This window comes from Monodon monoceros, unplaced genomic scaffold (genome assembly GCF_005190385.1).
Source record: "Monodon monoceros isolate NGI ecotype Baffin Bay Population unplaced genomic scaffold, NGI_Narwhal_1 Super_Scaffold_7, whole genome shotgun sequence".
NCBI classification, from domain to species: Eukaryota; Metazoa; Chordata; class Mammalia; order Artiodactyla; family Monodontidae; genus Monodon; species Monodon monoceros.
In genome coordinates, this window is record NW_021703784.1 from 18,454,675 (window position 1) to 18,515,622 (window position 60,948).

General features: G+C 52.9%; 2 protein-coding genes across 3 annotated transcripts; one reads left to right on the forward strand and one right to left on the reverse strand.

Moving 5' to 3' along the window:
• The first annotated feature begins 9,437 nt into the window (after window positions 1–9,437).
• DRD2 (dopamine receptor D2) lies at window positions 9,438–23,370 on the forward strand. 2 transcript variants are annotated; one of them, XM_029208561.1, is made up of 7 exons: window positions 9,438–9,749; window positions 14,740–14,849; window positions 15,911–16,047; window positions 17,208–17,398; window positions 18,301–18,387; window positions 19,993–20,320; window positions 22,036–23,370. In XM_029208561.1, exons 1-7 carry the CDS (start codon window positions 9,465–9,467, stop codon window positions 22,227–22,229), a joined length of 1,332 nt encoding a protein of 443 aa, XP_029064394.1. In that variant the 5' UTR covers window positions 9,438–9,464; the 3' UTR covers window positions 22,230–23,370. The 2 variants fall into 2 exon arrangements, with proteins under 2 accessions (XP_029064394.1, XP_029064393.1); XM_029208560.1 differs by lacking the exon at window positions 18,301–18,387 and having other exon boundaries at window positions 9,439–9,749; window positions 22,036–22,229.
• An 8,725-nt stretch (window positions 23,371–32,095) lies between these two features.
• ANKK1 (ankyrin repeat and kinase domain containing 1) lies at window positions 32,096–45,458 on the reverse strand. The gene is made up of 8 exons (XM_029207048.1): window positions 45,277–45,458; window positions 39,181–39,475; window positions 37,614–37,765; window positions 37,313–37,362; window positions 36,534–36,689; window positions 35,722–35,840; window positions 35,052–35,088; window positions 32,096–34,140 (listed from the first exon to the last, which is right to left on the reverse strand). Exons 1-8 carry the CDS (start codon window positions 45,456–45,458, stop codon window positions 32,927–32,929), a joined length of 2,205 nt encoding a protein of 734 aa, XP_029062881.1. The 3' UTR covers window positions 32,096–32,926.
• Between the last annotated feature and the right edge of the window lie 15,490 nt (window positions 45,459–60,948).

Consider the following 60,948-nt stretch of genomic DNA (forward strand, 5'->3'; position numbering starts at 1 on the left):
GTGAGGAGGCCCGGTCGCCCTCCGCTCTGGTCTCCTGCTCTCAGACGAGTTCTCACTCAGGGCCCCCTTTCCACAGCTGGTGGAAAGCCTCTCCCTGGGACACGCTGCCCCCTGCGGCCCCTTTGACGGGCCGAGTCTCAGCTGCACCCAGTGTGCCCCTGGGAAGGCTTTACAGCCGCTAGGCTGTGCTCGGTGAGCAGCTGGCTCCAGGCCCCTGCCTTGGCCGGCTGAGGCTTCACGCCCACAGGGGGCGCTAGTCTAGACGCTGTGAAACCCTGGGTCCCCAGGCCTTCCTGCCACCCAGAAGCCATCCCCACCACGCTCTGTGCTTCCTCCTCCTACACAATTCAGGTCATCTCCCACCCACTTCCCCACATACCTACACTCCCCTTCACGCGGGGCATTCTCTTTTCCTTTCAAGACCTGTTCACACTGCGTGCCCAGGGATGGCCCACCTGGACGGCTCCGTGGATGAGTCCCAACAAGCTGGGCACCCAAGCCCAGCTACCTCGTGACTGGGACCCAGGGGGCCAGGGAGAGATCTCAGAGGAGGCTCCTGGTACCCCATGAGGAGGACCCAGGGGAGAAACAACAACCGGGGTAGGAAAAGACCTAGGAGCTGACTCCTTTACGCTGGAGTGAGATACTAGCTCCTGTGGACGCCTCTCAGACATTTATGGAGCACCTGCCGTTGCCAGGCGCCCTGCCGGGAGGTGAGAAAACCATGATAAGACAGCCGTGAGCCGCACACTGGTGTAGCTCACACCTTGGCGAGAAGCACAGACACTAAACAAATGATTAGACAAGTAACAACTTAATTACACCTGTGATCACTGCCACCATGGAGCACGTGTGCTGGGAGGGCCTTGAGCAAGGGGACAGCTCTGAGCTGAAGCATCAGGGAGCCTTCCATGGGGAGGGGCTGTCCTGAAAGGTGGGAAGGAGGAGGGGGTCAGCCAGGATGGGCCCTGAGCCCAGGCGGAAGGCCTGGACCTTGCTGGGAGTCAGGACACTGGAAGCCCAGGGGCGGGAGCAGGTGGTCCCTCTGTCGGTCGTGGGTGGATCTGACGACAGGAAGTGGAATGGGCAGGCGTGCCAGGGTAGCTTCTGTTTGCTGTGAGGTGGGAGGCGATGCCTGGCCTGGAAGCAGCATCACCAGCTCACCAGCTTCAGGTTGGTCCCCTGACGGCCCTCGAGACAGTGCCCACCATCCTGGCTCCAGCTGGGTGGAGCCAGACACAGCCAGAGAATGGGAGAGAGATTTACCCGAGCTGTTCCACCCTTTCTAAGGAAACCTGGGCAATTCTCGCCAGAGATAACCTAAGTTCTGCTGCCGAGCTGCCCCTGTGGAACTTCAGGCTGGACCAGGGCGGCTCTCCAGGCCTGGCACCTGGGGGTGGTGCCAGTGTGTGGCCTCCCCTCCCCACAGGCCACCACAGGCAGGTTTCCCCATTAGCCTAGGTCTCTTACAGCAGTCCAGATCTGTCCCCAGCCCACAGCAGCACTCAGGTTCCGGGGGTGGGTGTGGCAGCCACGGGGAGAGTCTCACTCCTAAGCTCGTGGAGCCTAGGAATTCCTGGGAGCTGGACCTTGCCCGAGCCCCGGAGGGTCCCACGCCAACAGCTGCAAAAATGCAACCCGTATCTCTTCCAGCTGCTGCTGCCTGAGCCAGACCCACGCCTCACCACCCAGCTCCCCTGCGCGGGACGCCGGGAAAGACGCTCAGGGCGAGGAGAAAGATGCTCACCCTAGCCTCACAGCTCAGTCTCCCCTGTTCTCTTCCCCAACATTCCTCTCCACTCCTCCTCTACCCCTCCTCCCACAGATCCTTCCCCACCTCCCCAGCCCCCGGCTGGGCAGCCTTTCCAGGTAAGACGTGACTGTGCCCGTCACCAGCCTTCCCAAGGTCTGGGCCCAGAGGGCTCTTGAGGCTGCCTGACCCAGGGCTCTGGGAACCCCTGCTGAGGCCACCCTCCTGGGTTCAGTAAGTGAGGCCTCATTCGGTGACTCTTCTCCTTTTTCCTTTGGAGAAAGAAGGAACTCGGGGCTTCTCCCTACCGTTTCCCCTCCCACCCTTCTTTCCCAGAGCGGCCTGAGGAGCTGGGGAAGGGCCCAGACCCAAGTCACAGCCTGGACCTTTGTCTGGAGGTGCAGAGGGTGACCTGAGTCACCAGGGTCGTGGGGAGGAGCCCCTTACCCCTCACTCCCAATTCCCACCCAACTCCAGCAAGCTGCTTTTGAAATGCAAATGCGAAGCGCTTCTCCCTGCCCCCCCCTTCTTTTTCATTGAAATGCTTCAAGTCTCAGAAAAGAGGGAAAAGTGATGTGTTTAAGACAGCAGTGTCTCACCCGCCATCGAGCCCGATAAGGGATTGTTAAATTTTAATTAGACAATTTGATTCCTTTAAATGCCAACCTCTCGGGGGAGGCAGCACCAGGGAAACAGGTTGCTTGAGTTTATACAGCACCAAGCGTTCCTTGCACCCCTCCCCCCGGCCGGCGCCCCAGAGTTTCGCTGCCGGATGGAGTCAAAACCAGAGAATGGAATCCTCTCCTCTCTCCTCCAGACCACCCAGCTCTCCTCCAGGGTCCCAGGTACCCTAACAGATTGACCCTTTTCGCCCCACCCCACCCGGCTAGGGACCAGGGACCGGCCTCCAAGTCCCTCCTAAGAGAAAATACCAGTTCGGGGTGTCAGCCTCGAACTGTGAGCTCCAAAGGAGTTTCTCTCTTCCAACACACTTGTGAGAAGCTGTTTCTGTTTACAGGCTGGGGGTTGGCCACCCTCTCCCAGCTGCAGTATCTGCCCCATCCCCCATGCCCGGTGCAGTGGCTGGTCTGAGCATCCCCCACCCCCCGTGCAGTGGCTGGTCTGAGCATCCCCCACCCCCTGTGCAGTGGCTGGTCTGAGCATCCCCCACCCCCTGTGCAGTGACTGGTCTGAGCACGGTGGGCCGCTGGCCTGGGCCGCCTCCGTGGGCCAGCTCAGCTCCGGGTGGCTGTCTGGGCTCACACAGCACTCCTCAACTTGAGAGCTAGCTAGTTTTCAAATTAGAGCACACACAGAAAATGCTAACAGTTGGAAAGCAGGTAGGGTAATGGCAGAGGCACTGGGGGCTGGACACACCTGGGCCCACACTCCACTTGCCCCGATAACCCCGTACAACTCCATCATCCCAGACAGCTCGTGAGGGAGCTCTGTTGCGTAGGCTCTGAAGAGAGCAGGTGCCACAGCAGGCTAGAGTTGGGCGGGCCATTAGGGAGAACTTGACGGAGGGCTACTGACCACCAGCGTGGATGATTCTGGAAGATCTTTCAGTAGGTCTTTGCCCTTCTGCGTGGAGGCAGGGCAATGAGTCCTGGAGACACGTGAGGCCTAGGTGATTTCTGGCACCCACACAGATGGAGTTTCCCTGTGCTTCCGGCTCCCTCCACTTTCCCACATGCCAGGGCAGCTAAGAAAGAAGAGCCTAGGTGGCCCCAGAGCATGCCTGGATCCTCATCTGGGAACCTCTGCTGACGAAGCTGGGGTAGGGAACAGCAGTTGCCCCACTTTGCTGCCCAGGGAAGGTGAGGATGGTACTCTGGGGGAGAGGCAGCCGCTCCGTGAGTGAGGCCTGCATCTGCAGGGGTCTTTGTCAGCTCAGCCTGCCTTCATAAAACACCCTAGACTGGGTGGCTTGAACAAGAGAAATTTATTTTCTCATAGTTCTGGAGGCTGGAAGTCTGAGATCAGGGTGCTAGGACGGTCAGGTTCTGGTGAGCCCTCCCTTCCTGGCTCTCTGATGGCTTCTCCTCATGGCTGCTCCTATGGCAGGGAGAGAGGTCAAGCTCTCTAGTGTCTCTACTTATGAGGGCAGTCATCCGATCGTGAGGACCCTACCTTCATGACCTCCTCCTGACCAAAGGCCCCATCTCCAAAGAACATCACATGGAGGGTTAGGACTTCATACGAACCTTGCAGGGACACGGTTCAGTCCACAGCAGCAGGCTCAGATCATGCATCCCTCTCCGAGGAGATAGGACCCAGTAGCTAACCCGCTAAGAGTTTAGAAATGGCTGTGACTATGCATGTGTTTGGAGCTCACTAAATGACATTGACTGGGGACTGCGATTCGGAGCTTTTACGCACGAGGCAGGAGCCGCCTGGGAGGAAGGTGGAGGTGGCATGTGGAGGTTGGTGAGCAAGTTGATCATATTTTCATAATCCCAAATCAAAAGGCTTGTTCTCACAAAAGAAATTTTTTCTGTGATATGGGATCTTATTTATCTGAGGTCTTCTAACTGTAAGAATAATTCTCCTTGGGTCATACATTTAGCCAATCTCCTTTTTTAAAAAGATCAAGACATTTGGACCATCCTGGCAAATCCAGGGTGCAAGCTGTTGGGCGGCATTTCCCACCTCCAGGAGCCCCAGAGTAGGCACTGATCTCACCTGGCTTCTCCAGACCCGGGACCAGGCCAGATTTACCGGAGCCCTCCCCTTCCCCGACAGGCACAGGCTCTGACACAGATGGAGAAGTCCGAGGTGCAGGGCAGGGGCAGGGATCTGAGGGGTCCCTCGGGTGCCCTTGGAGCGAGGAAGACCATAGCCTGACCTCTCCTTGGTGCTTTCTTCTGACTGATGCCCCTTGGAGCCCTGGGCAGGAGGAAAAGAGGAGGGGCTGGGGATGGGACAGGGGGAGCCTGGGGACCAGCAGGGTTTCTCAGGCCTCCTGAGAAAATGCCAGAAGAGAAATTCCAGGAGGTCACTATCTTTTATCCATTCTAAGATGCATATCCTCTCTAACATTCTGATGTCTCTGAAATCAGAACACATTTTCACGATCAACCCTATCTTAAAGCAGTATCAGAGTTAAGATGGCGTTTTTTCTTCCCTAGGGGTACCTAAGACAATGGTGCATCTTACATTTAATTCTGTCTTAAAGCCTAAGAAATATGGCAGTTGGTATTACAGTCTCTGGTTAGAGCAGGTGGCCTGGGAAAGCTGACTCTTCCAGGCCAGCTGCGACCCCATACCGAGGGTCTCTCAGATTCATCCTGCAGCCACTGCCCAGGAATACACTTCGTCTTTTCTTTCCTTCACTCCTTCCCAAGGGCTCAATTGCTGCATCTTGGAATCCTTCTCCCTTTGTCTGGACCTGTAAAAGTCTATAGACTTCTCAAGGATAAGCGGTAGGAGGCAACAGGATGTCACAGGAGGAGCCCAGCAGGACCTGTGACCCTGATGGGCTGTATTTGGACAGCGCCTGCCACTTCATCTCTAGGAGCCTCAGGCTTGTTGTCTAATTGCTCGTTTCATTGAATTATTTAGCCTGGTTTGGTTTTTCCATGAGGGTTCACCTGTGCCGGCCACATATGCATCATCTTACTTAATCCTCACAACAGTAATTGCTCTCCCTATTTTGCAGATGGGAAAACTGAGGCTCAGGAAGGCCAAATAATCTGGCCAACACCCCCGAGCTAGTAAGGCTAGAGTTGGGATTTAACCCAGGTGTTTTGGTCTTCAGCTCCTATGTTATACTAGTGTCTCTTATGCCGGAGTACCCCATTTGTGGAGGTGGGTTTGCTGACGCCCGAATCCCAGATCAGCCTGAGAGCTAGCCAGGCAGCCCCTGTGGGTGAGAGGTGTCAGCCCCAACTCGGAAGGACACAGGAGAAGCTGGAGCTCACCCTGGGCTCTGGTTAATAGAGTCTACAGGTATTTAGGCATATTGCATATTTTCTCATTTTTTCTACAATGTAATTATATTACATTTGTATCAGCAAAAAAGCAACAAGAACAATTGAGAATGAATGCTCAGTTTGACAATTAAATGCATGGGGCCTTTCTAGCCTTGGTGAGACTTGCTTTGCAGAGTAACCAGCAGCGCAGAGGAATAAGTGCTAACCACCAGCCACCACCCCCTCCCCCGCCCCCAACCAGCAACGCTCACATTTGCCATTGAAACTGTACCCATAGTGTAAGTCTCAGCTGAAGCTCTCCCCTCTCCAGGAAGCCTTCCATGAACACTCTGGCTGTGCCCATGCGCACATGCTCTCTGGTGTCTGAGCATCCCTGTATCCCCAACAGATTTCCTGTGTGCTGCCCTCCTCCTCAGTCTGCTTTCTGGGGACCGACACGTAACACCCATGATATTCTTAGGCTGCATCTTTCTTTGGTCACTTGTTGATCTGATGGGTTATGTTAACGGTTACATTTCAAGTGTGGAGGGGTTTTCTTCCCAGTTGGACTCACAGGGCCTTCGATTCAATTCTGCAAACAGCTGTTAAACACTTACTGCCTGCAAATCACAGCATTAGGAGTCGGAAGAGAAAGATAAGAGAGGATGCTTTTTTGTTTATTCCACGAATAAGATGAGGCATGAGCAAGACACGGTGTAGTCCTTGAAATGTTTACACCCCAGTGTAACAAAACAGACACACAAATGGGGAATGTTCCAGAATGGAGCCATGAGACAATGCCTTGGGAGCCCCGAGGAAGATGGGAGATGGTCCAGCCAGGAGGACTTGGGATTGATTCCAGGGCAGGAGGATTCTGAGCAAGGCTTGCTTTGAAAGATGGGTAGGGATTGGCCAGTAGGGGCAAGGGAAAAGAAGTTTTCCAGACACTTTTCTGATTTGTAGAGTGGAGATAAGAATTACAAGCCTTCGAGGTTATTTTGAGGATAAATGAGATACTATATCAAAAAGACAAAAACTTGGCAAACTGTCATCTCCTTTGCAAGCAGATGAAGCTGTCGTCACAGGGCAGGGTCAGGATCCTGCTGCAGAAACAGTAGTCTGGTTGGGCATGGAGAATGGGTGGGGTGGGGGAGACAGGGTGCTGAGAGTCCCCATCAGATGCTCCCGGCCCTACCCAGAGAGGGACTAAAGAGGTGGGAGGAGGGGCAGAGAGGAACAGGCAGGATCCTGGGGGAGGGGAGTGTGTCTCCGAGTCTCCAGGCCCCTGACTGTGCATGGCGCAATGCTTTATGCCCAGCAAGCTCAAGAGATGCTGACTGAGCAAATGAATGGCGGGATCAGCCCCTGCTGCCTGATCAGTACATACGTGCAGGTCTCCCTCTGTGTGCTCCAAATGGGAAAAGGTACCAGCGGGCTTTGCCCAGTGCAGCATCAGTATGACATAGTGCTTCACTACCGTGGAACTGGAAGACTTGTTGCATGGTGGCATTCCATGTCACCCCACATGGAATTAGGCATTTTGTTTTCTCTAAGGGGCTCCGGAGTGGTGGTGCTGGGTTGGACATCATCTGTGCTCCTCTGCTGAGAGCTGGCGGAGCAGATGTGTCAGAGGGATGAGGGTGTAGAGGTGGGCAGACCTTTCTCCGGCGTCCCCTCTGACCCATTGCGGCTGGTGGGCCCTCCTCCCTGATTTGGACATGGTACCATGTTCAAATCGAATGGCATAAGTTGCTGGATTTCAAATCCATTTGGGTAGCAAAGCACCTGGAAGTCGTGGGGCTTTGTGTGGAATGCCTTGAAATACTGATCATTTAGTTCCATTGTGTGAAGGAGGAACACTTTTGTTAGCAGGAAAGCCAACATATTATATGTGCGTTATGTTTCAATCACAACTGAAACACAGGCTGTCAGGCTCATCAATGCCCACTGCCTCTGAGACCCTCTGCTTGCTTTTCTCAGTGAGCAGGCATTACCGAGCCTCCAAGAGCGCAGTGCAGAAATCCGGAGTTATCCTCGTCTCCTTTCTCTCCCTGCCTGCCCCCTCCCCTCTCCCACCCCACACCTATCCAATGACCAAATTCCATGAAATTGACTTCCAAGTTAGCTAGTGACTCTGAACACGCCTCTCCATGCTCATTCCCATGCCTTCGTTCAGACAATCACCATCTCACCTGAATTACAGTCACAACCTCACTTACCGCTAACATCCCCTCTGCACTGCACAGCCAGCGACCTGTGCAAAGCAGCAATCCAATGGAGTCATTCCTCTGCACCCAGGCTTTCAGGGGCTCCAAGCTTACAAGACCCATTCTGGCCCAAGAACAGCCCTCCAGTTTAATTTTCCCCAGCTTCATCATCATGCCCTACATTTTTAGCCAAACAGAGTTATTTGCTGTTTGGGACCATGTTGTGTTCTCTCTGGCTGGAACATCTCCCCTGCCCTCAGTTGCCCGGTTAACTCCTTCTACCTCATCTCTGATGACGCCTCCTTCAGGAAGTGTTTCCCCCCTGAGACGCCCATTCCTCAGGGCTCTCAGTGCACAAATGCAGAACCTCATCAGCTCTTCCTTGGGTTCCTGCAGCTGGTCCTGCCACCCCACTGAGTGCCACCCTTCCGTTCTCTACGCAGCAGACTCTTCTCTCTGAAAGGCAAATCTGATCGTGTGGCTCCTGCTGCCCTTAGGGTCAAGTCTAAACTCCTAGAGTGAATTACAAGGCCCTCTGTGGTGGAGCCTGTTGCAGCCTCCAGTTCAGCCCATCCCAAGCCCTCTGTGCTCCAGCTGTCCCAAATCTCCCGCCAGCCCTCCAACATGGCACCTACTCTCCAGCTCTGAAATTTGCTTACCTGCTTCCTATATGTGGACCCTTCCCCTGGCTCCCAACTCTTTACCTGACTGCATCCTGTAGGTGTCAGTTGGACATCACTTCCTCAGGAAAGCCTTCTCTGAATCCCTAAACTAGGTTGTGTCTCTCTCCCCATTCCGTTTCCTAGCGCCTACCACCCATAGATTTAATTGCTTGGTTAATTGGCTATTGTTCCTTTTATTTATTTTTATTTTTTTATTTTTTTGCGGTACGCAGCCCTCTCACTGCTGTGGCCTCTCCTGCTGCGGAGCACAGGCTCCGGACGCGCAGGCTCAGCGGCCATGGCTCACGGGCCCAGCCGCTCCGTGGCATGTGGGATCCTCCCAAACCGGGGCACGAACCCATGTCCCCTGCATCGGCAGGCGGACTCTCAACCACTGCACCACCAGAGAAGCCCCTATTGTTCCTTTTAGAATGTGAGCTGGAGAACTGTGTATATTTTGTTCCGACTATGTTTCTAGCGTTATACAGAACAATGTTCAATAAACATTTATAGAATTAAGAATGAATGAATGCATATCTCTAGTCTTCCCACTAGAAGCTGAACTCCTCACTAACAAGTGTGGGGCATGGGATGCACTTAATTTTTTGTTGAATAAATGGGTGAATGAATGATCAGCTCTTTTGAAGATCATCTATTTTATTATAGTTAAAAAATTGTACTTTCTCATTTGTTTTACCATCTGCAAGAACTTGCTAGCAGAAGAGTGGCAGCAGGCCCCAATGTTTTAAAAAGATTTGGGGATGCAAACCTTAAATTCTGAGGCTGGAGAATTCTCTTTTAACCTCCCGTGGTACGTTTTAGCCCCGGAGCCCTCTGTGGGTGGCAGCATGCTTTGGGAGGCCCTCCTGCTTACGCCCTGTGTCCGTTTCTCCTGGCCAGAGCCTGGCTACCCAGTGGCCCCGCTGCTCCCATGGATCCGCTGAACCTGTCCTGGTACGATGACGATCTGGAGAGCCGGAACTGGAGCCGGCCCTTCAACGGGTCCGAAGGGAAAGCCGACAGGCCCCACTACAACTACTACGCCATGCTGCTAACCCTGCTCATTTTCGTCATCGTCTTCGGCAACGTGCTGGTGTGCATGGCCGTGTCCCGCGAGAAGGCACTGCAGACCACCACCAACTACCTGATCGTCAGCCTCGCTGTGGCCGACCTCCTGGTGGCCACGCTCGTCATGCCCTGGGTGGTCTACCTGGAGGTAGGTCTGGGCCCTGCTGTGCTCGGGCGCCTTCCCTGGGAGGGTCCAGGCTCCTCACTGGCTCCCTCCAAGAGTGCGCCTTCTCCTCCACTCTGGGCTCAGTCTTACAAAATGGGTAGATCGTCTCCTTAACAATCCCGACTACCCGTTGTAAGGTGCTTAGTAAGTGCCAGGCCTCGCGTTAGTCCTTCACATACAGCATCTCCCCACCGAGCCCTCACAGCATCTTCTGGATGGTGAGCCAGATGGTCAGAGAAATTAGGTGACTTCTCCAGCCTCGCACAGCGGCTGGAATTCGGGCCCCAGAGTTGGTTCATTAGGTCGTGTTGAGAACGGGAGTCATCGACAAGGATCCCTGAGGATGGCGGAGGCTCGTGCTCCCGGGCCTGAAATCTTCACCCTTCTCTCCCCGCTTCGGAATGCGGGCTGTTGCTCCACGCTCTCCTGCCTGCCCTCCCCACTCCTCTGTGTGTCCTAGGCTGTGTCTGGGACCTCCAGCTCAAGGCCGCTGTGAACTGTGCTGTACCCCCTTTCCTGGGGAAGGACCACATGGTGACGCATTGCTCGGCCGGGAACAGAGCCCAGCCCTGAGCCCGGAATAGTGAGTAGGCAGCCCCTGCTGTGGGCCAGGTGCTGCCGGGCATTCCACGGACACATACTCAGCAAATACTCGTGCTGATTCTGACTCGATATCATTCTTCTCACTTTAAGGAAGAGGAAACAGAAGCTTTGAGAAGTTGCCTGTCTTTACCTGGATCACACAGCAAAGGGGGAAATCACTGAGAAGTCCTGAAGTGGGGACCCACCTCCAGGAGGACACTTTCCAGAGCTGGCAGGCAGATGAGGGAGGGCCTGGGGGATCTGGGTGGGCACAGGCTGGATCCCGCCACTTTCTCTGCCCTGGGTTCTGGGGGTGGAGTCTGGATTCAAGGGAAGTTGACCAGGCATTCAGGAAAAAGCCAACGCCAAGGTCGCTAAGATCTCTGAGCTGTTACCTCCCCGCCCCGGACGAGAGGGGAATTTACCTGTGCCGTAGAGACAAGCCCCTGCCCGGGAGGGAAGGCTTCCACCTTTCAAAGAAAACATGAAACCTTTGTAGGTTTGAGCAGAGGAGACATCTAGCAGAAGAAGCAGAGGTGGGGAGGAGAGACTGGTCTTACGGTCTCCACGTCCCCAGGGGCTCCTGTTGTCACTACCACACGGACCCACATGGAGCTCTGGGCCATCACTCCCTTGGTTTCCTTTAGCATGGCTCAGACAGGCTGGAACTTTCAAAATGACCGGAATGTTAAGAGACAACCAACAAGAAACAGACAATAGATACAATACAACCTAAAAGCATACAGGCGCCACCTGCCAGCCGCCCAATTATTCCATGACTGCACGTTTGTGGAGACCCCTAGACTCTGTCCATGCCACATCCTGTCTGAGGGCCTCTCCCTGAGGAACCCCTTCTTGATTCTTACACTTGTTCCCCGCCTGCTCCCCTGAAAAGGAGGTTCCCAGGCCGCAGACCATCAGGTAAAAAATGATGGGTATCTGGCCAAGCAAATAACCTCTCTGCGCCTGGTTTCCTCATCTAGAAATGAAGATAATCGCAATGCTTATGTCATAGCATTGCTTGAGAATCACATGCGTTAATATATGAGAAGTGCTTAGAATGGCAGCAGGCATATAGTAAGCACCATGTAAAAGTAGTCATGACAACGGTGATAAAGATGCTGATAGGTAGCCACACCTCTGCACATTGAAGGACCCTCGCCATGCCCAGGCAAAGAGATGCCCTCTTCCAGAGGGAGGCTTGCTCTGCCCAGGACTCTGGGTGTGGGATCTGGGGCTTCCAGACCCACCACCCCTACCCAGAGCCTCTAAGGGAGAGCCACATCTGTGCTTTAGGGCTCCTAGGAATCTATAGGTTCTCGACACACATATTTTAAACATACCTGTTCACATTATTTTAAAGGTGAAGCTCAGTGATTCAGGGGAGGGTGAAGAATGGCATCTCAGAGGGCAGTGCTCAAACTCTCCCATCAAACAAGAGCTGGACAGTGGGCCCTGCGACATTGTCTCGGGTACTTATTGTCCCTAGAGAATGTCTCAAGTGGAGTCTCACCCTATCCTAACATCCTGTTAAAGTATCCTCCCAACCATACCCTCTCCAGAGACAATCTCGTTGTCCAGAATTTTCCATCCTGTTCCATTTCCAGGGATGTTAAATGCCTCTGATAGCCTGCCATGATGGCATCCGGCTAGGTGGGGCTGGATGTGCATCATTTATTCTGCTCAGTGTATGGGAAGCACGCTGGTTTTGGAGTGAGAGAACCGGGTTCGATTCCTGACGCTACCACTTTCCACCTGGAGACACTGAGAGAAGAGAGCCAGGGCCTGCTTGTCTGCATAGGCCATTTTGGCCTCACAAGCCTTTGAGGGGAGGCTTTGCCTCGTGAATTTTCCAGAAAAGCAGATGCGATTGAGAAAGCGGGCAGACTCAGAACCCCGTTCTTGACTCACTCAGTCAACAGGTATGAGCACGTCTGCGTCCTGCCCCATTCCTAGGGCTGGGCTCCAAGGCCTTGGCAGGGCCATTATAGTGCAGCCCGATGGAGATGACAAGGGAGCAGCTTCCACAGGAGATGTGGGAGCACAACGGGGCAGGGAGCACAGGACCAGGCCTGGAGGCGTTGGGGAAGGCTCGCAGGCAGAAGTGATGCTTTCAGAAGAATTAGCCAGGAGAGGAGCAAAGGCACTAGCACTCCAGGCAGAGGAAAAAGTGTGCAAAGCCCCAGAGTGGGGTGTAGGGGCAGGGGCGTAGCTGGCTGGAGGTTTCGAGGGGCGGTGGCCTCCGAGGTTTGCTGTCACATTCCATAGAAATGAGTGTAAAGTGTTTGGAACCGTGCCTGACACATGTGTACAAGTTATTGTTAGGATTTAGCCAAGGCAGCTTGAGGCCCATCCCACCGGTCTCATCCCGTGCAAGAATATTGAGGAATGTTGTCCAAAGGTGCGGAGGAAACAGCCCTGAAGTGGGACTAGTATACCTGGGGGATGGTACTCCCTTTGTTACTAAATGATCGGGTGATCTTGGGCAAGTCCTTTTTCTCCCTGACCCCGTTAGTCTGCCCTTGCAGTTACAATCTCTCCTTTCCCACTTTGTGTTTATCTAGTACTTTTTACATAATCATCTCCTCTTTTGACAAGCTAGATTGTCCCTTCCAAGGCGGCTCAGGAGAGACCATAGGAGGTGCTGCCCAAAGAGCTTGCTTCAAGTTCCAGCCCTGCTGCGTGTTAGCTGGGCGTACTCCTGAGTTTCATTCCCTCATCCAAGAATGGGCATAAGCGATCCCCTCTTGTCCAAGCTTTAAGCACAATAAATGAGATGAAGTATGTGCCCACAGGAGATGCTCTGTAAACAGCGGCTATCAACACACTTTCTTGAGCCTTTGATCCAGAAGCCCCTAACTGCATTCTCGAGCAGCTGCTCCTGGAACCTCGGAGGAAGCCCCGCCTTCTTCTGTCCTCCAGGAAGGCTTTTGGCGGGCAGGGATTGAGAGCTCCCTGAAGGCTGTGTCAGGATTGTTCACCACTGTGCCCCAGAGTCTAGGACAGAGCCAGACGCATAGTAAGTTGTCCAATAAGTGTCTGTAGAAGAGAAGGCAGGGAGGACGGAAGGAAGCAGGGAGGATGGAGAAGATGGCCCTGATATCTCAGACCTAGATCCCCAGGGGAATGACAGCAGTTCGGAAATACTAGTCCTAGGAGGGCGCCAACGTGGAGCACAGACCATGTGGGCCTGGGACCCTCTCAGTAGTGTCTTAAAGGTAGACTCTGTTGATGCCAGGGAAGCCCCTTCTATCCCCGTCCAGCTGTGCCCGCCTCCCTGGCCCCCGGATAACCAGCTCACCTGGCCAGCGTGGCGACACGAGAGGTCTCCTGTCTTTTGGGAAAAGCTGCAGTTTCCTCCAAGCAGTTCCCGTCACTGTGCTTAAATGCCAGCAATTGGTTTTATGCCTGAGAGCAGCTAAGAGGCCCGTGCTGAGAGTAAGCACTATAATTAGCCCTGCTGCCCTGCTGTGCCCCACAGAGTGGGTCCTGCTCTGCCCCCGTCACTGGGAGGGGCTTTCCTGCTCCCCTTTTCTCCGATAGGTAGTAGTGCAAGTCGTATCTCTCTGTCCTGACTCTGTCCTCAGGGATGGGGCCTGCTCCAACCTTCCACGGCCACCAGGGCCAGCCTGCTGTGTGAGTGTGTGTGCCTGTGTGTGTAAATGGGAGGTGTCGGGGTGTGGGTGTGCATGGGGGGTAGGAATGTGTCTGTCGGGGGGGGGAAGAGGGGTGCAAAACGCTCTTGCCGAGAGCTGGGCTCCTCATTTTACACTGAAGCAGGGATGTGTCATTACACACCTTCCCAGCCCGTCCTGCTCTTCTGAAAGCGTTAGTCCAGGCTTGCCTTCTTTTACTCTCTAAGTGTAACAAGGAGCAGAAACGTCTTCATTGCTTCATAGTCACTGTCTTCACCACTGTTCTTAACAGGCACTTACTGGGTCCCAACTCTGTGCCATACACCAAGGAGCAGCCCGGCTCCCCTAGAAACCTGGGCCAGGGCAGGGCAGAAGCTGAGCTGAAAGGCCTTAGGCGAGTCACTGCACTTTTCTGAGGCTCGGTTTCCTCACTGGTAACATGAGGATCACAGGGTGTTCACACAAACGTTTTACAGGTGAGGGTTCAAAGCTGAGGCACTTGAGTAAGTTGGTCATCTTTCTTCTAGCAAAGTTCTTGGCACAAAGTGGCCTTATGTGTCTAGGAGGAGAAGGGGCCGGGGCAAGGGCCTCAGACACCTGTGGGTACAGCTCCCCATGGCTGCCCCTCTCCTCCCTCGGCCAGAGCCCCACGAGACCCCCCACTGAGCCCATGGCCCTATCTGCCCCGGGACACCGAGCTACAGTGCCTGAGTCAATCTCCTCTCCTGTCCGCCCATTATGTTGCTTTGTCCTAGGTGGTGGGCGAGTGGAAATTCAGCAGGATCCACTGTGATATCTTTGTCACTCTGGATGTCATGATGTGCACAGCAAGCATCCTGAACCTGTGTGCCATCAGCATCGACAGGTGAGCCCAGCCAGGGTGGGGGAGGTGACCTAGACCGTTCACCTCTTGGGCTGCCCCACCTCTTCTGCAGGGTCAGGCTCTGTCCATGATGCTATACGGCTGGCTGTGTGCCTGTGAGTCCACGTGTCTGTGTGTGCATGTGTGCATGTACGCGTGCACGCATGAGTGTGTGCACGTGTGTGGGAGAGGACAGACCCCCTAAAGGGAGACTGTCTATGGGCAGTGATGCTACAAAGAATACCCAGACAGGGACGGGCATAGAGGAGAAAGCCCCTGACCTGACTGAAGCCCTATAGCCCTATCACTTCTTACTTACGTGACCGCGGGCAGATTGCAGATGTTATCAGAACCCTAGTTTCACTGTCTACAAACCAAGCATGATGGCACCTGCCCACGTGCGGGTCTCGTATCTGGTTGTGCATTTTGCGTCCAGCACAGGGCACAAGGCCAAGGGGGCCCAGGTTCTGCCCACCTGGCTAAGCTCTACCCCCAGAGCCTTTTACTAATTTGCACACATGGGCCACATGGACTCCCAGAGGCCCTGGCTCTACACCCTTTGCTGGATTCTTGGAAGATGAATGGAACTAATGTCGCAGAAGTGCTGGGTAGGGCGATGTGTGACATCACAAACAATTACCATTGTTATGATTTTTTGCTGAATGAGACCTAACCCTTGCTCTGAGGGTCCTGGCTACCAATCCATCAACAAACACTTCTACCCGCCACGGGCCCAGCACAGGTGCAGGGGGTACAGTTTCAAAGGTGCAAAGACCCAGGCCATGGCCCCTCGAAAAGCCTAAAATCCAAGCAGGGAGACTGGAGTGGAAGATACGGTCCAAGATTGAATGGTAGCCGGTCAGTCATCCAACACTTGATTGGCAGTCACCAACTGTCCTTGCTGTCTGAGTTGGGGGCGGGAGAGGGTTGATTTAGAGTAAACAGGAGGTGGACCAACTTTCCATCCTCCCAAAGTGGCGTGTCTCTGTTGTGCCAATGTTGTGGACTGAGTGGTCCCTGGGCCTGCACCCCAGACTCAAGGTTCCCACCCTCTGCCCTCACAGGTACACAGCTGTGGCCATGCCCATGCTCTACAACACGCGCTATAGCTCCAAGCGCCGAGTCACCGTCATGATCACCATCGTCTGGGTCCTGTCCTTCACCATCTCCTGCCCGCTGCTCTTCGGACTCAACAACACAGGTGAGTCCTGCCTCTGGTTGCCTGGGGCTCAGCTGGCCCCAGCCCTGGCCCTGTGCAGGACCTTGAGGGAGCTAAACCCTGGTGCGGACACGGGTGGTGACCCATCAGGAGCCTGTTCGCCACCTCGGACTGAGGCCAGGCTGAGCCTCCTGGGTCAAGCCCGACTCCAAGTCGTACCTGGTAAAGTCAGAGAGGAACAATGGCCTGGGGCACAAGGGAGCTGGGTGAGGAGTGGGGATAATGCTTCCGGAGGATGCCTGGCCATTTTCAACTTTGAATTGAAGCAGACCAGACAGCCTTGCGAAATGCACGTGTGTGCCTGTCTGTGTGCGTGCACACAGGGTAGGAGGCTGCTGGGCCTCCATCACCCCTGATAATAGTGTTTGTATAATGAAGCTGCAGCCTCCGGGCCGGCCAATCCCAGGCCAGGCCTGAGCCACCTGGAGCAGGAAAGGTAGAAACAAGTAGGAGGCTAGCTCACTGTGACTGTGTCCTGTGCAAGGCAGTCAGGAGCGCCTCCGACAGAAGAGGCACAGCGACCGTCAGGGAGATAGATGACACCGGTGTGCCTCCAGAGACCATCACCGGACAGGACACAAGGAAGCCTTGAAAGCATGCGGTTCAAGATCTAAGTGTCATGGGAATTCCAAGAAGCAGGAATAGGGCTAAACGTGCTTGGATTAATCTGGAAAGGCCCTGGGAGAGAGGATAGACATCTGCTAGATCTGGAAGGGAACTTGGAAAGACATTGGAACCCAGGTGAGTTCAGCAAAGAGGACCAAGTCATCTTGTCCCTAAAATTAAAAGGTGTCAGACCTCCCGCCAATACACAGGAAAGGCTACAATAATAGGTTACTCTGCTTCTATCATTTTCTTCCGTCATTTTGTCCCCAAAACCGTGGCGCCACTCGTGTGCTCATGGATGACAAAACTAATGATGAAGTAACGAGGGGATATTAATGGAAACACTTGGAAACAGTCATCACAGCTTGGCTTTTTGCTCATGGTTGTTTTTAATACTCTGATTTATGCTGCACATTTACTTACATCTAACGTTTCCAGGCCGCCTTAGGCATCTAGTCATGTTCTCGGTAACTGGGAAGGCACTGTGGCCCGGGGGGCCTGCTGACACACCCACCTGGGGCTCTCCTCCCCCCCAGACCAGAACGAATGCATCATCGCCAACCCCGCCTTCGTGGTCTACTCCTCCATCGTCTCCTTCTACGTGCCCTTCCTCGTCACCCTGCTGGTCTACATCAAGATCTACATCGTCCTCCGCAGGCGGCGCAAGCGGGTCAACACTAAGCGCAGCAGCCGGGCTTTCAGGGCCAACCTGAAGGCCCCGCTCAAGGTCCCGAGATCCCCTCCCCCGATGTCCCTGCCTAACCGTGACCCAGGGGTGCATGGGGTCCAGGCTGGAGGAGCTCTGAGGAGCTGGGCGCGGGCAGATTTCGAAGGCTGGGACCTCAGTGGGTGACTTGAATCTCCAGGGGTCGGAGGTGGGGAGCGGGTGGAGACCACCTGGGAGGAGAGGACTCTGCATGGAGACCACTGTCTGAACCCAGCAGCTCCTGGAACTCCACGGCTTTGCTGTCCTCCCTTTCTCCTTTCCTCACTCTGGCCCTTCTGTCTCCCTTTCTGCCCCTCTGAGGCCTCCATCCCATCTCCTTTATCTCCCATGCTCTGTCCTCTTCTGTTCAAACCCCCTTCTACCTCACCTGCTCCCGCCTACTTCCCTCCTCTGCCTCCCTTTCTTTTCCATACTTGTGTCTTGTGACTTCCCTCCGCTCAGCCCTCCCTGAGGAAGACGGTATGTGGGCACAGAAGGAACAAGTGCTTTGGGCTTAGACACCTCAGGTTCAAATCCTGGCACCGCCACTTTTTTGCTGAGTGACCTTGGGCAAGTTGCTTAACCTCTCTGAGCCTGTTTCCTCATCTGTTAAACGTGAATCAAAATACAGATCTCACAGGGTGGTCTTGAGGATTCGGTGTGAGAGGGATTGAGCATGCCTGCTAGGGTGCCAGACCCTTAGCAGGTGCCACACAAAAGTCAGGGCCCTGCTGTCCCTCATTCTGCCCACCTCTTCCCATCACAGTACCGAGCCTCACCCTTGCCTCGATTGCCTCCTCAGGCCCCCAGCCTCCTAATCTCTGCCCTCCTCTGAGCTCCTGTGCCCAGTCTGACTATCCTGCATTGGGATTCTGCCCCCAGCCCCCTCCCCGTCATGACCCATGTGCTGGCTCACTCCACAGGGCAACTGCACTCACCCTGAGGACATGAAACTCTGCACCGTTATCATGAAGTCTAATGGGAGTTTCCCTGTGAACAGGCGGAGAGTGGTAAGTGTCCAGTTCAGGGACCTGGAGCCTGGTCTCTGCCTCTAGGGAAATGCACCTGCCATGATTCTCGAAGACCTCACCAGCTGCTCAAAGGGATAAGCACCTCTCAGGATCCCCCGCTTTGTTTCAGCCGAGGCCAGGCTTACCACACACACTCGTAAGCAGGCAAGGAGCAAGACAGCTCAATTCTGCAAGGCACAGAGAGGGACCCCTAGCACAAGGAAATAGTTGGGAGAAAGGACTTGGCCGTATAACAATAACAATAATAATAATGGCTATGACCATTAACTGAGCACCTACCATCTTTCTAGTATCTCATCAAATCCTCACGGCGACCCTGAGAGGTTAAGTCTTCTTGATCTTATGGATCTTCATTTTATAGAAGAGAAAGAGAGGCTCAGAGAGGTTAGGTAACTCACCCAGGCCAAACAGTGAGTGAGAGAGTGAATAGTTGAGTCCAGACCTAAGTGACTCTCTGAAATCCATGCCCGTGTTCTTTCTAGTTGCATACGCTGCCTTACAGACAGGCAGGTTCTGGGGCTGGAGGCTGGGTGCTGGGGGAGGAGGGAGCAGAGCGGGCATGGGGCTCACAGTAAAGTGCAACCTGTAAGTAGAGCCCAGAGATGCAGAATCCCAGCAGACCCCAGGGTCTGCTCAGTGACAGGAGCACCAGGGTCCAAGCAGCAGATGTCCCATCCCCTGGGGGTGAGAAGAGGATGGGCCAGGGAACCCACAGAGAACTGCACACCAAGTCCAGGTCAGGTGTTCTCAGGAAGCAGGGCCCCTGCTCTTCCCTTGAACATTCACTGTTCACCTGCAAGGGCAGGGCTCCAAGCAACCGTTTGAGGTACAGGGGCCGAGACAGGCACTCAGGATTGGGGCACCTGGGCACGCAGTGAGGCTGCGTTTCAGAAGCTCAGGCTGAGACCCTAAGTCCTGGAATAAGAGAGCATGAGGAAGGACCTGAGGCCAGGGGCCTCAAGATCAGCCCAGCGAGGAAGATGTGGGGACCCAGGGGTCCACCCTTCGGCCCCCGCGTCAGTCTACCGGGAGAAATGGAGCTCACCTGTGAGTGCTGGTACAGGGACCTCGGGTCAGCCTGACAGCCCCTGTTTCAGCCTGGCAGGAAGAACAGGGTTGCCCTCATGCAGTTAGAACATGAGGTCCTGGAGGCAGGCACTTGGCGCCAATCAGTAACTTACTCCCGGCAGCCGGCTGGCGCCTGGCACTTAGCTGGCACTCAGTGAGTGTTGCTCAGTTCCTAAAAGAGAAGTGCCAGGTACAAAGCCCCCATAGAATGGTGGTGGGGTCGCTGAGGCTGCCTGGGGATTGCTCTGAGAAGGGAGCCAGGGCTGACCTGGCAGGTGGGGACTGCCTTGGGCCCTGGGTCCTGCCCCCAGACAGTCCCTGCCTCCCAAAATGATCATCCCCCTTGCCTCGATGGCAGAGTGACCCTGTGGTGCTTGTAGGAGTCTCCGTAGGGGGATAATGAAGGTCCGGGTGGGGCTGGGTGAGGCCAGGTGAGGCCAGAGGGGCCGGGTGAGGCTGGGTGGCTATGGCTGAGAACTTGCCTGGCTCTACCCAGAGCTCTCTGCCTCTGTGCAGGAGGCTGCCCGCCGAGCCCAGGAACTGGAAATGGAGATGCTTTCCAGCACCAGCCCACCCGAGAGGACCCGGTACAGCCCCATCGCGCCCAGCCACCACCAGCTGACCCTCCCCAACGCATCCCACCACGGCCTCCACAGCACACCTGACAGCCCTGCCAAACCAGAGAAGAACGGACATGCCAAAGACCACACCAGGATTGCCAAGTTCTTTGAGATCCAGACCATGCCCAATGGCAAAACCCGGACCTCTCTCAAGACCATAAGCCGCAGGAAGCTCTCCCAGCAGAAGGAGAAGAAAGCCACCCAGATGCTCGCCATTGTTCTCGGTGAGTCGGCCCTAGCTGCTGGACACAGCCCGCCTCTGCCCAGCCTTGGCTGAGAAATGGACCCATCACTGTAGGTCCCATTACTTACCATCGCTCCCTAATCATGGCTGGTAGGTCACAGGACTGGCACTTTTCAGGCACAGGTCAAGCCCACTGACATATCTGACTAGGTAGATTCTATAATTATGCTCATTTTAAAGATGTGGAAACTGAGGTTCAGAGAGCTTTTGTAACTTGATCAAAGAGGACACATGATTTAAACTCAGGCAGTCCCACTTCAGAATCTGAACTTGACCAGTTTACCATAATGACCCCCAGAACCTCGTGACCTTGGGTAGGTCATTTCTCTCTCTCATCTCCCCGTCAGTAGAGAGTAGGTTACTTTTCAGGGTTGTCGTGGTCATCAAATGATACACGGTGGTGAAAGCATTTTACAAACTACAAAGCCATACACACAAGCGTTGTTAATATTGCTGTTGTTGAGGAATCAGGAAATTCACTTGCCTCCACCAAGACCCGGTGGGACCAAAGCTGTGAACGATAAAAGGGGCTGTGAGGGGGCCCCCGATCTAAATGAGAGTGAGTGAGACAAGGCTTTAGAATAAATTCTCGGTCAAGAATCCAGGGTTGGACTGATATGGGTGACGGGGACAAGATGGAGGGACTGATGTGTCTCTGCCTTCCAGGCAGCACCCAGGGCAGTTGTGATGCCCACCCACACCCACCATCCCTTTGGCCTCCCAACAGTCTTATGACATGAGAAGGACAGGTGTCACTATTCTGGTTTTACAAATGAGAGCTCGTGGTCATAGCAGGTTAGGGGACCAACCCGTGATCACGCAGCTGGGAGAGGCAGAGCGGGCTCTGGCCAGGGCCTCTGCTCCAGTCCTGGGGGTCTCTGCTTTGCGGCCCCGCCCTTCCCAGGCACTGCTCCATCCCCGGGGAATTCCCGTGTGCCCGTGTGGCATTCTGTGCAGACGGTGCCTCCCCACGGAGCGTCCCACCGAACCGGAGGTCCTGAGTTAGGCAGGCAGAGAGGTGGGCAGGAGGTCGGACTCGTGACAGCCTTGTGTCACCAGGCGGGGATTAGCAAGGGGTGTCCACCAAGGGCTGGGGAAGCTGGGGGAAAGCGTAGCAAGCGCCTGGCCACTTGGGGACCTTGATAGACTGGAGTTCAGATCTCGGCTTTGCCACCAAGAGTGGAGTGGCCTTGCGCACATCACAGAGCTGTCCCGAGCCTCGGTTTCCGCCTTCCTCGTGGGGATGCCAAGAGGACTAAGTGGCTGTGCATCCAGCTCTCCCTCTGGCCCCAACCGCGCGTTCCCCACGGCAGTGAACAGACTCTCCACTCCCAGCTTCTGCGGAAGGTCGTCTCAAAGACGACGAGGAAGTAGAGTAGATACAGCCATTTCTACCAGCTGACCTGTGTCAGGATGTTAAGTGTTCGGATTTGTTTTCAAGCCCTTTATCCTCCCTTATGAGGTGGGTATCGTTATATACACTGCACAGGCAGGAAAACAAGGCCGAGGGAGGTGAGATGACTGCAAACTGGGGTCAGAGGCAGGTCCAGCATCCAAGACCGCGGCTCCCCCTGCGGTGCTCTTGCAGCCTTGGTGCCTGGGCGGGGCCTGAAGCCCGCGATCCGGGTCCTCCCCCTCTGCCCCACCCGGCGCAGCCCGGCCCCGGGCACCCCTGACTGCCGCCCTCTCCCCCAGGCGTGTTCATCGTCTGCTGGCTGCCCTTCTTCATCACCCACATCCTGAACATACACTGTGACTGCGACATCCCACCCGTCCTGTACAGCGCCTTCACGTGGCTGGGCTACGTCAACAGCGCCGTGAACCCCATCATCTACACCACCTTCAACACTGAGTTCCGCAAGGCCTTCCTGAAGATCCTACACTGCTGACCCAGCTGCCCACCTGCACAGCAGCCTGCTTCCCAACTCCCTGCCCAGCGGCCCTGCCTCGGGCCCTGGGAGCCGTGGGCAGGGTGACACAGGGCAGACTCGGCCTTCTCCTTGCCCGCAGGCCCTGCGGCGTTAGCTTGGCTCCACGGCCCTCACTGACCGCACACCCTCGCTCTACCAGGGCAGTGCTAGAGAGCCAGTCACGGTGCCAGCCCTCGGGCCGGACCCCTGGCTCAGAGGCAGCTCACGGAGCCCCCTCCCACTTCCAGACCCTCTCTCCTTGGCACCAAAGACACAGCCGCCTTCTCTGGGGCCCTGGGGTTGCTGGGCCAGTGTCAAAGCTCAGAGGCCGTGCTGGCCTGGTCTCACAGGCCTGTGCTGGAGCGGGCAGGGGGGAGCGATGGACAGTTCACACCCCCCAAGGCCTACACCAGGGAAGCCAGAGCTCTTGCCAAGGCCCCAGGCAACTTCAGGCCAGGGAGACCCATGTACATACCAGGTCTGGATGGACCCCAGAGAAGCCCAAGCCCAAAACTTCACCCCTTCTCCCCCACTGAGCCTAGCAGGAGCTGCTACTTCCATCCACAGCAGTGGGTCCCGACCCCACCCAGCTCCCCGTGAGGTTTCCATACTCCAAGAGCCCAGGAGGGTCTGCGGGGAGAGGACCACCCCTATCCCAAGCCCACTCTACTGCCCCCCTGACGGACGTGGGTGCCTCTCTGTAGCACATGTTGGGCCAACCTGGGAGAGCTGGGAGGGAAGGCGGGCACATGACATGTTTGGGGCTTGGTTGGGGGTGTCTGAGGTCCTATGGGAGACTGCTCCTGACACCCTCTGCCGCAAACCACGTCCTTTTCTCTTCCTTTCGCCTCTCCACTCCCCAGTCCTCTTGTCCCCCTTTCTTTCCACTGCCTCCGCCTCAGAGGAGCCCACGGCTAAGCGGCTGCAGAACACCGTTCGGCCTGCCCTGGCCCTGCCAGAGGGAGGAGGGGAAGCTGCAGCTTGGGGGAGCTCCCAGGCCCCAAACTCTGTAACATCACTACACATGCTCCAAACTAATAAAACTTTGACAAGAGTCACATCCAGGGCCCCTCAAGCGGAGGGTGCAGTGTCACCTCCAATCTCTGCACCCGGTGTGGCCAAAGCTCCGTGTCTGTGCTGGGGGTCAGAGTTGGAGAGGCTTTCTGCAGACCCTCCAGAGAAGGTGGCCCTGGCCACCATCAGAGGGTACAGGACTTCGGGGGAAAGGAGGAGAGGAGCTGCTGCAGGAGGGCCAAGGAGAAGACGTGTGTGCCTGTGTGTTTCTCCCCTCATCCAGTCCTCTCCTCCCGAGGGACGTGAACGCTCTCAGAGCTGCAGTTGGGTGGTCCTGATCTTCAACCACCAGCCAAGATGGAAGGGGAGAACGTTTCCAGTAGCCCACGGGTCCCCTAATTGCCAGAGCAGCAGGGTCCTACCAGAGGCAAGCCAGGCTATCCCCACTTCCCTTCTCCTCCTCTCCAGGTCCTGGCACCTCTGCAGGCCCAGTCCTTAGCCCTGCTCGTCCACCAGGGCAGAGAAGGCTCTGTGGGAAAGGTGGCCTTCGAGGTGCGGCTGTGCCCACGTCTGTGTCTGCCCCTTCCCCTGTCTCGCATCAGGACCCCCTTCCTCTGGGGCAGGGGGGGAGGCCCTGCGTAACGTGGCCTGGTGTCCTCCTGCCTCTTGGCCTCCAGACCAGTCACAGCTCCAAGCCTTCTGGGGCCACGACTTGGCACTGACCCAACAACAGAAATTTGGCTTTTTAAAAATGAAATGTAAATCAACCCAGTGAAGGAGGAATATTCTTACCACCTTGAGAATAACAGCGGTGATAACAAACAAGGTGCTGGCACCCACGGGCTCAGGCTCCGGGGAGCTGTCAGGGCATAATTTGCATGCTAAATACAATATTTTTAGCACCAAAGTTTGGAGCACTTAACTTGCCCTGAACACTTAATTATGGACTTTGATCTTCTCCCTGAACCTGAATGTAGCACGAAGCCCTGGGAGAGGCTCCTGTCCCCAGAATACCCGATTCCAGAAGGTGGGCAACAACAGGCTCCTGGTCTAGCTGGAACGGGGGGTCAATAACCCAGTGACCCCCTCCTGCGGAAGGCACCAGACCCCCAAGGGGGCTAGAACCCCCCCACCGAGACCTGTCAACTCTGTTACCCACCCCATAGCCAAGGCGCACGTGTGCACGCGTGCACACACACACAGATACACGCACACACACACTCAGTCTATGAATGATCTTGACCTGGATGGGAGCTTAAAAGCTCATCATTAGAAATCTCAGGAGGTCACATAGGTTTATTAGCTGTGGGAGTTGTAAGAGATGACGAAAGGATGGAGAGAGAAGAAGAGAAGAAGGGAGGGAGGGAGGGAGGGAGGAAGGAAGGAGGGAGGGAGGGAGGGAGGGAAGGAAGGAAGGAGGGAAGGAAGGAAGGAAGGAGGGAGGGAGGAGGGAAGGCAGCCTGAAAGCAGTTTGGGAAGAGCACTGACAGGGAGCAGAGGGGAAGAGGGCAGGCAGGGGCGGGAGGCGGGGCAGGGAAAGTTGCCCACAGCTGTCATGAAGCTTCAAGTCTTTCTTCCAGACAGCAGATTGACAGCTGGAGTGGGCAGGGGGAGGGCTGGGCTCCCCCCTCTCCCCACTCGGTGCTTCAGGGGCAGAGGGATGGTGCGCGACCCAGGAACGCCAAGTGGAAGGGGGCGGCCCAGGCTCTGGCTGTCTTGCAAGAGGCCCTGACAGCGAGGGCAGTAGCAAGCCAGCGGCTGGGCAGGCTGCAGCTCCGATTTTTCTCTCCTCACTGCCTGTCCCTGTGCTTCTGCCTCTGTGCTCGTCTTTGTCTGTAGAATGCCTTTTAATCAAAGGATCACTGATCTGCCTTTACAGAAGGGGGAGTCTGCACCCCCCAGCCCCCTCTCCCAGAGCACAGTAAGGAAGCCCCACTTAAGGTGTGAGCCTTCCTGGTCAGGCACAGTGGAGCACTTTGCATCATCCTCTCAGATGTCCGTTTGTGACTGCAAGTCTTCAAGCTTCAGGCCCTTATTCGTCCCCTAGTGGGTTCTGGAGAAGTCCCAGGTGGCGATGGGCTGGGGAGGTGTCCTGGGAATTGAGAAGGCAGTAGCGCAGGATAAACTGCATCGCCTCATCCATCCATCTCACTCGGTGAATATTTATTGAGTAACTGTTTATTGTGCTCCAGACCCTGAGCGAGGTGCCGGGAATGAACAGTGGAAAAGGGGGTCAACATCCCTACCTTTGCAGGTTCACAATCCAGTGGACGCCGGGCGTTGCCCACAATCACACGATAGTGGTAAAAGCTCCTGGCGGAGCCCCGGCTGGGTGTGGCGACCACTGGCACAGCACACGCTGCCCCGCCCCAGGGCGCTCTTAACCTAGATGATGAGGCTGAGTGGGAGACAGCAGCCCCGGCATGCCTTGGCCCGGAACAAGTAGGTAGGGACCTGGTGAGGGCAAGAAGTGTGACGGTAGAGGACTTCCTCAATGGTGGGGCAGGAGCCCCCCCCAAAGAAGCAAGCGCATAGCCTGCTGCCTGGTGGGCTCAGAACAGGGCAGTCAGTTGCCTGCACACAGGGACTTTGAGGACTGGCACACCTTGGGGGCCTTTCTAGTGTGCTCACCTATCTGGGGATCTCTTCACACGCCACCCCTGTCCTGGGGATGTGTGGCCAGGCCCTGTGCCCCACTGTCTCTCTGCCCTCCCTGGTCCCAGGACCCAGGCTGTGTCCGTAACATTGGCAACCATCTATGCTGCGTGGGCCTCACCCCAAGTGCTGTCCTGTCCTCATAACCCCTGGGGGAGGAGAAGCCTTTCATACAGGGAAGGTGGTTGCCCAGGTCTTTCAACTCTGCACCTTTTATTATTCATCCTGCCCTTTCCCTGACCAGCCCCAGGTGAAGTTGCGAGAGGCTACTGTAGTCAGAAAAAAAATTTTTTAAAGGAGAGAGAAAAAGAAAAACCATTTGGGACCAGACTTTTAGGATGCGGCCCTTGGGGTGACTATGAACAGCCTGATGGCCATTGGGGCTGCAAGGGTAAATGAGTAGGTGCTGGGGTGGGAGGGGCGCAGGTTAGGGGGAGCAGCTTTCAGTAGTGGGCGTTTCAGAAGTGGGAGGCCAGACTCTGTGCATCCATGCACCCGAAGTTCCTCTCCCGCCAACCAGGTGCCCCTGGCTCTGCTTCTGGGGGATCCAGGGAAGCGGGAAGCTGGCAGGAAGAGAGCAGACCATCTTTGCAGAGGGAGAGCCACTCTGGCTTTGTGGGGTGATCGGGGGCAGGGAGAAGGAGGTAGCTGGTAGGAACAGCTTCCTGTTCCCTCTCCCATCCCACCTTTGCTACTTGGCAAATAAAGCAGGGTGAGAGCTGCTGGGCAGAACCCCTGGCCTGGAGGGCATCTGGAAAGGCCTTTTACGTGGTTGGAGCCATGCAGCTCCGAGTCCGCAGGAAATGCTGTGTGACCACCACACTTGCCCGCACTTTCTCCAGTCTTCACCCCGGCTCTGTCCTGAAACCTGGAGATGTGTGTGTGAGGCTGGAGAAAGGGAGGCAGCCTCCCCAGAACCTCAGGGGCAGTGGGAGTCAGTTGTTGCCGATGAAGCAGGGCGGGGGACAGAGGTGGTACCACCTGGGACATGGGAGAGGTAGGGGATTTTGTAGGAACAAAGCTACAGCATGCACAACTTCTGGGTTTTCCTGACCAGGCCCCACTCCAAACACTGTCCTGTTGGCCCCATGAGAATAGTCCAGCTCTGGGCTGCATCCGGGGCAGGGAAAAGATGGAGTGGGCAAGAGAGCGAGGAAGTTGCCTGGAGGAGGCACGTTCTGTGGTCTAGTTCTCCCCGCAGCAGGGACCTGACCCGGCCCTTCTCAGCCTCATGTACAAACCTCTTCTCCCCACCCTGCACCCTACCCACGGTGCAGTTGCTGTCTTCATCCATTTGTCCTCTCTGTGCAGGCTGAGCCCTCTCGCTGTCTCTGCCCATCGGAACATCAGCCCTGGACCCTACCCTCTCCTGGTAGATGCAGACACGGCCACCTTGCTTTGCTGACCTTGAACCCCCTGTCTGGCTCCTGGGGCCTCTCAGCTGTGTGTCAGTCGGCATGACCCACTGGTGGGGCTTGCCCTGCCCTACAGCTGACCTGACACTACTTTAGGAGTGTCCCAAGAGGTCTCAGAGTCTCAGTCCACACCAAGGCACTGAAGAAGAACCGGCCCTTCCTCCCCTGAATAGGCTGGCAAAGAAAAATAGGCAGCCGCTTCCAAGAGCATCCTCGCCAAAAGGCTGCAGGAGGCTAGGTTGTCTGTGCCTCCTTCCAAGAGAAAAATTCCTCTGACTTGGGACAAACTGCAAGATACTGTGTTGAGTGCTTACTAACAGCTTTGCCCTCTGACCACAGGGCATCCGGGTCGATCATTACCGCAAGCCAATGAGATAAGCATTATCTCCGTTAGATGATGCAGCCAAGTCTAAGGAAGTCTTAGCAGCCAGCTAAGAGCCCAGCTTCAGAGCCTTTCCGCTACCCAGCCCCCAACAGCTTCCCTCCCCATCTCAGCCCAGACTGGCAGCTACCTCTCTCCCTTAAGTTACAGTAACAACCCCGCTGCCTGTATCCTATCCAGCAGGTACAGACGGAGGGCAGAGGGAGGACCGGGTCTAATGCGGAAAGAAGCCGAGGCAGTGATGCGCTCACAACCAGGCAGGAACCTCACCGCAGCGGGTATTGGGACAGAGTGACCATCTCCAGCTGGGCAGTCAGAGAAGGCTTCACATGCAGGGACAGGCAAGTTGGGTCTTGAAGAATAGGCAGGACCCTGACCCAGGAGCACAGCGGGGGATGGGGGGCGGGTGGAGGGGGCCTGTGCTTGTGAGCAGGGTGGCAGGACCAGCTGTAGGACCAGAGGAACTCTGGCCTGGGGGCGCTGGAGCCCCTGCTGGAGGCCCAAACACGGCGGGAGTTGTGTTCTATGGGCGCTGGTGGGGGCAGGGAGGGAAGGAATGGTCTCGAACAGAGGACCAGAGCTGCCCTCCGCGTGTTCAGGGAGCCCTGGGGCCCCTCTGGTGCTCTGCCCGCTGGCTGCCCCCTCCTCCACTCCCGGCCACAGGCCCAGAGACCGGCCTCCTCTTCCGCCAGCCCCTGTCACTCTTTCCAGGAGCTCCACCCCCCAGGTCGGCTTCGGAGGGACACAGTCTCCCAGCCCCCTCATTTCCTCGATGCTTCTAGGGTGCCTTTTCAGTCCAAGGCATTTTCCGCTGATCCCTGGGGGAACCCTTGGTGACTGCAGTGTGAGGTTACACAGGTGTCAGGACTCGGGGGCAGACACCCCTGGTTCCCAGAGCCGGCCTGCCTGCTGAGACATCACAGAAGCCTCTTTGGACTTCCATGCTGCACTTTAACTCCTGTTGATACAGCTTGCCAACCTCCCTGTCCCTTCTGGTCTCCTGGCCTCACAACCAGGAGAAGCCCCCTGAGGGACGGCTCCTCCCAGCACAAAAGGCCTCCCAGGCAGAGCAAACAGGGCTGTCTGCATCTCTGCGGACAGCCAGATAGGTGGTGCCATCTCCCAGGGCCCTCCTTGGGGAGGGATGGATTGGCTTAAGCAGCAGCATTGAGAATGGGGAAGGAGGCTCCTGTCTAGATAAAGGGCAGTGAGTGGGTGGACAGGATAATGGTGAGAAAGGACAGAACCAGAACAGTGGAGAAGCAAAGTAAAGGGAGTCCCAGTGCCAGCCGGGGATGTGCCTGATCTAATTTCATCCCCTCAATGATACGCGTTACAAGGAGAGAGGCGGAGCTCAGTCTAGGTAAAGACCTCACCCCAGCTCTGCCAGACTACAAGGCCCTTCACAGGCAGGACCCCCTTCTCCACCACCTGTTTCCTTACCCTACACATGGCTGAGGGGTCTTTGGAATACGCGGTTCATTCCGATAGCACACTCCCTCTGCTCGGAGCTCACAGTTGACCCTCGTGTTGAGTCCAAGCTCTGGAATCATGAATGGTGTCATGGTCTCCTAATGAAGTACCCACCCTCCCCCGCCCCCGCTCTTCCGCTGTGCTGTCTGCACCCACAAACAGCTTGATTGCTCTTTCACATTCCCCAGTCTCCCGTGCCCCGGCCTCTCCCACCTAGTCCGGGTCTTGCCCCTCGTCTGCTATGCCCTTGTCCTCCTCTAACATTGCAGCTTCCGGAAAGCCCTTCCTGATGAACCCCACTCAGCTGGGTGACTGATTGGATGGGGGGAGATGGAGAGGAAGAGTGTAGACTGCGCTGTCTGTTCACCAGCCACCTGTAGCTGCTTAAATTTAACTTGTTGAAATTAAAAATTGGGTCCCTGGGCTTCCCTGGTGGCGCAGTGGTTGAGAGTCCGCCTGCCGTTGCAGGGGACACGGGTTCGTGCCCCGGTCCGGGAAGATCCCACGTGCCGCGGAGCGGCTGGGCCCGCGAGCCATGGCCGCTGAGCCTGCGCGTCGTCTGGAGCCTGTGCTCCGCAAGGGGAGAGGCCACAGCAGTGAGAGGCCCGCGTACCGCAAAACAAAACAAAACAAAACAAAAATGGGTTCCTCAGTTGCATCAGCCACATTTGAAGTGCTCAGCAGCACGTGGAGTTAATGGCAGATGTGGAAGGTTTCCGTCCTCCCAGAAAGTTCTGTTGGACAGTGCTGGTCCGGAAAGACTCCTGGGTTAGGAGTCCCCTCAGCTAAGAAGAACCAGGAGCAGGCTTGGGAGGGGACGGGGAGGTTCAGTTTGGGACACTGAGTTTAAGGGTCTATAGGATCTTCACGTGGAAACGTCCAGTAGGAAATTAGGGGTTCGCATCCTCGTCTACCCTAATCTCCCCTAAACAGGTTCAAAATTCAACCAAGGTCCTCTCCTTGGGAATTGCAAAGGCCTTACTAAAATCCAATTCTAAACATCCCTAGGAAACCTCTAGAAGGCAGCTCTGTTGAAATGGGACTCAGGGTAGATGCTGTGTGTGTCTGTAGGGTCTGTGTCTGGCTAGGGGTGGCTTGGGAAGGGAGAAGGTGGTGATGAAAAGCAATGATAGGGCTGTGTTGGCTGGAGCTGGCCTGAAATTGTGACCTCAGTTATCGCTTGGAGGAAGGGAGTAGAGAAAGCAGGGGTCTGAGGATCTCTGCTTAGACCCTGAGATCATCAGAGTTGAAATGAATCCTAGGCATGGTCCCATGTGCATCTCCATGGGACCTCTGCCATTTATAGGACCACAGGTGCAAGAAAAAAAAAATCATTTACCTTTTCTAACTGCATTCTTCAAAGTCTTCCCTCAAACTCTTCCCACCAGGATAAGCCAGACACCATTGTCCTTCTGTGGTTCACTCCTGACATTCGCACGGTTGTTCTGAGCTCGCGTGGCTTTGAACATGCAGCCCCACGCCCCTTCTCTGGCTCGTGCAGAATTCTCGCCTTGGAGCTAGACTCAGACCTCAGGGTGTGAGGAGAAGCAACCAGCCCTGTACCCTCTGCCTTTCCTTTTCCTGCCCCAGCCGTTCTAGGAAAGACAGAACTCCCAGGGGCACGTTTAACTACAAGTTTTGCCCGAGGCTTAGTCTCAGCGAGAAAGAGGAGAATGGGCCAGGCAGCTAGCAGGGAGCAGGGGCATGAAGCAGTCCTCTGAGTGAGCCTTGCCCCGGCCCTCAGGAGTCTCCACTCATCCAACCAGGAGGGGAAAAGACCACCACCCAGGCTGCGGGCTGGTGACTGTCTTCATGGCGATGCTAAGAAGGGCCCAGCAAGAAACCACGGGACGCCCCCTGGTGGTGGTCCTCAGCCCTGGCTGCTCTCCAGCTAATATCAGGTTCCTGCCCTGGAGATTCTGGTTTAACTGGTCAAGGGTAGGGCCGGGTACTTTAAAAACCCTTCCATTCCTCACCACCCTGCCACACCTCACCCAGGAGATCCTAATGTGCAGGCTTGATTTATAGCCTTTGTTCTAGGGCACAACCCCATTCAAAGCTGCTCTCAGGACTCTCTGTGGTGGCTGTAGTCTGTGGCTTGGTGAAGTGTCCATGAGGCTGGCACCACAGCCCAGAGACCACAGGATGGGAGACCTGTGCCACCAGCTCTGCTAGAACAGACTCGCACTCAGCATGTCCGTGGGGCGACAGGTGTCTTCTGCTCCGCCTCTCTTACCCCATGCCCACGTGACGCTGGTGACTGGTGGCCCCACACTCAGCCCATGAGGGTGACACTCAAAGGCGAGCCTGCGGGTTGGCTGGGGTTGGAGCTGGCCAGTGGCTGGGGCAGAAGATCCCTCTTCTCTGACAATTGCACAATATCCTCGAGTTGGAGGGGCTGCTCCAGCAGTGTGAAGAGGGAGAGAGGAGACGTAGAGGGCCCTAGGGCACCTGCCCTGCTCCCACCTGCAGTCCCGCCCTGTCCCCTCCCAACGGTGGGCCAGCCCTGGCACAGCCAGAGAGGAAGGAGAAGCTGCTGGCCGCTGAGCCCAGGACTGGTCACACAAGGCTAGTCTGAGCAATCCCAGGCCCGCCGCAACCTGCCCTGCAACTCGCAGACCAGGCCAGGCCAGCTGATAGGGGCAGGACAGAGCTCCCTGAGCCGCTGCCAAGGAGGAAGTCCCTGCCTGGCAAGCTCCACACCAAGCCCAGATACCTCCCCTCCAGGTGACATCACCACCACCCACCTCCCCACGTCTGCCCCCGCCTCCTCCCCAGCGGGAACTCACACACGATCATATACACACCGCACCGCACACGCGCACATGCATACGCCAGACCAGCCCCCATAGCCAGCCTGGCGCCACGGGTCAGTCCACCTCTAAGGCAGGGACTCAGATCCACAGCTTTATGATAGTCAGATTTGAAACCGGCCATATAACTGGACACAGCAAAGGGTGAAGGGTGAGGCAGGGGGACCAGGACCCATGTAGGATCACTCGTGGGCGGTTGGAGCAGACCCTTCCTTCCCCGCAAGAGATTGTACGGCAGACCCGGGCCCTGGGACCAGAGCCACCAGGAAGGCGGTCGGTGCAGCAACAGGCTCTTGGCTGGGGCTTTCAACTGGAAGTGGAAAACTCCTCCAAACTTTCAGCTCCTGCCCTTGCACAAAGCACGGGCGTCTGGTTGTCCTGACCGCGCCCGAAGAAAGGGGCCAAGTCACACAGACGTGAGCTGGGAGGGAACACTTCCCTCTCCTCTGTGCCTCCCTCCTTCTTCAGAGAGAGCTCTAGGATGCAAGAGCCCCTGTGGACTCGGGGGCAAGTGATTAAAGGTGGCAGGAACCTTGGGAATAAAGAGGGAACTCACTTTGGGGGCTTGAGTCCAGGTACAGGAGGAAGAGGCTGAGAGTTGGCTAGAGACACACGTGGAGGAAGGGCTGAAAGGAGATCTCTGAGCCGGGGGTCCCTTCCCCAGCTACAACCTCAGTATTCCTCTCCCTATCCCTCCACCACCCAGGGGACCAGGTTCCCGTCTCCTCTCAAGGTCTAAGGGGCAGCTGCAAGGACAGGGAAGGGGCCCTGCCAGAAGCCCAGCGTCACTTGCACCAACCTCTCTTCCTTACAGGTAAGGAGACTGCAGGTTGTCTAAACTTCCGTCTGGGCTCCAGGCTCAGCCCCGGCCAGAATGGCCAGTGAGGGCTCCTTGCCCTCGAGGAAGGCGACAATGCCCTGCTTTTAGCTCCAGAGGGCCAGCTGCAGGGGTGTGCAGCCTACCCCGTCCTGGGTGTCCAGCTGGGCACCGGCCTTGACCAGCACTCTGAGGATGGCCATGTTGCCCTTGAGGGCGGCCAGGTGGGCAGGCGTCCAGCCCACCTTGTTGCGGGCGTGGACGTCTGCATGGTGCTCCAGGAGGTTGATGACGCTCAAGAAGGCCCCCCTCTGGACTGCCAGGTGGAGGGGCGTCCAGCCTGACTGCTCGGGAGCATTGGGGTCAGCCCCACACTGCAGCAGTGTGGACACCACCACCTCTGCCCCATGACGGGCAGCCAGGTGCAGGGGGGTCCAGTTCATGCCTCCGGGAGCCCCCACGTCTGCGTGGCTCTCAGCCAGCAGGTGGATGATCTCCAGGTGGCCCTTGTAGGCTGCTAGATGCAGGGGCGTCCAGCCCTGGTGGGTCGGCAGCTCGAGGCTGGCGCCGTACCTGAGCAGCATCTTGCCGACAAGGTGCTTGCCCCTGGCAGTGGCGATGTGCAGTGGGCTGTAGCCTCTCTGGTCAAGGGCATCAGCGGCCGCCCCACTCTTTAATAGGTGTTGGATGGCCCTCACTTTGCCTCGCTCCACCGCCAGGTGCAGTGGTGTCCTCAGGTTTCTCTGCCGAGCATCCAACTCGGCCCCCTGGCCTGTTAGCAGCTTGACCAGGCTGACATGGCCAAAGTAGGCGGCCACGTGGAGAGGGGTCTTGCCCTCAGCCTCCTGCAGGTTGGGGTCAGCCTGACGGGAGACCAGAAGCCGTGCCACATTCTCAAAGTTGTTCTGTACAGCCAGGTGGAGCGGGGTCCACCCCCCGTGCTCCTGGGCATCCACACGGGCCCCGTGGTCCAGAAGGAGGCGGGCAGTGCGGTCGTCCCCATTCTGGGCTGCGAAGTGCAGTGGGGCCCAGCCGTCCTCGTCCACCAGGTTGGCGTTGGCACCATGCTTCAGGAGCAGGGCACAGAGGTCGGGGTGCTGGTCCTGGGTGGCGACGAGGAGGGGAGTGTAGCCGCAGGCCGTCTGGCAGTCCACGTCAACCTCCTGGGCCAGCAGAAGCCTCACCCGCTCCAGGCGGCCCTGAGCCACCAGGAAGTGGAGGGCAGTGACCTTGTTCTCACGGATGCGCAGCTGCTCATCGCTCAGGACCAGGCTCTCACTGTCTGAGGGAGTCAGGACCCGCTTCAAGTAGTCTCCTGAATCTGCTGGGACGAAGGTGAGATTGAGAAGAGGACCTCTAACCTGTCCAGAGGTCATCTCGGCCATCCCCCTGCCTCCTGGAAGTACCAGCCAGGAACAAAGACATAGGAGTGAGGGCAACGTCTTTCCCAGCATCCCGGATCTCTATGCAGGCTCCACTGCCCTAGAGAACTGACTCTGGCAGCTCTTCCCGTAAGGATGAGGCAGAAAGAGGCCGGGGTGCAAATCCTGACTCTACCTCTTGGCATCACGTGTTCCCTGCCTCTTTGAGTTTCCAGCTCCTGATCCGTAAGGGGACACGAACAATGCCCCACCTCATGCTACCACTGGGAGGACAAATCATGTCATGTAGGTAAGAACTCCCCCAGCAGTGCTTGGCACAAAGTAAATAAATGCAAATTGGAGATGAATTTGCAGCTGAGCTCCGAGATCTGAACTCCTCCTGAGCCATTAAGGACCCACTTCCTCCTGCTCTACCCAGTGGTGTATTAGAATTAAAAGCAACAATTTCCAAAACAAAAAAAACAAACAAATGAAAATCACTGCTCAGCCCAAACCCCCAGAGATTCTGATTAAATTATTCTAGGGTGGCTCAGGCATTGTATACTTTTTCATTCCCCAAGTAATTCTAATACGCAACCGGAGGTGAAAACCAATGCTCCTCCCCGGCCAGGAAGGGAGGAGTCCGGCCTCAAAAGGACACCGACTTGAAGGGGAAGCAGAGCCAGGCCCCCGGGGGCATGTGCATTTCTGGAGCACAGGGCCGGGTGCCAGGAAAGGGAACCCGGACTCCTGATTTGTGACAGGCCTGGGGGGGAAGGGGGGCCAGGGAGGATGGGGACAGGATATGGTTTGAGTTCACTTTCTCCTCCGCTGTGGGTTCTCTGGTTCCAGCTGCGCACTCTGGACTCACCGCTGTCTGTTAGCTCCTGGCTGATCTCCTCACTGACCTGGGGAGGGAGAACCAGAAGACAGGGGGCGGATCAGAGGATCAGGGCAGTCCTGGCCTATGCCGGCCTCCACTCCTCCCTTCACCTGTCAGGACTCACATTCCACCCTGTCCTAGGAGACCCCCTCCTCTCTCATCCCTGCCACCAGCTGTGTCTAGGGGAAAGCCCCGAGCAGAGGACGCCCTGCCAGAAAGAGGTGGCCCAGGGCCTTGACTTCCCCTTGGGCCACAGGGAAGGCAGGGCGGCCCTGTGGGTTCAGCCAGGAGCCCCACGGAAGCCCACAGCTGGTTCCCAGGTGAGGGAAAGGACAGCAGAGCCAGGATGACGCTGACCCATAGGGTGTGAGAGCCTGGGAGAGCCGAGGTCTCCCTCTGCAGGACAGGCTCTGTTTAATGTCACGCATGTGAGGGATGGCACGTCCTTCTCAGAGGCTCTGAGCCACGGCTACCACCAGCCCTTAGAGCATCTTCGAGCAACTTAAGAAAAGGTGTCCCCGAGTGGCTGCCCAGCTTGGCGAGCAGAGCGTGCACTGGCTCCGGTCCCCACCTGCCCCTCAGCCAGGCAGCCTCATGAGGAGGGACCTGTGCGCACATCCTCAACGCCTGCCGGAGACCAGGCCCGCCCCATGCTCACCTCCCGGGGCCGGCGCAGACACGCTGTGCGGGACACCTTCCTGGCCAGGGCCTCGCTCTCTGGGTCAGCCACAGGACTCTGGAGCAGGGACAGCAGCGTGTCTGTCTCCACTGTGATGTCTGCTCCAAAAAAAGCAAAAGAAAGTGACAGGCTGGGCTGCAGTTCTTCCTCATTTTAAATACCCTAATATGTCCCATGTCCCCCCTCCCAAAACCCATCCCTGGGCTCAGGGGCATCCACACATGCGCACCAGAAGGCCGGCAAGCTAGGGTCCTGCCTTGGCTCAGTGGGGCCACATTTGGCAAGTCCCTGGCCCTTTTGGAGGGTCAGACCTGTTCCATAAAGCATTGCTAAGATGCTCACGCTTACACACGTGCATACATTTGCATAGTTCCTAAAGGAGTGGATGACCGCAAGATCCATCACGCCTGTGATCTCATGGTCTGGGAACATTTTACCAATGAGGACACTGAAGCCTGAGAGGACGCAGGCTAACTGGAGCCTCAGAGCCGGGCCCAGATGCCTTCCAGCAATGAAGGTTTTCTATTCTACCTCCCATAAGGTTACACATTAACCCAAAGAGACCAGACCGCAGTCCTCAGCTGCCACCGGCCCTCTGCCATCCACACCCCCCACCCTCCCACCCCCTGCCAACACCGCACTGTGGTACAGAGTCTGCCCTAGTGCCATGCAGGGCCCTCCCTGCAGAGCTTTCAGGAGTGGCCCTGGGCTTCAACCACCGCTCCTGGCCCGTGGGCCCCCCCAGCCCCACCCATCTCCCTCATCCCTGTGTACATCAGGCTGATGAGAACCTGGAAAGCAGGGCCTCTTCTTGGGGTCCTGGTCCCAACAGCGCCTCATCAGGTCCACCATATGCTGGGCCTCCGCCGGCCACTCATCAGAGACAGGCTGCAGGGAGGGCCGCAGGCCTGCGGCCACTCGCACCATAATGGTCATCATGTTGAAGCCTGTGAGAGGGGGCCCAGGCTATGCGGGTACTGAGGCAGGGCCAGAGGGGCTGGGCAGGCGATGGGGGCTCTGAGGATCCCGACAGGGTGGTGCACACAGCAGGGGCCCCATAAATGCACAGTAAGTTAATAACTAGATTGCAGGCTGACTTGAGGCTCAGATTTGAGCAGCTGGGTCTCTGGTCCAGCTCCAACCCCTCCCAGGCCGAGACCGGCCATGGCCCCTCACTGCGGGCTTTTGCTGTCCAAAGATGGCAGGACTGACCAGCAGGCCTAGTTACAGGCTCTGATTTCGAACTTTGCTGGATTATCCAAATTCCCTGACAATCTATTTGCCTGACACCTGGGTGGCAGGGTTGGGGGTGAGAGAAACAGAAAAGAACACTTTGAAGCAAAGGAACTAGAGGCAGAGAGTATGGCCTGGGCTAAGGGTTGCCCTTTCTTTCACCGTCATGTGAGCTCTAGAAAGTAGGGGGAGGAAGGAAGGAGGGTGAGAGGACGGGAACCTTTAAAGAGCAATACGGTCCCCAAGAAAAACCTGCCGCCTGCCCCTGCCCCCACGAACCCCCAGCCTCCCAGCCCCTTCCAGGACCCCATCTGACGGTGCCACTGTCACGTGCTACCTGAATACGGTTTCTTCTGAGTGAGGATCTCCCAGATGACAATCCCGAAGCTGCAGATGGGGGAAAGTGCCCCCTGAGTGGCGTTCTCGGATATCCAGCAGGGGGGCCCCACGGACCACACAAACCTAGGCAATGCCTCTCCAGCCAGAATCCCCCCGCATCCCTCCTCCTCCCACGTGGGCAGGGAGGGGCCAGACCTCATCCTTGTCCTGCCCGGCCCTTTGGGCCTTGGGGTCCAGGCAGGGCGTTGACAACAAGCTACGCCCTGGGTATGTGGCCTGGAGCCCAGCCTCCATCTCACCTGTACACATCGTATTTGGGACCTGGACCCTTGTTGCTCTCCAGGAACATCTCAGGGGGGATGTAGCTGAGGGTGCCCTGCAGAGCTGACCTCTTGATGTACTGCATCTGGGCCGACTGTTCCATCCACTTGGACAGGCCAAAGTCTGAAACCTGGGAGGAAGCCCGGATGGGGATGGGGGGAAATACAGTCTTGCCTCTAGAAAACTGCCTGAGTTTCTCATCCCTCCCACTGTCTTCACTACCAGTGTAGTGTAGCCGCTGAGGCCATAAGCTCTCTCCCAGCACTGCCATGTACCACAGGATGACCTTGAGCAAGTTACTTATTTTCTCAGAACCTCCATTTCCTCATCTATAAAAGGGAAACAAGGTAAGTACTTAACTCACAGTGCTAGCATGAGCACTAAATAAGGAAATATACAAAAGGCACTTAGAACAGTGCCTGGCACATGGTAAGTACTTGGAAGGTGTGGCCATTACCCAAAGGGACTGTGGAAAAAGTGGCATCTTTGGTGAGCTTCTGTTCATCCCACTTTCACGGGCCCTGAAGCATTGACACCATGTATATTTATCTCTGACTTTGCTTCCATCCATTGATTCATTCATACATCAATAAACTGACAATTCACTGAGTGCCAGCTAGGCCGGATACTGAGGATCAGGGAGCAGATAAGAATGATGAAACCCTCGCACCCATTACTCTCCTAAGTGCTTATTCAAATGGGGGTATAGTCGCTAATGAAATAGTTTCACAAATGACTATATACTTACAATTGGGGTTAGCAGTATAAAAAGAGAGGTACGGTGAGGGTATATAACAGGGGCCCACGGGGGTGGATCAGGGAAAACCTCCCTGAGGAGGTGCTGTTTAAGCTGAGAGAGACCTGAAAGATGTGTAGGCCTTTGCTGGATAAAGAGGGAGTGGGGGAACACTGTTCCTGGCAGTGGAAACAGCATGTGCAAAGGTCCTGGGGCAGAAATGAAAGCGGGGCGTGTTTTAGGAACTGAAAAGATGGCCATCATGACCTTTCTTAAGAACATCTCATTTACACACATTCTCACCTGAAGCAAAGAATGGGATAGAGATTATTCTACCCACATTAGAAATGGAAGACTGGCATTCAAAGAGGGGTTTTGCAGACGTCCTGATACCCAGTTTCATGCACCAAATTTCATTGTACATCTATCTGTTTTAGGTGTGATCCCTGCCTTCGGCATTTGTCCATGAAGGGAGCTGCTTAAAACTCTTGACAGGGGACTTCCCTGGTGGTCCAGTGGCTAAGACTCCACACTTCCAATGCGGGGAGCCCGGGTTCGATCCCTGGTCAGGGAACTAGATCCCACATGCATGCCGCAACTAAAAAGCTCCCGCATGCCACAACTAAAGATCCCGCATGCTGCAACTAAAGATCCCACATGCCACAACTAAGATCTGGTGCAGCCAAATAAATAAATATTAACAACAACAACAAAAACTCTTGACAGGCCAGTCAGGCAGTAAAAAATCCTGTTCATCTGGAGAAGGCTCTGGAGTGAAAGGGGGCAGAGGGGTTCACTAGGGTCCTTACCTTGACATGCATGTGGCTGTCCAGGAGGATGTTGCCTGGCTTGAGGTCCAGGTGGAGAAGTGGTGGGTTAATGCTGTGGAGGAAGTTCATGGCCAAGCCGGTCTCATGGATGATGCGGAACTTGAGCTGCCAGCAGAGGCTGTGAGTGGGCAGCATCTTCTCCAGGGAGCCGTTGGCCATGAACTCCATCACAACACCCAGGGGCTGCTCGCATACCCCGTAGATGGACACGATGTACTGAAACTTGATCTTCTCCATCTTGGTTGCTTCTTCAATGAGGCAATTCACATCAGAGCTATGGAGGGGCAGGAGCGAGAGACGGAAGGAGCTGACCCTTTAATTACAAGAGCAACTAGCAGGACACACAAACTAGACTTGATACCAGGTTGTGCAGACCCAGAGATGCCTTGGGAGCTTGCAAGGTAATGGAGGGGGAAAGAGAGACACGAGGGGATGTCCAGTGGATGCACAGATTAGGGTCCAGATGGCTCCAGCAACAAGACAGGAAGTAAAGGGGTCTGCAAATTTAGGAGCCAGCCCATTCTACAGAGGCGGCCACAAAAAGCCTGCCATTTATTCTGGCCACTTCTATATGTCTACCTCCCCTAGGAGATCGCAAGCCCATGGAGGACCAAAATTATGCCTCCTGCTTCTCTTTTAAAATATGATTTATTGAGGAACCACCTCACAATGGTCAGAATGGCCATCATTAAAAAGTCTACAAATAACAAATCCTGGAGAGGATGTGGAAAAAAGGGAACACTCCTACACTTTTGGTGGGAATGTAAATTGGTGCAGCCACTATGGAAAACAGAAAACTAAACATAGAGCTACCGTGTGATCCAGCGATCCCACTCCTCGGCAGATATCCAGACAAAACTGTAACTCAAAAAGATACATGTACCCCTATGTTCATAGCAGCACTATTCACAATAGCCAAGACATGGAAACAACCTAAATGCCCATCGACAGATGAGTGGATAAAGAAGATATGGAACATATATGCAATGGAATACTACTCAGCCATAAAAAATGAAATAATGCCACATGTGTAGCAACATGGATACAACTAGAGATTATCATACTAAATGAAGTAAGTCAGAAAGAGAAAGACAAATACCATATGATATCATTTATATGTGGAATCTAAAATATGACACAAATGAACCTATCTATGAAACAGAATCAAGGACACAGAGAACAGACTGGCGATTGCCAAGGGGCAGGGAGTTGGGGGAGGGATGGAGTGGGAGTGGGGTTAGCAGATGTAAGCTTTTATATAGAGAACAGATAAACAACAAGATCCTACTGTATAGCACAGAGAACTATATTCAATATCCTATGAGAAACCATAATGGAAAAGAATATTAAAAAAATAATGTATATATATATGTATAACTGACTCACTTTGCTGTACAGCAGAAATTAACACAACATTGTACATCAACTATATCTCAATAAAAAACATTGAAAAAAAATTGAAAAAATATATCATTTATTGACTTTTTGATGGTGAAAGTAATATATATACCTTGTAGAACATCTAGGGAATAGAAAAGAAAGTTAGGGAATTCCCTGGTGGTCCAGTGGTTAGGACTCAGTGCTTTCACTGTGGGGCCTGGGTTCAATCCCTAGTCGGGGAGCTAAGATCCTGCAAGCCTCATGGCACAGCCAAAAAAAAATAATAAAAATTGTAATAATAATTAAATCATCACTAACCCAACCCTCTAGAGTTGGCCTCTGTTAATAATTTAGCGTATCCTTTTACAATACATTTCAAGGAACCTCTCTCCTTTTCTCCCTCCCTGTCACTCCTTTCTCCTCCACTCCCTCTTGCCATCACATAGTGTGGGCTGTTCTGCGATCTGCTTTTCCTTGTTGGTGTAGCGGAGCACTTCCTGCATCGTTATTCTCTCAAAGCAAGCTCGGTAATGGCTGCACGGGATTCCATTTTGGAGATGAAGTATAAGTTTTCATCTTGGTACTCCCCACAGCACATGGCCACGTACAGCACAAGGCATCTTTGTTGAACTGAACAGAAGTCAATACTTAAAGGAAAGCCTTACAAAATAAGCATTTGCAAACTTTTCACTCTTTTCACTGTATGTGCCACAAAACAGCAAATATGCAAATTGTTATAAATTGTTCTGGGATTGCGGGGATGAAGATTGAGGAGAAATGACATCTTTAAAAAGCAGAGTATTTGCAAAGCTGCACTGGCACTGCAGTCAGAGGCTGCTGGAAATGTGCTCACAGGGCCTCCCTGGGAAGCCAGCCCTCTGAGACTCCTCTGCTCCAGGGAAAAGCACCTGCTCTCCCTCGCATCTGGACAGGTTGGCTAGTCCTGGTTTCTGCCATTCTTGTCTTTACTGCTTTACTGTTCAAGGACTCTCCCCCTCAAACCTCTGCAATATTTTTTCTTTTATCTGTCTCCTCTTGTACTTTTGAAGTCACAAGAACTGAGAAGACACCTGTCATGAAGTGGAAAAAGCAAGGGATCTGGGATCACGTTGCCCTGCTTTCGAATCCCAATTTCACCTTATTCTCTGTATGACCTTGAACAAGCAAACTCTCTGGGCCTCAGTTTCTTAACTGTAAAATGGGAACAACAGTAACTTGCACAACTCCCCTGGACACCCCGACTTCTTGAAAGTGTTTGCTACACCTGTTGTCTTTCTCTTTTCTTCATCTCCCCCCATCCCCTTTCATCTGGTTTCTGGTCTTAATACCTCACTGACAGGCTGTTGCTAGTCACCCATGACCCCCATGTTGCTTGAGCCTACAAGCAATTTTCTCGCTCTCAGTGTAGGGTCAGTGCCTACTTTGCGGGCTCCTATTGTGTGACCTGATCATTAGGCCCAGTCCCGGGCCCTCTTCTTTCCTCTTCTCATTCCGTACTCTGTCTCTAGGCAACCTCAGCATCTCCAACTGGGTATTCGACACTTTACGTGTCTAAAGCTGAACTCTTGATTCTCCCCTCAAACCCGCTCCCCCCTCAGCCTTCTCCATCTCAGTGAACGGGGCCTCCATCCCTCTAGCCCTCAAAGATCTTGCTTATCCTGGACTCCTCTCTTCCTCTCCTTCCCACAAGCTGCCCCTCAGCACATTCCGTCAGCTCTACCTTCAAAATATAGCAAGAATCTGACCACTGGTGACCACCTCTATCCACTGGCATCTTGGCCCAAGCCTCCTAACTGGTGCCTTTGCTTCTCTCTCTTCCCCTCCACCACACAATGGCCTACAAAGCCCTCTATGACCTGCCCCACCATGTCAAGCTTGTTCCCTCCTCAGGACCTTTTGCATTTGCTCGTCCCTCTGCCTAGAACACTAAGAGAGCCTGAGAGAGCCACATGGTTTGCTCTTTCTTTGCTTCAAATCTTTATTCTCAAATAGTACTTAATTAGGAAGGATTTCAAGCCTATAGAAAATAGCAACCCTGCTCCATCAATCCTTATCCCCCCAGAAGAGAATGAAGGAGGAGAAGATGCCCACAGGAAGATGAGAAAAACAGTGAGAAGGGAGAGTCTGACGGTGAACAGGAAGATGCAGAAGGGGAAGGGGATGAAGTGAAGGGAGGGGAGAATTTGGATGTGACGGAGAAGGTGATAAGATGAAGAAAATGAGGAGGATGAAGGGGAGGAAGAAACTAGGAAAGCTGAAGGAAAGACTCCAAACAACCTGCACAAAACCCTACCTTGCTTTATTTGTTCTTGAGTTCCGTATTGGCTGGACTGCTCAAATGGAGTTGGTAGCTTTTCTTTTAAGGTAGCTGTGATACAAACCCTAGGACACCCACCCACGCAAAGAACCAAAGAAGAGTTCCTGTGACATTCTGCCTCCACCCATTTAGTCCCTCTCGGAAATCTACCACCGAGCATTATAACAAATTTATAGGCGACGACAAAATTATAAGCATTGTCAGAGTTTCGTGTAAGACCCTTGCGGTAGGGTGGAGAGCTGCGATTGGTAAGTCAACCATGTGTGGCTACCACTTACACTGAGATTGTAACAGCATTTTTCCTTTCTGTACAACAAAGAAGCTTGGTAAATAAAATCTTAACATTTTGGGCAAAAAAGCCCACAAATTACTATTTATTGGAAGATCAAAATTTCTTTTTGGAAGATCAGACTACTCAACTCTCCTCAGGTATTTTAACCAAAGAAAATGCCAGGTGGTTTGTAAGGGATACAGATAAAAATATTTGCTTGTTTGTTAGTTTTCTGTCTTCCTTCATTAGACTATAAACTCCACCAGGGCAGAGACTTTGTTTCGTTCACTTAGTGCCTAGAATGAGTGAACGTCATCTACGTCCTAGCTTCAAATACACCTATAACAAATGATTCACAAATTTTAATACTGTTAGCTCACAGCTTTACTCTGAAGTCTACTTGACAATTCTTCTTGGCTGCTTAGAGGCACCTTAAGCTCAACATGGAAAGCTTTCCTCTCTTCACCCACTTAACTCAGACTCATCTTTCATATTTCAGCTCAAGTGTATCTTCCTCAGAGAAGCCTTTTCTGATCTCCAACTCCAATAATAAGCCTTCATGGAACCACAACTCTCTCCTCTCTTACACCTCTCACAGCAGCACACTTACATTTACACGTGGGGTTATCTGATTAATGTCTTTTCTCCCCTATCTGCAAGCTCCTGGAGAATATTTAGAGGGCTATATCTGTGGCATTCATCTTTATATCTCAGGGTCCAGCACAGAGCCTGGCACATAGTAGGTGAGCAATAAACATTCATCAGGAGGACAAATGAATTGAGATGATGGAAGGAGGATTCAGTGAAGTCATACTCATGAAACTCCTCGTATAGCACTCCACATGTGGCAGGCATTGATTACCGTAAATCCCTTAGTCCTTTCCACCCAAGGATTCCTGGAATTGGGAAGGGAATTGAGATGGGAGTTACTGTCAATGTCTCATGAGTAGTCTTGTCAATGCTTCAAAGGCTGTAAATGATTTGAATAGATCCTAGAATAACCTGACTCTACTCCCAAGCCAGGATGTTGAGGGAGGAAGGTGGGTGAGTCTGGGGCTATCTCACTTTGCCCTCATTCATTAAGCAGGTGGGGGTCTGGGAGTGAGAGAAGGGACTTGGGTGTGTGGGACCGGAGGCTGTGTCTTGGGAGCTTGCATAGTGACCACAGAGAATGACCAGAAAAGATGCCAATAGGAGTTGCTCCCTGCACCCCCAAGGCGCTCTAGGTGATGTCCCAGGAGGCTTGGGAGGAGGACATGGTTATCATCTCAGACTTCACATCCCAGAGTCTCCATGGCTGCACGAGGGGCGAGGGCACAGCCAGTACCAGCAAAGATGGGTTGAAGCAATGGGAAGGCAGAGATGGGTGGAAGCAATGGGAAAGAGGTAGTAAGAGGGAAAAGGAGGCCTGCCAGGGAGTGGTCATAGTACGTATAATGGGACCTGGGAGAAGCCAGAGACAAAAACAAGGACGGAGACAGCAGCATCCCAGGGTTGACCTGCTGGCAGTGCCGGTGTGAGGGCTGGACAGGCTCTCAGGCCAGCAGGCTGGGCAGCCTCCACCACCACCCCCTGCAAGCCCCCATCAGCCTGCACGGGCTGGGCTGGGACCACACCAGACAGGAGTTGCCCCTGGTGTGGAACCTGTGATTCCCCCCAGGTCACTGAGCATCACTGAGCCAAGTGCCACAGGCTCTGAGCAAGCCCAGCCCTGCCTGCGCTGCGAGTTAGGGGGTGGGTAGGAGGGTGGCAGAGGGTCATCCAGAGCAGTCATCACCAAGCCGACACCTGGAAGGAAGGTGAGGCTGGAAAGAAGGAGGCGCGACCAGTTTGGGAGGTTGAATGGAACAAAGGCGTATTTGGAGGGTAGTTCCTGCTCACCTTTGACCTCTGTGGATTTCACACATAGGTTTGATTCCACAAACAGAGCCAAGTTTATTTCAGAGCCGTAAACAGACAGGGCTGTGCCTGGGGAGCTCAGGGCACAGGACAGAGTTTAGAAAAGTGGAGAGGACAATTCTCAGCCGCAACCCGGCCGCCCCTCCCTCGGGAGCTCCCCGGGCCTCGGGCTTCCCTCCGCAAAAGGAGCGGGGAGGCAGGCGGGTACCTGATGGTGTCAGGCTGGAGGCAGCGGGAGCACTTGATGGCGTACTCGGTCCGCCAGCGCTTGTGCCGCGCCTGGAACACCTGGCTGAAGCCGCCGCTCGCCACTGGGCGCCAGGTGCCCTCGAAGTCGTCGCGGGTGAAGACGGGGAGGCCGCCCAGCCGCTGCTCCACGCCCGCGGCCATGGGGGTCGGCACAGCCTGGGCCCTCCAAGCCCCGCGCGCTCCCGGCCGGCCGGGCTGCACCCTCCGCTTCCTGCGAGGCAGGTTCCAGGAGGGTGGGGTTGCGAGCGGGGAGGAACTGGTTCAGCCCTGCGAGGGCGGGGAAAGCCAGCGTGAGCCCTGAGGCCGCGGGCAGCGATGGGGGCGCGGACCGGAAAGAGGGTTCGTCTCTGCGCAGCACCCCAAAAGACTCTGCCCCGCCCCACTCTCCTTCCTCAGTCTCGGCCTGTGATTTTTTTCCCCCCAGCTTGATCCTGGGTAGGTGCTGGGAGTGGAAGGTGTCCTGAAATTAGAAACAGGAGTCTGGCCAGAGCAGTTGGCCCCCTTTGATTTGGACCTAACTCTACGCGGAAGTAGATTCATTTATTCATTCAACTTGTAAGTCCTGAGGGTTTATAAAAGGTTCAGGGCTCTGCCAGGGGTCTCCATTGTAGAGCTAGGGGCCTGGAACCCAGGCCTCCATAGCAAGTCTGGAGTAAAACGTTGTAATGCGGATTTTCTGGTCTGAATCAGTTGGCTTGGCTGACTTAACGCTTCCTTTGTTGTTGATGGCTTTTTGTTTGTTTCTTTGCCAGTCAGTCTCTGCATGCAAAAGGTCACCAAGGAGGAGTCAGCAGGACCCATGGGGTGAGAGGCGGGAGCTCCCCTTCTTGGCACTGCTTTTGGCCCCAACCTGAGAGGGATGAGTGCTGGGTCTGGGGTTGACCACGGGTGAGGTGAACTCCTTAGCCCAGTTACTGGGGTGGCTTGTTGCCAGGGGCCAGAGATGAGGCTCAGGGAGCAGCTGGAGCATGACTGGGGCAGCCTGGGAGGAGACGAACACAGAGCAGGGTGGGGCTGTGGAGGAATCTGGTCAAGGGCTCAGTGCGGAGACTTGGGGCAGGAGGGGAGAAGATGCACCTGCAGAGGCAAACGTGGCTTCTGGACAGATATGAAGCTGTCCTGGTGGGTAAAGTTAGCCAGTGGCAGAGGGAAGGGAGGTGTCCTGCGGAAGCACATCTGGGTGGCCTCCCCTTCCTTTCTCCGAACTCCCTACTTCCTTCCTCTTTCCTGGCATCCACTGTGGGAGGTCCCTTGGTCCTTGTCTGGGGGTACAAGTGAGGATACTGGAAAGCTTCCTGGTGCTGAACCTGGGCGGGGCGCGGGGTGTTTCTGGGTTTTGGGTCCATGGACTTGCCCTCTCACCTGAGAGACCCCCAGAACAGAGAAAATTATAAGTGCTTGAACAGGTGGCTTTCCCAGGGCCATTCCAGGGCAGGTGCTGCTAAAGGAACTGTCACAGAGCAGTGGAGGGTAGGTCACTTCTCACCTGCAGCTGGGCAGGTGAGCCAAAGTCCACAGGGAACCCCCAGGTGACCATCCTCAAGTTTGAGGAGCCTGCCTACCAGAGGAGGACATGCCTTGCCTTTGGCCCTAACCTGTAGAGCCCTATATCCTGACTCCTACCAGACTCCTGGGGAGCAGCATGGCCATGATAGGTGAGCAGGGACCCCTTGTGGGAGTTGGGGCACTTGCGCTTCCCATAACAATTTACCTGCCTTCCCCAGGATGAATTCTGGTGGGCAGAGTGAAAACTGAAGATTGGCCCGGAGACAGTGCCACTATTGAGCCTTAACTTTGTTCCAAGGTCAGTAGTTCCTTTACCTGCTGTACAAACTTTATAGATATGATCTTGTTTAAATCCACAACAACAGCGTGAGGTTAATATCTCCCCATTTGTGAGGGATGGGGGGACCAGGCTTGAAGACAGTAAGTAGTGAATGGCCACATAACTAGTAAGTGGGAGTTGAGATTCAAACCCAGGTCTGTTTGGTCCCTGTGGAAAGGGTTGGGCATAACAGGAGCCTTTAAAGGATATGGGGGAAAAGGAGGGAAGGGGGTCATGCTCCCTGGAAGAGGGTGGAGGCAATGGAAACTGTTCCAGAGCAGGAGACATACCCCCAAAGACAATGTCAGAGGGAGGCCCTGGCTTGCTTTGGTTGGAGCAAGACAGGGCCCGACAGAACTTACTGCCCCTGGAGCAGCCCTGCCTACTCCTGACAAGTCTCAGACCCTCCCCCAGGGAAGCTTGGAAGATGACAGAGGATATTATTGTCAAGGAGATCAGGAGACCAAGGACAATGCTTCTCAGCTTCTGCTGGGTGGGTGAGCATGGAGATTGGGAAGGTGGCCCACTGGACCTAAGGAAGGTTGACTCTGATCTCTGACCCTCAACATGATCTATCTAGGCCACTGGGGGAAATACCAGGGTCAAATGGCCTGAATCCATCAAGGAAATTCCCCTTGGACCAGTTACACTTGAAGTGGCTCTCTAGGGAGAGCAAGAAACCAGAAGCTGCCATTGGCCCTCTGCAGAGACCATCACAGGAGGGCTGGGGGAATCATCCCCGTGGGAGGAGATACCCAGGGTTCAAGGCAGATGTCAGAATCCCGAATAAAACTCTTCTTCATTTCTTTACAGGGTGGGCGGAAGGACACAAAGGACCTGGCATGTGTTACTGTTGACCTATCTGTTGAAACAGCCAAGCTGAGGGATCAGGCACCTCCGAGGCTTTTGAAGAATCTGGCAAAATAGATATGTGCATGTACCTATAACTACAAAACAGATATATACCTGTAGCTGGGCTCTCTAAAGTGGGCCAGGACAAAAGCCTAGTAGTCTTTGGAAAAACTCTGAGAGAAGTAAGGGGAGGGGCTTTTTCTGAATGTAAAGTCACAGAGGCAAAGAGTTCCTGGATCCCTCATTAATAGGTAGGGTGATACTTAGGGATCTGGGAAAGAACAACGACAATCTATAGACTGCTGATTTTTTTTCCCCAGTGGTCTGAATGCAGAAGTTCCTAGGTCCTGCCTGCCTAGGAAGTCCACAGCCAGTGGGTGGAGAGCAGAGAGCTGGAGAGGAAAGCTCCACATTCACTGCCCTCCTACCCATGAACGGGGATGGGTGTGATGAATGGAAATGAACTACTAGGGTAGTCTGACCATGATCCAGTCCCACCAGAAAGAGCAAGAAACATGTTCTAACCATAGGAATTTTGCTCCAAGAAGCTCCGAGTCCTTCCTGTTGACTCTATCAATATATTTTACTTTGGCAGATCAGGGATGAAAATTTTCTGGACTCAGAATTATTAAATGAATTTTGGTGTCTGATTGTTCTGGGGGAGGGCCTGCCACCCCCAGACCAGTGAGTTGGTAGTGCAGCTCTGCAATACTTTGAAAGATGCTGAAATCCAGTATGAGCCTTTCCCCAGACCAGAATGACAAGCTCTTTGCATACAGGGAAGTTCCCCAATCTGTCCCCATTCTCCACCCTGCAAACATGTCACAGAAGGACACCTGGATGAGTTGTGGCAGGCTCCAACGTCTGGTAGCCCATGAACCGAGGTGAGGGCAAGGTTAGTCAAGATGAAGGAATGAGTTCAAGAAACTGGGACACCTGCCCAGGAAGGAAGGCTCTCCCAGAAAGAAAGGGAAGGAATGAGGCGGTGGCAGCAGGGCTTAACTGCAAGAGCATGTGAGTCAGGCAGACCTGATTTCAAACCATGGCGTTTTTCCTACCACCTGTCAGCAGTCGGGCCTTGGTCACATTACCACATCTCTCTAGGTTCCTCCATCTGTGAAATGGGATGATAATATAATACAATACTCATTTCAGATGGTTGCTGAAAGGATTAACCTTTTAAAAATATACCTAAAAGGACACCCATAGGCAAAAACATGAACCAACCTCAACCTCACATTATCAAAAAATTATCTCAAAATGGATCATTGACTTAAATGTAAAATGTAAAACTATAAAACTTTTAGAAAAAAGAATAGGTGAAAATATTCTGAACCTAGGGTTAGGCAAAAAGTTCTTAGGCTTAACACCAAAAGCAGAACCCACAAAAGGAAGAGTTGAGAAATTGAACTTATTCAAAATTAAAAAGTTTCACAGTGTGAGAGATCCTGGGATGAGGATGAAAAGTCAAACTGCAGATGAAGAGAAAACATTTGTAAAGCACATATTGGACTAAGTGCTAATTTTCTAGATATCTAAGGAACCCTCCAAATGCAACAGTAAAAACAAACAAACAAAAAAGCTATCCCATTAGAAAATGGAGAAAAGACATGAACAGACATTTCAATGAAGGGGATATACAGATGGTGTGATAGGGAAGAACAAACCAGACTCCATATTAGGTCTGTTTCTTTTACTGTAATGTTTGTATTCTGTTGCTTTTGCTTCAAGTTTAGAATGTTGCCTGTAGACTGAAATATACAGGATAGCCCATTCTCAAGTCTCTGACGTTTAAGGGTATAACACTTTTCCATTCAAATAGAGATAAAAAGTGCAGAACAGAGAATAACATTTGTCTTGTTGGATGTTTACAGGAACATTGTGACCTGACCTAGGTGGACAGCTGCAAGAACAAAGGATTCCTACACCAAGAAGTGTGCAACAACCAACCATGCCCCTCGCTCATCTGGCCTTTAAAAATGCTTTGCTGACTATTTACAATAGCCAGGACATGGAAGCAACCTATGTGTCCATCGACAGATGAATGGATAAGTGGTGGCACATATGTACAATGGAATATTACTCAGCCATAAAAAGAAACGAAATTGAGTTATTTGTAGTGGGGTGGATGGACCTAGAGTCTGTCATACAGAGTGAAGTAAGTCAGAAAGAGAAAAACAAATACCGTATGCTAACACATATATATGGAATCTAAAAAAAAAAAAGGTTTTGAAGAACCTAGGGGCAGGGGCAGGACAGGAATAAAGATGCAAATGTAGAGAATGGACTTGAGGACACAGAGAGGGGGAAGGGTAAGTGAGAGAGTGACATGGACATATATACACTACCAAATGTAAAATAGAGAGCTAGTGGGAAGCAGCCACATAGCACAGGGAGATCAGCTCGGTGCTTTATGACCACCTAGAGGGGTGGGATAGGGAGGGTGGGAGGGAGACGCAAGAGGGAAGGGATATGGGGATATATGTATACGTATAGCTGATTCACTTTGTTATACAGCAGAAACCAACACAAACATTACAACATTGTAAAGCAATTACACTCCAATAAAGATGTAAAAAAAAATGCTTTGCTGAAAACTTTCAGGGAGTTTGGGGTTTTTTGGACATAAGCCACCCATCTCCTTGCGTGGCCCTCCAATACACCTTTCTCTGCTCCACCCTTCGACGTTTTGGTTTGTTTAGCCTCACTGTGTGTCGGGTGCATGAACTTGCATTCAGTAACAATGGCTAATAAGTGCATGAAACGATGTTAACATTAGCCATTAAGGAAATGCAAACTGCATCACGACACACCTATAAGACTGACTCAAATTAAAAAAAGACATCACCAAATGCAAGTGAGGATCACTGACATGTTGCTGGTGGGAATGGAAAATTGTACAGCCACTCTAGAAGTCTGTTATAAAACTGAACATACCGTTACCATACCACCTAGCAAAAGCACGTTGGGCATCTGTCCTAGAGAAACGAAAACATATGTTCACACAAAAACCTTAACCTCAATTTTCATAGCAAATTTATTTGTAGTAGCTGAAATCTGAAAACAGCCTAGATACCCTTCAACAGGTGAATGTTAAACAAACTGGGATATGGATACTGTGGAATACTACTCAGCAATAAAAAAGAAGGAACTCGCGATGCACATAACAACGTGATGAATCTCCAGGGAATTCTGTTGAGTGAAAAAAGCCAATCTCAAAAGATTACATTTATATTAGATTTTTGGAATGACAAATTTCTAGAGATAGAGAACAGGTTAGCGGTTGTCAGAGGTTGGGGGTGGAGTGGGCGTGGCTATCAAAGGGCAGCACAAGGCACTGTCTGTATCTTGACAGTAGTGGTGGTCACAAGAATTACACAAGTGATAAAACTGCAATGAAAACACACACGCACACGCACACGAGTGCATTAAAACTGGTGAAATTTTGAATAAGATTTGTGGATTGTATCATTGTCAATTTCCTGGTTGTGATATTGTGCTATAGTTATGTAAGGTGTTACCATTCGCTTGGTGAAAGGTGCAAGGGATCTCTGCATTATTTCTTACAATTGCATGTTTATCTATGATTATCTCAAAACAAAAAGTTTTAACAGTGCCTGTAAAGCCCTCTTCCTCCATCTCGTCCTCTAATTTCCTTCTATCTTCTTCATCCTCCTCTCATTTCCCCTGCCCCTCCTCCTCCTTTTTCTCCTTGTTATTTCCAGGCAACATTACATTCTCAGAAGAAAAATCTTTCCATTACAGCGGAAAGAGAGTGAGTAACCTAACATTTACCACGGAAAGCCTGGAAAATACCTGACCCCCCATGGACACACAGAAGCCCTAAAGAGGGAGAGCAAAGGTCACTGTGTTAAAATGTCTGAGGCAGGAGAGGATGGTGGGAAGAAGCCATCCAGTTCCTTCTAAAACTCAATACTCTCACCCAGGTGATTTGGTCAGGTAAGCTGGTACTTCTGGATAAAACCAGAATTACATCTGATAAACCAAATTTGAAATAGTCTTTCAGAGAAAGCCAGAAAAAAGATCTACTTACCATTCTCAGAATTATTTCAGTGCTCTCTATTCAGCATACCTCACCGAGGCTTGTGAGACTGTGGTCCAGCAGTTGAGATGTGCAGGCATCAGGTGTGGGCTGGGCTGCAAAGCCAGGGGCACCAGCACGGCTTCACAGGGGCCACAGGGTGTCCCCACCTGGCCTGCTGCTAGTCAGGAGGGCCCGACGGCGAGGGGCTGGCATATATGTCTGCTGGGTTTGTTTCTACCCAGGCTGATGGTCTTATTTCTTCAGAAGAAGAGCCCCTCTTAGGACCAAAATGAGTACAGAAGCAGGAGTGAGAATGGGATAAACCAAGGATGGAGTACAAGCATTTCTGGATTTGGCAGGATATCCATTCTTTCCCCCTGATGTAAAACACCAGGTTCCCCTTAGAACAGCTTTTGAAAAAAACTATTTTAAGTGTCAAGAAGGCAGAAATGGAAACCCTGTGTTTCAGGAAAGACAGTTCTCATTGTCATAATTATGACCACAGGTTCTTTGTAGCCTTGGGGGCTTGTGATCCTGGTTGGGTCCATATCAAAATAAGAAACAAATGTCCCAAGAACCCTGCCAAGAATCAGCTTAGAAGAAACGCTTGGCCATGGCCAGGGCTTACACTGGGCCTCCTCAGGCTTAGAGCTCTACACTGGATCCAAGAGATCATGGTCAATACCTTCTCCAGGAGTTACAAAGGGGCTTTGAATTTAAATATGAACGCTTTTAATTTAATGACAAGTCAGGCAGGGAGATGTGAAGAAAGAAACTGAGACTCCCTTCAGCAGGGACCCTGGAGGGAAAATACCCCCCCAGACGTCAACCTTGAGATTGGTCGGGGCTGGATTGTCTGCCTGGGCATCGGCCAGCCTCCTCTTTCCTCTGGGCCCTTCCAGGGTTGGTGGGAGCCGAGAGGAGTGGGACCAGAGAGAGACCCAATTGCTAAAAGGTGGCTTTCTCAGGTTGTACCAAGACAGGCTGGGACCTGGGACCTGGGGCCTTTGCTGCAGTGCTTGCACCTGGACAAACATCTCCTCGAGCAACAGAATACAAAGAAACTATAAGGGACTAAAACAACTGCGTGCATGCGCAGTTGGGGCAAATCATGAACAAGATACAGAAAGGCCAAACCCAACTGCCCTTCCAAGGTGCCGAGGTGCCCGGAGCAAAAGCAGGGTACTGCTCATGATCTCTGCACACGGCACCACCAAGGGGATGGGCAGACCACCTGAGCCACGCCTCCCGCCCGACACACAGATCCGTCTCTACCCTCACCCTGTTTGAGGGATCGAGCTAGGTAGGGCACCTGTTGCTTGTTCTCGCTCTCTCATGCTGCAGCAGGGGCCCCAGTAAAACCTTGCCTGAATTCCTCATGTGGCCTCTTATCAATTCCTCTTGATTAAAGAGTCCAAGAACCCAGGTAGGTAACAGTACAATAGGAAGTGCTGGAAGCTTGCTGGCTCTGAAGGAGAAGAGAAGAACTTCTAAGATGTGACTCATTTCATGCTTCTTGTACTGTGTTTCTTTTTTGTTTACCTTGCTGTTTAGTAAACGTCTTTCTTCCTTTTTTTTTTTTTTTTTTTTTAAGGTTTGGAAAATTAGACTACTTTGGGCACACTAAAAGAAACCAAAAAAAGATTTTGTTTGTTTGTTTGTTCACCAATTGGTTTAGGTGATTGTGAAGAACACAACTCTTAAAAGTCAAACCTCAAATAGACTAGTAGAATGTAAGCTCCTGGACAGGAATTGTGGTGTGTCTTGTTCACTGCTGTGTTCTCAGCACATGGCATATAGCTTGGAGGGAGCTCAAGTCATATCTGACAGTGAAGGAAGGAATGAAGAAATGGAAAGGTGAAGCTCAGGGGTAGAGGCTGACTTTTGGGGTCCCTCTGACATTTCTCCAGGGTCCTCTCTTTTCCCAGTGAGTTCCTCCTCCTGTTACAGTTTCCACTTCTGCCCACACCCCAGGGCCAAGCTGCAGAAGCACATAACATTTACACTGACAATTTTAGGGTAAGTAGATCTTAAGCAAGGTAAAGGAGACAAGGGGAAACAGGTGGAGGGTATCGATAAGTGCTCTTTTGGTAACAGTGACAATTCAAACTGGCTGAAGCAAAAGGGGGACTTGTTATCTCACATAACTGGGAAGCCCAATGATAACCTCAGGCACAGCTGGATCCGGGGGCTCCAACAATGATGTCAGGGCTCTCTTTAACTCCATCTGTTGGTTCTCCTTTCCTCTATGCTGACTCCATTCTCAGTGAAGGCCTTCTCAAGGATGGTAAAATCTCCACCAGCACAGCTCCAAACTCGGGTCCTAGTCTTCTGAGCAACCTCAGTGAAAGTAAGTGCTCCTCTCTTTCCTTTGTTCTCCATGTCTGGGCCGAGCTCTGATTGGCCCTCTTCAGGTCACATGACCACCTCTGAACCAATCACTATGATGAAAGGGATGTACAATGCTATGATTGGCTTACATTCCATGCCCATCTCTGGAACCAGGGTTAAAATCAGCTCCATCTAGGGCTTCCCTGGTGGCGCAGTGGTTGAGAGTCCGTCTGCCGATGCAGGGGACGCGGGTTCGTGTCCCAGTCTGGGAAGACCCCACATGCCACGGAGCGGCTGGGCCCTTGAGCCATGGCCGCTGAGCCTGCACGTCCGGAGCCTGTGCTCCGCAACTGGAGAGGCCACAACAGTGAGAGGCCCACGTACCACAAACGAACAAAAAATCAGCTCCATCTAAATCATGTGGTCCACGCATGGGGAGGAGTGGTTCCCCAAGGAAGACTGAGGTGTCATTTGTACAACACGGGGAATGGGTGCTGGGCAAGCAAATCGACTGTCCAGTCTACAAGGAAATAGCAAATCTAAAGGTCCTGACCCAGAGAAGTGAGCTGGTCAGTCTGAGGTCATAAACATGACTAGGGCAGAGTTGGACCTCAGGCTCTTGGTCCAGGCTGGTCCCAGAGTGCCTTCAGAAAGAACCCACTGGGGCCACCTTGTTTGGCCTCCTGTTGCTGAACACACAGTATTCCCTGGCCACCCCTGCAGACGCTGATCTTCTTTTCTCAATGACTCTGGTTACAGCAGGAAACAGCCCAACTATTTGAAAGTCTGTATTTCAAAAACACCATTCCTGCTTCAGTGCCTGACCTGAATTTGATTCCGCCAGTTCTGAGAAAAAAAAAAAAAAGGCCCTTTTTTTAAAATTGCATTTTTAATGATGCAGAGCCTCAGATGTGTGGTCCAACAAGGACTAGAGATCCTAAACACATAGCACTTTCATGGAGGAGGTTGTCCCCAGCAAACGTCTAAGGGAAAGGTGAGACCAAGTCTAGCTCTAGTTATCAGAGTTTATTCACTGGTGCTCAGAGGGGGTCAGTGCCTTCCACTGATTGGGTAAAGAGGGAAGACCACATTTCTCCTGATGCACTTCCAAACTGCCCTTGGGAGAAAAAGTCACAGCTGAGTTCAGTAGGAATAAAGACCATATAGGAGAGGATCTGTTTCATCAGACATATAATCCCTCCATTTATAAACTGTAATACTGAGAGCACTCCCACAGAATTCTGAAGTCTTCTAAATGTTTCCTTTTGCTTGAAGGACACCAGGCACCTTGCCATACCTGGACTTTGGAGTGATAACCCCTGTAATCCAAGGGCTGGGGTTTGGAGGATCCTTGCCCTCAGTGGATGTTCCTCTAATCCTTGAGGTCAGGTGAATGGATCAGAAGCCAAGATCACATTAGCTCCAAGGAGAGTTTTTGCTTGTGTCTGATTTGTTTGTCACCCTGATACTGCCCTGCTATAATTATCATAGCAGTGGATGAGGAAATATCATCCATTTCACCCAGAGTCATTTTACAGTATCCAGCACAGTGCTTGGCACATAGTAGGTGCTTACTGAATGAATAAGGAGCTTATTCAGGATCAATGAGGAGCTTTTCAGGATCAATCTGTCATTTAAGTGACCTTGGCTGAGGAGTTGCTTGGACAGACCCTGGGCTCCCCCACCCTGTCTGAGGGGGGACAGCAGTGTCTGGAAATCTGAGCACCTCCATTTCTCAGAGAAAGTGTCCCAACTTCCACGCTCATGCCACCTCACACCTCCTCTAAGGTGTTTGGGAATCTGTTGGGAGGGTACTTCTTAGTGGTGGGGAGATTTAAGCTGCTATCTAACAGACTGCTGATGGATTAGCAAGGCTTTCAGATAAAACCTTAAAGGGGTTAGAGTTTCATTTTTCCCCCATGCTCAGGGGGAAGAACTGCTGCTTCACTGTTGCCGTAGTTTGGGACCGACAATGAATGAGAGGGGAGGCAGGGCTGGGTGGTGGGCAACAAGGTTCAAGGGAAAGGCCAGATTCTGGTTCCAGCCCAGCCATGGTTTCCTCAGGAAATTCTGGACAAGACATTGAATTTCTGGGCTTCTCTTTCCTTAGCTTCAAATGGGAAATAATAATACCTACCTGACAGGGGTATTGTACACATGAAATGAGAGCAGTGACATGAAAGCCCTTTAAAGAAGTTAAAAGTACTTCCCTGTGTGAGGCTATTATTTTCCTGCCACAGGAAACAGACTGCAGGGCTGAAGCCTCTGCTTGAGACACCAGGACTGCTGGGTGGGACTTTTGAATAAGGCTCTTTGGCTTACATTTGCCCAGAGCATAACAGGGAAGAACATATCTGACTCCATATTGGATCTGTTCCTTTTAGTTTAACCTTTGTATTCTATTGCTTTTGAGACAAGTTAACCACTAAAGGGATATTGCCAATAACTTAAAGTATACATAATCTCTGGGAACCCTCTCTCCCATGCCCAAGCATTGAGCTATAATACCTTTGTTTAGTTCACAGGAAACATCCTGACCAGGCCCACCCAGGAATGGCTGCAGGAAAGAAGAAATTAACACACCCCCACCAGAGTCTGACTGGAGCCAGGAAACAATGGCAACAACTTATTGCCTTTTAAAATTTACTTCCTCACCTCCTCCTCTTTGTTCCATAAAAGAAACTAACATCCAAAGCTGGGATAAATGGTTCTTTGGGACACTAGTCCACCGTCTTCTCAGTCTGCTGGCTTTCCAAATAAAGTCCTTATTCCTTGCCCCAACACCTCATCTCTGAATTTATTGGCCTGTCATGTGGAGAGGAGTATGAGCTTGGACTTGGTAACAAGAGGAAACACAAAGGGGGACCATCTCATTCCATGTCCTGTGGATATTATGACAAAGAAATGTGCAGCAGCCACATACTCCTCTGAGGAGTCGGGGACCCAGTGGCTTTGGATCCAGACAAGATAATGTCATGACTGAGAGGGAAGCCACTGTCACTACTGGTGACTCACCCACATGCTCTTGAGGACAGAGCCAAGCACATACTCAAGGATGTGCCCTCCAGATGACATAGCCTTTGAATAAGGTTATTAAACGCCTTCTGTTTAGGCCTAACTCTCTTTTTCTTGTTCACAAGACTTCTCATGGGAGAAATCTTCCAGGTCCTCCAACTAGAATTTACATTCTAGTTGTAGAGAAAAAATAAAGACACAGAAAAGAATTTCACATCAAAGTACTTAAAAGTGCAGCACACTGAGACAGGAATTCAGAAGAAGGACAAAAAAGTGTGGGCTGGAAAGGGCTTGGCGCAAATGTATGAGTGCCTGGAAGGACCCAGGGTGTTACCAAAATAAACTTGGGTCCATTCACCTGAGTGCGAATCTACTGACAATTGGATTGTAGTGAAGGAAAGTACAGACTTTATTGCAGGGCGCCAAGCAAGGAGAATGGGCAGCTCATGCTCAAAAACCCAAACTCCCCGATGGATTTCAGAGAAGGGGTTTTAAAGGAAGTGTGAGGGAGGAGGCTGCAGGGTGAGCGATCAGCTTGTGCACAATTCCCGGATTGTTTGGCATCAAGGTGAAGTTTCAAGCATCATCAACCTTCTGGTTTCAACCAGTCTGGGGTCTATGTGCCTGCAGTCAGCAGTTTCCATCTGGTGGGGTCTGCTTCCTGTAAAAACAACTTAGGAACGTGTGTCAGGCCTTTGTCTGTATCTTTCAGGGAACTGGGAGTTCAGTGGTTCTGCTGTGTGGTGGATTTATAGTCTAAATTGTTACCAGTTTTCCAGCCCAACAGCTGCCCTTTGTTTCTACATCTTCACATTTCCTAATCATTAACTCTTGAGCCAGCCTTTTGAGACTCAAGGGAGGCCTGGGAGACTAAATCAAAAGCCTTTAACTTCAAAGGACAGGGACACAGGGGTTTGTTCAATCCCCCCTTTTCTTTGATACTCCTCAATCTTGAGGGGAACAGATTCAGGAAAAGAAAGGGAGTAAAGTTTTGGATAGAAAGGTTAATCATAAACTCAGCAGAGGAACTCAGACTTAGGGGGACTCAGTTTCAGGGACCGACCTTCCACAAGTTGCTTCACCCCTCCATGCCTTAGTTTCCTCCCTGTAAAGAGAGAATAATTATAGTGCCCACCTCATTAGCCAGGATCTGAAACCTAGTAAGCATTTAATGAAAGGTACCTGCCATTTTTATTACGTCAGCGCTTTGAGGATGTGTAAGATTTAAGGAAAGGGAAGAAGGTCTTTTGAGTTGGGGGAACAGCAGAAGCAGAATCAAGAGGATGGGAATGAGAAGAATATATGCAGACAGAACACATTGGGGAGCTGGCCTAAGAGAAAAGAGGGCACGATGGGGCACTACCACTCAGCAAATCTTCCTCAGGCTTCCTGGAGGTGTTGGAGCACCATGATGAACCACAAAGACGTGGGAGCCAGGGTCAGTCCTGTAACCCAGCAGGACCCTATGGGACCTTCCTGGGAAAGACCCCCCCACCCATGTCCTCTGCCTGCCTCTTCTCTGTAGAAAAACTTTAGCCTCCTAGGCCTTCCCTGATTTGCAAAGAATAAATTTAATCAGAAAAGTGAGAAAATGCAGAAAAGAAAACAGTCAAGCAAGACAAAATAATAATAGTTTAGCCATTAAACAAAGTCAAGGACCTTTAGTTCCTCCTCTGAGGCCATATTCTGAGCCATATCCTTTGAGCTGTTTTACAGAGACTGAAATCCCTTCCAGGTGGAAGAAGTTAACTGCATGCTGACCACAAGCAGGTAGACCCCAGACTGGTTGGAACCAGAAGGTTGATGATGTTGACTCCGATTACCTCACCACCAACCAATCAGAAGAATGTCCATGAATTGATCATGAACCTCACAACCCTGCCCTCCCTCACCCTGTCTTTAAAAACCTTTGCCTGAAAACCACTGGGGAGTTTGGGTCTTTTGAGCATGAGCAGCCTGGACTCCTTGCTTGGCACCTGCAATAAACGCTGCACTTTCCTTCACCACAACCCAGTGTCAGTAGATTGGCTCTACTGTGCGCAGGCGAGTGGACCCAAGCTTGGTTTGGTAACAGTACCAGAATATGACCCTAAAACTAAGCCAACTCCAAGACTCAGTGAGATCACCCTGGATGGGTCATGTGCTAAGGCCATGTGTAACTTTGGTAATATTTAAGGGGTAATAATAGATATGCTTATTTTAAATTATACCTAAAACTTATGAATCATGGCTCTTACTCATATCCAGTGTAAGGAATATATATAAATCTTACAGTAGTTTAAGTGAAATAATGTGAACGCTTTATCAGCAAAATTTCAGAAAATTGAAAAAGCATTCTTCTTACCCCTTTATTCATATACACACAGGCACAGATAGGGGGCATCCATAGAGGCAGCTGACTCCAATATAATGACAACAATAGTAGCTACCATTTCCCGAGGGCTTACTGTGTGCCCAGCATGATGCTGAGAACTTCACAGAAATCATCTCATTTAATCCTTACCATAAACCCATGAAATAGCTGTCATACCTCCCCCACTTTTTACAGACAAGGCAATTGAAGGTATGAAATTGTAAGAGGTGAAGCTGGGCTTTGAACCCAGGCATCAGGATGCGGGGCACTTGCACTCCAGCCGCTGCATTTACTGCTTCCCAGCAGCCCCCTTGGGTCCCTGCCCTTCTCTGCACCTTGGTTCAGAGGCCTCTCATACATGGAGGACGGCTCACCTGGCCTTTTGGAATCTTGATTTCCTTATTTGTAAAATGGGGCTGGGTGACACACTTTTGAGCCGTGAATTGTATTTAGCAATTGAAATCAGATGGCTTCCAATAAAGCTGATAGTGGAGTAGATGGTCCCTGAATTATTTTCAGCTTGGACATTCTAGGAGCCTTTGTCCTCATCACTCATTCCAACATTTCTCACTCTCTTGCCGTGCCTTTGATCTAGCCTAAATCCCCATTGCGTGTGAACTCATCCATTTTACATGGAAGTTCATCTCTCGGATGCAGACACGTGAAGTCTGCCTGTGTGTGCGTGTGTCTGGGTGGACTTGTGGCTTGAGGGGACGTGAGGGATCTAAATGAGCAGACAGAGCTGCTGAAGATTAAAAGTGCAAATGTGAAGCTGGAGACCAGCAGACATGTGACGGGGGAGGGATGTTCAGGCTGAGTGCGATCAGGCACAGCTGGCGGACAGCCGCACTCATGAGGGGCTGGGAGTCCCTCTCCGGAGCTGGGCCCACCTGAGGCTGGGGTGGCTGTCAGGGCGCATCAGCAGTCACTGCTCCCACGCCCAGCTGGCGCCCAAGGCCCTCTCCCCACCCCCGGCCAGAGCTGAGACCAGAGAGCTGCCAGAGAAGTGGCATCCTGGCCTCAGGGCTAAATCAGACCAAGGGGCAGACTGGCTCCAGGGGGAACCCATTCTTCATTTCCCCTTCTTGAAATGGAGATCAAATTTGAGGTCTTGTTAAAATAGAATGTCATCCAGCAGGCTTCAGATCACAGAAACCCAGCTCTTCACTGGCACATGGCAGCAGCAACAAGAGGGGGAGCTGTCCCCTGT

Coding starts and splice junctions, on each gene's coding strand:
- DRD2 (XM_029208561.1), top strand. CDS start 9,465: ATGGATCCGCTGAACCTGTCCTGGTACGATGACGATCTGGAGAGCCGG. Junction 14,850..15,910: donor TGTGCCATCAGCATCGACAG/GTGAGCCCAGCC, acceptor CTGCCCTCACAG/GTACACAGCTGTGGCCATGC. Junction 20,321..22,035: donor GATGCTCGCCATTGTTCTCG/GTGAGTCGGCCC, acceptor CCTCTCCCCCAG/GCGTGTTCATCGTCTGCTGG.
- ANKK1 (XM_029207048.1), bottom strand. CDS start 45,458: ATGGCCGCGGGCGTGGAGCAGCGGCTGGGCGGCCTCCCCGTCTTCACC. Junction 39,476..45,276: donor CTCCAGCCTGACACCATCAG/GTACCCGCCTGC, acceptor GCCCCTCCATAG/CTCTGATGTGAATTGCCTCA. Junction 37,766..39,180: donor ACAGCCACATGCATGTCAAG/GTAAGGACCCTA, acceptor GCTTCCTCCCAG/GTTTCAGACTTTGGCCTGTC.